This window comes from Babylonia areolata, chromosome 19 (genome assembly GCF_041734735.1).
Source record: "Babylonia areolata isolate BAREFJ2019XMU chromosome 19, ASM4173473v1, whole genome shotgun sequence".
NCBI lineage: Eukaryota > Metazoa > Mollusca > Gastropoda > Neogastropoda > Buccinidae > Babylonia > Babylonia areolata.
This window is the reverse complement of record NC_134894.1, coordinates 25,368,715-25,431,214: the sequence shown is the minus strand read 5'-3', so window position 1 is coordinate 25,431,214 and position 62,500 is coordinate 25,368,715. Positions and strand designations below refer to the sequence as shown.

General features: G+C 39.5%; 1 protein-coding gene across 1 annotated transcript; it reads right to left on the bottom strand.

The window, feature by feature from the left end:
* Window positions 1–7,210: 7,210 nt before the first annotated feature.
* LOC143294250 (transient receptor potential cation channel subfamily M member 8-like) lies at window positions 7,211–50,965 on the bottom strand. Its single transcript, XM_076605684.1, has 25 exons — window positions 50,625–50,965; window positions 49,340–49,446; window positions 46,690–46,769; window positions 45,108–45,262; window positions 43,415–43,588; window positions 39,251–39,448; window positions 38,020–38,194; window positions 36,717–36,888; window positions 33,284–33,431; window positions 32,205–32,271; window positions 30,928–31,044; window positions 29,284–29,414; window positions 28,002–28,285; window positions 26,863–27,006; window positions 25,278–25,419; window positions 24,945–25,022; window positions 23,271–23,408; window positions 19,389–19,517; window positions 17,811–18,056; window positions 15,962–16,136; window positions 14,830–14,986; window positions 12,073–12,251; window positions 11,381–11,513; window positions 8,944–9,292; window positions 7,211–8,189 (listed from the first exon to the last, which is right to left on the bottom strand). The coding sequence occupies exons 1-25, from the start codon at window positions 50,856–50,858 to the stop codon at window positions 7,614–7,616; spliced, it is 4,488 nt and encodes a 1,495-aa protein (XP_076461799.1). The 5' UTR covers window positions 50,859–50,965; the 3' UTR covers window positions 7,211–7,613.
* Between the last annotated feature and the right edge of the window lie 11,535 nt (window positions 50,966–62,500).

The window sequence follows — 62,500 nt, the reverse complement described above, 5'->3', positions numbered from 1 at the left end:
TGTGCTTTTTGTCCTGTTAAAAAAAAAGTTGTATTTATTTGTATTTATATGTATATTCGATTATGTTCTATCATTTTCATTATGAGCGAAGAATGAAAAATAACCAAACGCATGGTTAAACTGCATGTGGTTCCAGATCAGTACACCCATCAACAAATAATTGATGTACACACAAAAGTCTGTCAATCCAGCTATCGTTCAAGGTTTTCTACAATCACAAGGATGTAATATATACAGCATTATTGTCACAGACGTCATCCCAGAAAAAACAATAAACAAAAAACAAAACAAAAAAAAACTAGCACACAAACACCAATAACAATTGTTATGGAAGCAAATTGTCAATGACAAATCAGCAAACGACATTCACAAAGAGAACACAAAAACAGTTGACCACACAAAGAGTTTTGATATGTTAACAGTTCTGATATGTAAGTACATATATGCACAGCAGATTCAGTAAAAAAAACAAACAAAAAACAACAACAAACAACACACACCAGAATAAACAGTATTACCACACTGGCAGACATGATTTCTATTCAAGCAGAAAAGACCAATGAACCATCATACTGAAGTAATATCAGATCTGACACATACCAATTCCAATACTTAATCTTCAGCTCATCCATTTCATCTGCAGTCTCCTGTGATCACACACACACACACACACACACACACACACACACACACACAATAACAAACACAAACAGAAGTATACATACACACACACATACACTCACACACACACACACACACACACACACACATACACTCACACACACCATGCCCAGATGGTAATAAGCAACACATTCACTCCATGTACTTTTGACAGCATTCAGCAGACAAGTTACAGTCAATTACGTAGATAAATTTGGGTTTACCATCAACACCCTCCTCCTCAGGGGATATGGCTGATGGGGGAAACAATGCCAGGAAAGTGGGGCAGGGGGACTATCTAACACTGCACTAACACCACCAGAACAACACCTTAACCCACTGAGCCCTGAGGGACTATCTAACACTACACTAACACCACCAGAACAACACCTTAACTCACTGAAACCTGAGGGACTATCTAACACTGCACTAACACCACCAGAACAACACCTTAACTCACTGAGACCTGAGGGACTATCTTATACTGCACTGACACCACCAGAACAACACCTTAACTCACTGAGCCCTGAGGGACTGTCTAACACTGCACTAACACCACGAGAACAACACCTTAACTCACTGAGCCCTGGGGGACTGTCTAACACTGCACTAACACCACGAGAACAACACCTTAACTCACTGAGCCCTGGGGGACTGTCTAACACTGCACTGACACCACCAGAACAACACCTTAACTCACTGAGCCCTGAGGGACTATCTAACACTACACTAACACCACCAGAACAACACCTTAACTCACTGAGCCCTGAGGGACTATCTAACACTACACTAACACCACCAGAACAACACCTTAACTCACTGAGCCCTGAGGGACTATCTAACACTACACTGACACCACCAGAACAACACCTTAACTCACTGAGCCCTGAGGGACTATCTAACACTACACTAACACCACCAGAACAACACCTTAACTCACTGAGCCCTGAGGGATTATCTAACACTGCACTAACACCACCAGAACAACACCTTAACTCACTGAGCCCTGAGGGACTAACACTGCACTAACACCACCAGAACAACATCTTAACTCACTGAGCCCTGAGGGACTATCTAACACTACACTAACACCACCACCAGAACAACCCTAAGCTGAGCCAACCAGGCAACTGTAGACAAGCTATGATGTAATCAGCTGCAGATAAACTGGGTACCTTATTTTTCTAGTCTACCCTTCTGACAAATCATCAATGCACAATGATACCAACTATAATCACTACAGTGCACTTACAATAATGTCATGGTAAGATTATCGCAAAAACAAAACCAACAAAAAGAACGTTTCTCTAGTCAACCCCTCTTACAAATCATTGCTGTACACCAATATCAACAATAATCACTACAATGCACTTTCAATAATGCCATGGTAAGATTATTGCAAAGTAACATTGTGACCAACTTTTGAAAACACAAGATAGCACACTAACAATGATGTCATGTGAAGGTAAGATTATTGTGAAATAACCTTTGTGACCGATTCTTTAAATATATACATAAACAATGCACTTACAACAATGTCCAAGTAAGATTATTGTGAAATTATGTTTGTGGCAGATTCTTTAAAAAATACACATAAACCATGCACTTACAATGATGTCATGGTACAACTTGTGACCGGTGCCTTAAACAATAGACATAAATAATGCACTTATCTTGATGTCATGGAAAGATCATTCTGAAATTACATTTGAGATTCATTCTGAAAAAAATATATACATAAACAACACACTAACAACAATGTCATGGTAAAATCATTCTGATATAATGTTTGCTACCAATCAATTAGAAATGGACATAAACAAAAACAAAAACACAACATTAACAATTTCAGAACAGACATGATATGAAGTAAGATTTTTAGTTTTTGTACTGAATTTCAGCATGCCTTTTCCATAACTAATATATCATTTCAAGAATTAGTATCAACCCCATGTCTTTCATACATGATTTTAACCGCAGAAGGATATCAAATTTGACATTTATACTCTGGACGGTTTAATATGTTCTGAATGACAGAACTGAATTCAATTACAGTTTATCCTATAAAAAAAAAAGACTGACAAACAATTTGATATTAACCAGCAGCAGTTGTTAATAAGATTATATCACATCACAATAAAACAATTATAATCAATGATATCACATATTAGTAAAATCCTGTACATAAATTTGGCCTCAACAACAATCTATCTGGAAATCCATGCACTTTAATATCAATAACTATGAGTCTGACAAAGAATGTCTCGTCAAAAGCTGAAGGAAGCAAAAGATTGCCAATAAAATGTAAGACCAACACAGGAGAAAAAAGAAAAAAGAAAAAAAACACACCCCAACACAAGAAGCAAAATATAACCCCTTGACCACTGAAGCTTAGAAAAATATCAGTGTGGTATAAGTTGTAACTACACTTCCTACTTTTTGTATACTTGTATTTATGCGACCAATGTTGATGATCAGAGGTAATATAATCCCAGAAGGAAGACATCCAAATCAGGATTGGCGACTGACATCCTAACCAATAATCTCAAAGTTACACCCATAAGGTGACAGGCCTTCATTGTTGAGCATACTCATCAGCAGCAATCCAGGGGTTAAACTCATCATTTTCACAATAACCTTTAAAAATACATTGAAAAAAAAACAAAAAAAACCGGTACTGGTGTGGAGTGGTAATTTTTTTTTTGTTTTTTTAAAGGTACATGTATAATCATGATCATATATTTCATGACAGAGATTGTAGAGAAGAATATGAAAAAAAACCAGCCACTTGTCCTGTGAAGAGCATAGTTTTATATAAAAGGCACACACACACACACACACACACACACACACACACACACACACAATCATGTACACATGTGTGCACATAAGCACACAACAGTTAATAAAAAAAAAAGGAATACAGTATTACTTATTTAACTTAACAACAACTGGGTTATAATAATACAGTATTACTTATTTAACTTAACAACAACTGGGTTATAATAATGATTAAAAACAACAACAATAAAACCAACAACAACAAAAAACCCAAAACAATTACAGATCTCCACTCTACAACCATGAGCGAAAAAAAGAAGAAAGTAAGATTTTCTTTTCAAAAGGTCAAATATACTAACATGGACAACAGATATCATGGAAATGGAAACAACGAGATTCATTTAATTTCCTTTATCATGAGATCATATAAAAAGAGAGACAGACATACAGATGGAGAGAAACATCACGGGGAAAATACATCTAGAGTTAACATTCAAATTGGTATATATATATATATATATAAAAGAGAAACAACAAATAAATCTTTCAAACAGATAGCACCTAAGTAAAGCTGCAAAACAAAACATGTCTTCTCTTCCTTTTAAGGAAAAATAGAACACAAGAGGAAAAAAAAAAGAAAAAAAAAAGAGATGCCAACAATCAACATGAGCAACAGAAAAACAACAAAAACAAAGAAAACCAAACAAATTCAAACAAACAAACCAAAACACCACAAACAAGCAGTGCCAATAATCACTATTTTCAGTAATAAAAAGAAAGAAACAAGCCATAACAATTCCCTTTCCAGACTATGTTGTGCAAATATGCTCAGAATTTTTATACATTAGTGGCCTTGACCTTTATGTATAAAATCACTGACAAAGACATATTTGACCGATTTCCATATTACTCATGACTGTGTGTGTGTGTGTGTGTGTGTGTGTGTGTGTGTGTGTATTGATAAATGTATAACACTGCTCACCCCATACAATATCAAAGGATGAAAAACAAATGAAATATAATGTGTTGTAATTCTTAAAAAAAAAAAAAAAAGGAATGTCAAAGAACATTTTTTTTTTTACAACATCACAACAGATTTTCTCAGAGATGTACATAAAGGAGTGTTTTGAAGAAAAAAAAAGTGTGTTTGTGTGTGTGTGTGTGTGTGTGTGTGTGTGTGTGTGTGTTGAACTGCTCAACACCCAAGCAGAAATGTTATCATACAAAGACATGTAAAACGAACAAAACAATCACAGGCATTTTGTGCCATCAAAATATTACCTGAGCCAGAGCAAAAGCTTCTTCAAAAAACTCCAATCTCATTTTGATTTATCAACAATCTGCAATTGCTGCATTCGGTAACAATGTTCGGAGCATGCAATTCAATTTACCCAGTACCACCAAGAAACTAGCATTACAGAAGTGAAACGACCACTTTTTTTTTTTTTTGAATATCTCACCAGTTTCTTAAATACAACCAATTTATCTCTTCAATGATCTACTTTGTTTCCCTTTTGTCATGCATTCAAAGATTTGTGAATTTTCAAACAGTTCTTATGAGTCCACTGAGTCATTCAGAGATCATTTGCTGAATGTCTTTGTGGATACTTGCTAAACAGTTTACCGGGTGCGCAAAGCAGCATTCAGCAGCTTATATTCATGAATATGGAATGTAAATCTCATATTTAAACACTGATCTTTAGATATGGACACACACACACACACACACACACATACACACACACATACATGCAAACACACATACACACACACATGCACATGCACATGCACACACACACACACACACACACACACACACACACACACATATATATATATATATATATATATATATATATATATATATATATACACATATCTTTTTTTTTGTTTTTGGATGATACAACTTATCACAGTGTGCAATATTATGCAATATCTTCATAGATTCATGAGTAAAAATCAAATCATGTGTGGAAAAAGAGTATTACCCCAAATAATAAACAAACCAAAACACTTGCCTCTTCATGGACAAACTATTTTCACAACACCTCTATCACTCCATTACACAGTATTCCCAGGATACAGGGGACATGGGACTGTATGATAAGAGAACCCAAAATGACTCCAGTAGAGATAAAGAGTTCAGCTCACTTCAATTACTCACAGAGGCATCAAAGCGTTCGGACAAATCCATTTGTGCTACACCACATCTGCAAAGCAGATGCTTGACCAGCAGCACAACGCAACGCACTTAGTCAGGCCTTGAGGGGAAAATATATTGAAATAAAGTAATTTTAACAAAAATAAACATTTTTTTATATAAAAAAAGATACATAGCAAATAAATGGAGGGTATGAAATTAATGAATAAATAAATAAATATACAGAGAGAGATAAACACTATTTGGGAAATTAGTGCTTCTTGTTAACTTTGGTTTTAAATGGTGAGAAAAATGAACAACTTGCAACACAAAACGTTACCAACATAAAAAAAAACACACACAACAACTTAGGTTTTAATTGATGAGAAAACTGTACAACCTGCATCACCAACCAAATGAGTACACACTCACAGCACTAACTTTGCTTAGCGTTTTGGATTGTCCAAAGTCTTCTCTTATTCCATGGACTTAGGGACATTCACGACGCTGAGCAAACTTAATGACAATAACATGATCTTGTGTATTAAATCATAAAGGTTTCGTTGCACTGACCACGTTTCGGTTGATGCATTTGCTCAGAAACATTTTAACCTGAACAATTCCAAACATATTCATGATAACGTTTACATCTGTATGTAAGTCAACTGCGATATCAACAAGGCTACAATGGAAACATTTATGTATGAGATCACTGGCTGTTTGCAGGTTGCAATTTCTGTACAACAATGACAATACAAAATATCACATTCGTTATTTTCCAATAAATTGATGTCATGAGCTTGTTAGGCAAAAAAAAACAAACCCCAAAAAACAAAAAGAATCTGCATCTGATGCATCAGTTTTCACAGGTCACAATCATGGCAGTACATCAATTTACATAAACCTTCTTTTTGAATCCACATGTTTAAAGTATCACAAGAAGTAAGACACTGCATTCAGAAAAAACCCAAAACAACAAAATAATCCCAACAGCAAATCCGCATTATGGTGTCACAACAGTTGATCCGTTTGTTAAAAATCAACAAAAAGTAGTGAAGTCATCAATTAACTGCCGCCATATTATTTGCCAAAATCAGTGAAGGTCTTTTCCCCCCCAACTGTCAGCAGAAACTGAATTTTACATGTCCTCAATGCAAGTCAAGTAAATCCTGTAAGGCTTCTTTCACACAAAGGGGCAATACAAGTTGTTGTTTCTTCACACATCTTGCTACTACTGTCAAAACATCATGGAGATCTCTTCCATGAGCAAGCAGCCAAGTGATTTTTACTTGCTCTCACTGTCAAGTCATCAAAGACCATCTCCACAACTGAACAACCAAAACTGGTTCTTACTTTTCTTCAAAATCAAAGCATGTAAAATCTTTTTCCAACAGGGGCATTCGAAACTGATTTTAAAACATCCCCAATGTCAAGTCATATATATTTTCTTCTAAAGTAGACACCAAATTTTAGTCTATTTTCTTCAACATTTTCTTCTATAGGGGAAGCGAAAACTGAGTCTATTTTCTTCTATAGGGGAAGCGAAAACTGAGTCTATTTTCTTCTATAGGGGAAGCTGAAACTAGTCTGTTTTCTTCCACAACGGAAGCCAAAACTGTGTCAATTTTCTCCTATAGGGAAAGGTGAAACTGAGTCTGTTTTCTTCTACAGAGGAAACTGAAACTAAGTTCTTTTTCTTCTATAGAGGAAGCAGTAAATGAGTTTTACATGTTCTCTATCTCATGTAAAACTGTTTCCCTAATACAGAACCCAGTACTAAGTTTAAATATCCTCATGCAAAAGTTTTTTTTTCAAAGAGGAAGCCAAAATATCTGTTTTTAAATGTTCACGATGTCAGTTCATGTGGGGGCTTTTTTCTCAAAACGGGCAGCTTAAACTGCTTTTCACATGTCGTCAGTGTCAAGCCATGTAAAAATCTTTTCCTGAAAAATGTAGCCGAAAGCAGTCTCCATAATATGTATCCACTGTCACACCATAAAAAAGATTTTTCCCCGAAAAGAAATAAATCTCCTCACATGTCCTCACTGTCACTCGCCTTCCGCCTTGGAGACTTGCGTCGGTTGGCTTTGCGCGGTCTGTGGTGAGGTGGGGGGTGGTGGACGACGAAGGAGTTGTCTGAGGAGCTGTCGGACTCTGCATCGTTGAGCGCCGTGTCCGTGTGCGACAGCTTGTTCAGCTGGGCGCGGCTCTTGGGCCGTTTGGGAGAATGCCGGTCCACGGGGCTCCCTGCACCCTCAGATTCCAAGTCCGACACGTCAGCGTAATCCATCTGCATGCCCTCTGTCGAAGACTGGGCTTGTGGAGGCGTTCTCAGAAAGGTGGGTGGCGGTACCCGGAACAGCTGGTTGGAGTTTGTGGGCGACCTGGAGCGTAGTGCACGGACAAACCTGGCGCCGTCCGAGATGTCGTTGTTCTCATCTGATATGAACTTATCAAGCGTCGGCTTGGTGTCTGCTTCTGGCAGGTTGATGTTCAATTCCTTCCTCTCCTGACTGGGATCCCTTTCCTTGCTCTTCTCACGTTTCTCCTTCTTCTTCTTGTTCTTCTTCTTGTTCTTCTTTTTCTCTTCCTCTCCAGGTGGCAGGTCCTGCACACAGTTAGTCACTCTGGTAAATGACTGAATGGAACAAGTAATAAACATGACTGCAAACATTTTTTTAGTCACATTAGAAATTCCAGAACTGAATCTGAATCTCTGAATCATAACTTAACCTGGAACCTGAATCCAATACATTGAAAAAAGAGACCTCTGACTTGTTTATGAGATGTGCTAAAAAAAAAAAAGAATAAAAAAAGAATATAAATACACACACACATATATATATATATATATATGTATCTCTATATATGTGTGTGTGTGTGTGTCTGTGTGTGTGTGTGTCTGTGAGTGTGTGTGCATTTTAATCCCTTATTGAACTTATTCAACCATTTTCAAAACCTGCCACCAACTTTAAATGATAATAACTTTTAGGTTTATGTGGAAAATATGAGTTCAACTGCACCCTTGGCAATCAGGTAATGAGTACATTAGTTTTTGGGGGAGTATACCTTTGTCTACTTGTTTATTTGTACACATAAAACAATTACTGTAATGTGAACACATAACTTTGATTTCGTTCAAATTGATCAAAACTTCCCCAGCTGCATCCCATCAGAGAAAGAGAGAGAGAGAGAGTGAAGAAGAGATGCATAGACAGAGAGAGAAAGAAAGACCAAGACAAGGAGAGACAGAAACAGACGGAAAGTGAGACAGAGAGACCAAGAGACAGAAAAAGAAACAGACAGAGAGGCAAAGACTGCCAGGAGAGAGAGAGAGAGAGAAAAAAAAAAACACGTCCTACCAGAGCAAAAGCCACTTTAGTTTCTTTCGTCGCTTTCCGGGATTTCTTCTCCACCTCCGGCTCCTCAGACATCCCCTCCTTTCCTCCTTCCTTCTTCTCGTCCTTCTCCTTCTGCTCCCCTCCTCCTCCTCCTCCTCCACCATCCACCTTGTCATTGCCAGGGGGCAGCAGCTGGGAAACGGTCCCCAAGACGGATGAAGTCAAGGTAGGATCTGAGGAGGATAGCATGGAAGCGCCGCGGTCGACGGCTCTGATCACCCGCAGACCGTCGCTGAGGCGAAGGGAGGCCTGCAAGGCCAGCTCGTCCTCCACGTGCTTGTCCTCGATGATCTTGCTCAGCATGTCCACCCTGCAAGACCACAGGTAAGATGTAAGGTAACCCAGTCACTCACTCATGCTTTTTTTTTTTTTTTTTGTGATGCCGGTTCTTTTTGTTCTTTCAATTACTACTGTGCTGTGTTGTGTTGTGCTGTGTTGGGTTGTGCATGTGCTGTGTTGTGCTGTGTTGTGTTGTGCATGTGCTGTGTTGTGTTGTGTTGTGCTGTGCATGTGCTGTGTTGTGCTGTGTTGGGTTGTGCTGTGTTGGGTTGTGCATGTGCTGTGTTGTGTTGTGTTGTGTTGTGCTGTGTTGGGTTGTGTTGTGTTGTCCTGTGTTGGGTTGTGCATGTGCTGTGTTGTGTTGTGTTGTGCTGTGTTGGGTTGTGCATGTGCTGTGTTGTGCTGTGTTGGGTTGGGTTGTGCATGTGCTGTGTTGTGTTGTGTTGTGCTGTGTTGGGTTGTGCATGTGCTGTGTTGTGCTGTGTTGTGTTGGGTTGGGTTGTGCATGTGCTGTGTTGTGCTGTGTTGTGTTGGGTTGGGTTGTGCATGTGCTGTGTTGTGTTGTGTTGGGTTGTGCATGTGCTGTGTTGTGCTGTGCTGTGCTGTGCTGTGTTGTGTTGGGTTGTGCATGTGCTGTGTTGTGCTGTGCTGTGTTGGGTTGTGCATGTGCTGTGTTGTGTTGGGTTGTGCATGTGCTGTGTTGTGCTGTGCTGTGTTGGGTTGTGCATGTGCTGTGTTGTGCTGTCTTGGGTTGTGCATGTGCTGTGTTGTGCTGTGTTGGGTTGTGCATGTGCTGTGTTGTGCTGTGCTGTGCTGTGTTGGGTTGTGCATGTGCTGTGCATGTGTTGTGTTGTTGTGTTGTGTTGCATTGTATTGTGCTGTGTTGTGAATGTGTTGTGTTGCCTTGTGTTGTGTTGTGTTGTGTTGTGTTGTGCATGTGTTGACGTGTTGTGTTCTCTCTTCGTACTGTATTGTGTATTGTGTTATACTCTTTGTCACAACAGATTTCTCAGCGTTACTGTGTTGTGTTGCCTTGTGTTGTGTTGCGCTGCATTGTGTTGCCTAACATGAGTTCTGTTGTGTTTATTGTATGGTATTACGTTACTCTTTGACACAACAAATTTCTCTGTGTTACTGTGTAGTGTTGTGCTGCATTGTGTTGTGTTGTCTTCATTGCACTGTGCTGTACTGCACTCTTTTGTCACAACAAATTTCTCTGTGTTACTGTGTTACATCGTGTTGTGCAACGTTGCATTGCTTTGTGTTACACTGCCTTGTGCTGCAATGCGTTGAGTTGTGCTGTGTTTATTATATTGTATTATTGCATTATGTTACTCTTTAACACAACAAATTTCTCTGTGTGAAATTTGGGCTGCTCTCCCCTGGGGACAGTGTGTCCCCACGGTGTAGTGGCGTACTCTTTATTTTTATTTTTCCTGCCTGCATGTGGACATTTTTTCTACAGAATTTTGCCAAGGGCAACCCTTCTGCTGCTGTGGATTCTTTTGTGAGCACTGAATGCACACTGCACACGGGATCTCTGTTTATCGACTCACCCAGAAGACTAGCACCCAGACCACCACTCAAGGTCTAGTGGAGGGGGTTTGGGGGTGGAGTAAAAACTCTGGTCTGCGTAAATGGAATCTGAACCCACGGACACTTGCTACCACTCCTAATACTGGTAGCAAGTATTAAATTTTGTAGCAAACATTTTCTGCATTGGAAGCTTTTGGCTTTTTTTAAATTTTTTAGATGATGTAAAAACTAAACAAAATGAGTTTGTGGCAGATCACATGCATACTGCTATGGCTTTTGGTGTTTGCAACAATCTGTCTAAATACCACTGTCAGGATTAGCAGCACTGGATACATCTTGGAACAATTTGTTGAATATTTGATGAGAAGTGAAAAATCCCACAAATATTGAATCTGCAGGGCCTTGATAAATATACATGAATACTACTAGCTTTGTTACTAACACTAGAAGCCATTATCAGTAACAGTAGCAGAAGTAACGGTGGTAGAGTAGCAATATAAAAAGCAAGAGACAGCAGCTCTGAATGTAGCAGCAGCAGCAATGTAATAAAGTGACAATGAGATCCAAACCCGTTTCAACCTACCGCTTTTGCAGCTTGCTGAATTTCCTCTGCATGGAGTCCATGGACTCGAACTTGAGCCTTCGGAGGTAATTGGCCATCATCTCCTTCTCAAACAGAGCCAGGTAGGCCAACTGGTGTTGCCCAAACTGTTCAGCTGGTGAACAGAAAATAATCAAAATGAGGTGGGGGTGGGGGGTGGGAGTGGGGGCTGTTGTTGTTTTTTAAACACAGACACACACACACAAACACACATATGTACACACACTTCGATTCTCTCTCTCGGTCTCTGTCTCTGACTCTCGTTATCTTTCAGTCATCCTGAATATGCTATTGATGAAAGGATGTTGCTTTTGCGTATCATAACTGTTTCAGAATCACGTATGCTTATTTGATAGTTGTGTGCACACTTTATTTTCTTTGAAGAATGTCTTATACATTGCTTACAATGAGTGGTTCCTATTATGCCTTTCTCCATAACCGAAAATTTCCAGAAGATGGAGATACTGTGAATATCACTCAAAAGAGTTCCAGGCATTCCCACAGGTGTACCACACAGCTCTGTCTAAAGTTAGGGGGGGAAAAAAGCAATGTAAAAAGCAGAAATTGGTTTAGAATCTTGAATAAAATCCCAGCATGCCCACAATCCAACCAAAAACGCAAAAGACAAACAAAACAACAACCATAAAAAGAAATAAAAAAAAGTTTGGACTCACAGCGTTTCTTTTTCTTGCAGCAAGTCTTCTTGAAGATGAAGCGAAAGAGGAAGTAGACGTGCTGGAAGACGGAGAGCGGGGGAGGCAGGTGCGCCTTGCACTGGAACTCCATCACCAGAAAGTACATCTGGTACTTCCAAATCTCTATGGAGTTCTCCTCCACCATGTTGAACACGTTGCTGCAACCACACACACACACACACACACGCGCGCGCGCGCGCGCACACACGCACATACACAACACATATATACAAGCACATACATGCACACACATACACACAACACACACACACACACAGATACACGAACATACACATACAAGCACACACATACACACAACACACACACACACACACACAGATACACGAACATACACATACATGCGCACACACACACACAAAAGAGGATCAGTAAGTTTTCAAGAAACTGATATGGAAATGGTTTAAATAGTACTCTTGCTGCAAACAAGTCACAATACACCTGGTATAAGTACACAGTGAATCAATGCAGGGCTTAGAAGCAGGTATACATCTCTCTCTCTCTCTCTCTCTCTCTCTCTCTCTCTCTCTCTCTCTATATATATATATATATATATATATGCATGCACTGAAGGCCTCAGTACATTGGGTTATGCTGTAGATGTGGTGCAGCATATAAGGATTTGTCCAAACACAGTTACACGGCACTGAGAAACTGAAACATCTGTTTCCTGTGTCATTCTGTCAGGCTTCAGTCACACACACACGTACACACATGTATATTCCAGTGAATTTTTCTTGAAAGTTATGGGTGTGCTATTGCATGTTGCACATGGGAACTCCATCTATTTTCTAATATGGGAAGCAAAATAGAGCAGTTCAGTCACCCAGTGATGTACAGAGAGGCAAAAAACCACCACCCACAGCCACTACCGAGGGAAGAGGAGGCCGAACGCTGACAAAGGGACAGACGCGATCCACCAACTCCAGCGACACCAGCAAAAAATCCTCTTCAGACTTCGAACTGGCCACTGCAGGCTTTTGAGTCATCTGAGCCGAATGAAAATATCTCACACCGATGAATGTGCCTGTGGCACAGGTACACAAACCTCAGAACATATTTTCCAACACTGCCCCACTTATGAGGATCTACGATGCCAGTTCTGGCCCGAGGGAGTAGAGCTACGGGCACAGCTTTGGGGTGACCGATGAAGCTTCAAATCTGACGCATCCCAACAATATTGACCGCTGAAGAAGAAGAAGAAGTCTAACATGAATGACTAGCATCCACACCAACACGCACAGTCTGGTGAAGAGGAGTGAATTCTGGCAAGCGCGGTGGGATTCAGTCCCACCACCCTCAGATTCTCTCCCTTCCTAGGTGGATGTGTTACCAGTATGAAATAAAAGATACAAGAATTCTTTCTCATCTCTGAAAGAGAAACTGTTGACATCATCGCTGATTTAAAAAAAAAAAAAAAAAAAAAAAAGTTTCAGTTTCAGTTTCAGTAGCTCAAGGAGGCGTCACTGCGTTCGGACAAATCCATATACGCTACACCACATCTGCCAAGCAGATGCCTGACCAGCAGCGTAACCCAACGCGCTTTGTCAGGCCTTGAGGAAAAAAAAAAAGAGCTAATACTTTATTATCTCCAAGAGAAATTGTTGACGTGTTTGTTGACAAAAAAGAGCAACATGTCCAATATCTCCACAGGTACAAAACCCAACCATAATATTTTATAATAACAATAACATTTTATTTTTATATAGCGCTATAATACAAGCATGAGCAAGCTCCAAGCGCTTTACAATCCAGTACCTAAAGTGAAACAAGAAAGCATATAAAAAGTAGTAGAAACACAGAACAGAATCATTAACATTATAAGAACACAATGCATAAAACTCACAAAGTGACATACTCTCAATACTGCAACTGTTACACTCCAACACTCACACAAACACACACACACATGATTAAATGGCTGAGATAACAGCAATTTTCACTTAAAATACATACATGTAAAAAGGAGCACAATTGTAATTTGCATGCCATGTTCCCACATTCCAAAAAGAACTCCCATTCCTCGAAAACATAATGCCCAACACAGCTCAGATTGTGTAACCCATGTCACGCTATGCCCAGTGACAGACTGCATAAAACGGGAAACAAAGGGAGATTAACAAATGATGATAAAGTGCAAAACACAATGCAAGCATAACAAATAAAATGTTCAGTTTAATAATTTGTATTGTATTGTATTGCAATGTAGTGTTGTGTAGTGTAGTGTAGTGTAGTGTACTGTATTGTTCTGTAGTATTAAACTTTTGTCACAACAGATTCATCTGTGTGAAATTGGGGCTGACTTCTCCAGGGAGAGTACTTCACTACACTGAGAGTGCCAAATTTTTTTCATCTTTTCTTTCGCCTGCAATTTCTTATTATTTGGTTTCCTATAGGAATGAATTTTTCTACAGAATTTTCCCCCAGGAACAAACCTTTTGTTGCTAAGCGTTCTTTCTCGTTCGCTAAGTGCATGCTAGGCACAGGACCTCAATGTATCGTCTCATCCGAACAACCAGCATCCAGACCATCACTCAAGGTCTAGCGAAATGGGTTGGAGGGAAGAAAATACTGGCGACCATGGAGATTTAAACCAGCGCGCTCAGATTCCCTCCCATCCATCAAGGATACTTTACCACTAGGCCAATAAGGATGACATCCCCCCTCCACTACGACACCACTCTGACACAAGGATGACCCCCTTCCCATGATCAGCACCTGAAGATGGCGATGAGGAGGTTGAGGAGCAGCACGTTGCCAACCAGCAGGTACAGCCCCAGCATAATGTACACCAGCCAGTACGACTCGCGACACGTGTTCTCGTAGGGCGGCACCATCGTCCCGTTGCTCAGCCGGGCCAGGCATTCCTCGTCCGCTGAAAAATTGACACACACACACACACCAGAACAGTATAGTGTTGTGTCAGGATCTGTAAGTTACATTGGCAAATCAATGAGCAGAGATAAGAATTAATATATAAATAAACAGATAAATATCTGGATAAATAAATAGACTGACTGATAATAGATAAACAAAAAACCAAAAAAAAACCCAAACAAATAAATACACAAACAGATGAAAATTAAAAAAACACATAAAGATATCAGGCATACAGAGAGGTACAAAGAAAGAATGACAGATAGATAGAAATAGATCAAACATAGATTTTTTTTTTTAAAAAGATATCACTGCAGTATCAGTATTTTGTGAGTGGGTGTTATTCAATAACGACTTAGAAACTGAAGGAAAATGGGCTACACCTGGAGGCAGGCAGCTAACTTATATAAAAACATCACGCAACAAGATCTGCAGCAGTTGCGGTATTAGATCTCTGGCAGAGGGACATGCTGCCTTGCATGCCACAAAGCACAAAGAAGAAGATTAATTAAGCTAAAGCCAAGCAAGGCTGAGGAGGCACTGTGGGCAGAATCGGTTATTTGTATTTGTATTTCTTTTTATCACAACAAACTTCTCTGTGTGAAATTCGGGCTGCCTCTCTCTCTCTATATATATATATACATATCTCTCTTTTTCTTATTGCAGTGGATTTTTCTACAGAATTTTGCCAGGAACAACCCTTTTGTTGCCGTGGGTTCTTTTACATGTGCTAAGTGCATGCTGCACACAGGACCTCAGTTTATCGTTTCATCCGAATGACTAGCGTCCAGACCACCACTCAAGGTCTAGTGGAGGGGGAGAAAATATCGATGGCTGAGCCGTGATTTGAACCAGTGCGCTCAGATTCTCTTGCTTCCTAGGCAGACGCGTTACCTCTAGGCCATCACTCCACTGGACTTCCTCTGACCCAGTGCGAACCAGAGACCAGGGGTTCGAGGATCCCACGACTCACTCTGTATCTCCTCCAGGAAGATCTCGCCATACAGCTGCCAGTAGGGGAACTGGATGATGTCCTTGAAGACCTGGAAGGAGGGGTCGCGCTTCTTGTAGAGCAGGCCCTGGCTGCACACCCCGTAGGCCAGCAGGAAGACCGCCAGGACCACAATGAACATCAGCAGCTCCTCCACCTGTAACCACAGTTTTGTCAGTTTAAAGTTTCAACGTGTCAGAGTGTGGTTGTTCTTCAGTTTAACGTCTGTCCATATAATGTGATGGAGGTTATCGGCCATAGCTACTTTCGTTTTCTCCACACAGGCGGATAGTAGTTTGCACAGGACAGGAATGTCAGACCCCTGCCGGACTCTGCAGTTTCAGTTTCAGTTTCAGTAGCTCAGGGAGGCGTCACTGCGTTCGGACAAATCCATATACGCTACACCACATCTGCCAAGAAGATGCCTGACCAGCAGCATAACCCAACGCGCTTAGTCAGGCCCTGAGAAAAAATAAAAATAAAAATAAAATAAAATAAAATAAAATAAAGGTGAATAAATAAAAGATAAGCTTACATAAATAAATAAATAATAATTATAATATAAAATGGTAGTAGTAGTAATAATAATAATAATAATAATAATAATAATAAAATAATAATAATAATAATGGGTAATGGTTAAGTATGTGTAATTAAATGTGATTTTAGTCAGAGTGTGTAGACTGATCCAAATAAACTGCATCGTATCTGCTGTAAAAAAATAATGAATAAAACAGCAACTGACAAAAAAATAGATAGATAAATGAATAAACAAATGAACGAACGAACAGATAAACAAATGAATAAATAAATAAATAAATAAATAAATAATCTGTTTTAATGGGGCAGATGCCTGACTTTGCATAAACACAATGCATTTCTCCAGCCTTAATGCCTGCCCTAGGTTTACATATAACATTAACACATAAAAAGAAACAAAATATTTAAACAAAAACACACACACACACACACAAACGTAAATATACCAAAATATCATAAAGTGAAAGATATATACAAGGCAAATACAACTACTACTACTACTAATGATGATGATGATGATGATGCTAAACAAAGACAAATGAAAGTACTATAACACCAGTCATTCACACATATGTATAACTCTTAATATTTATAGAGATGGAAAGGCAAAACTCATAAATGCATGTAAATGGGAAAACAAATACAACCGTAGACCAGAAGAAAAAAGAGAAACGCCAAAGAGAAATTTGTGCCATCCTATTTCTTTCAAGCTTAGCCTCTGTACAACACAGAGGACAACCATATGAGGTGCATCATACCAATATATATATTGACAATACTAACAATAACAAAAATGAATTAAAAACTTTTTTTTTTCATCTGAAGTTGTAACCCACAACTGATCATATATTGCAGCTGCTAGTGAAGTCGTGATGTGTCTGTAAAAGGGAGACAATCTTCTACTACAAGGTTGTCTATACACAAGAGTTTGTCTCATCAGCAGTTAACAAAGTTGCAGTTACACACACACACACATATGCATATGACACACAAACATAGATAAATACATGTTACAACACACACACACACACACACACACACATGCACACACACATATTTACCCACTCACATTAAGCGAACAGTGACTTTTTCCCCCTCCCCTGCAGTGTTTTTTTTCCCCCCTTATCCTCTTGAATGTCACTTACAGTAAAAATAGCTTAAACTAAAGAACGAACATATTACCAATCTCAAACATCCAGTCATGCACACACATGCAGATACTACACACTCACACACACAACACAACACAACACACAAACACACACACACACACACACACACAAAACTTTACCATTCTCAGGATCATGTACAGCTTCGGTCCAAGGTGGATGTTGGAGATGTAGACCTTCATGATGCGGATGAAGAAGATGACGGCGTTGACGCAGTAGATGGTCTTGGCCTGCATGTAGAACTCGGCGTTGTAGCGCAGCAGGAAGCCAGCAAAGGCCAACACCAGGTTGGCCATGTCCAGACGGTTCAGGAACGTGAACCAGTCCCGCACTTTGCCCCACAGGGTGGCCGATGGAAAGGTTATGAACTGTAAAATTAAAAAAAATTTTTTTTTAATCATTGCAGAGTAAAATAAAAATAAAATAAAATAAAATAAAAATCAGATAGAAGAGCGCAAAATGTTTGTATTACCAATTGCACCAGTGTCACAAGGAATATTGGTGGAGAGATAGTATGTTTTTAATGCAGAGTAAAACAGACAAACAAACAAACAAAAAAAAGAACAAAATATGTCTTTATTACCAGTTGTACCAAGCTTGTACCAAGTTTACAAGGAATGTTGGTGGTGGGATAGTATGTTTTTATTGCAGAGTAAAAAAAAGAAAAAGAAAAAGAAAACAAAAGACCCACTCAGATATAAGAGAACAAAACGTCTTTATTACCAACTGTACCAGTGTAACAGGGTTACAAGTAATATTTATGGAGGAATAGTACGTATTTATTGCAGAGTAAAAACAAAACAAAAAAAAAAGGAAAAAAGAAGAAGAAGAAAAAACAACAAAAACAACTGAGATAGAAGAGAACAGAACATGTCTTTATTATTACCAATTGTACCGCCAGGGTCACAAGGAATATTGGTGGAGAGGTAGTACATTTTTAGTGCAGAGTAAAAACAAACAACAACAAAAAAAAAGAGAAAAAAACTGTGACAGAAGAGAGCAGAGCCTGTCTTTTTCATTACCAACTGGTCTACAGAGGTACAGGGAATTCTGGTGGAGGGATAGTACATAAAATGTACAGAGATGAATCCTGTACAAACATAGAATAGAACAGACTATATCAATCTGAGATAGAATAGAACAAAATAAGTCTTTTGGACCAGTTGTACTAGGGTTACAAGGAATATGGTACAGAAATGAATCCTGTACAAGCATAGAATAGAACAGAATATATCAATCTGAGATAGAATAGAACAAAATATTTCTTTATTACCAGGGTTCCCAGGAATATTGGTGGATGGACAGTACAAAAATTGTATAAGAGATGAATTAATAATCATGTACAAACATACAACAGAACAGAATATATCCTTATTATCAAATGTACCATTGTCACAAGGATATATTAGGAATGCGGGGAGAGGGTGTACATTAATAGTACAAACATAAATTGTAAAAAAAAAAAACATCTGGCAGCTGCATTTGTTTTGGGTTTTTTTTTCAGCTTTGGAACAGTAACAGTGTGGGTGGGTGGGTAGGGGTGGGGTGAAATCTGAATCTTTTGGCTCATTGTCAGTCACTGTTCATGAAACCTTCTTGAAGGACTTCCTCAGTCATACATCTTATAAATCTCCAAACTGTCAAACATTAAAATTGTGTAGGCGTTGTTGTTGCTGCTGTTGTTGCTGTTGTCTACTAACCGTGTACACTTCTCCCAGGAAGATGGTCAGGATCCAGATCATGAGGACGAATTCCAGATGCGAGGGGTACTTCTGGAAGTCCACCAGGACCATGTAGGAGTACAACCCCAGGAAGATCAGGTATGACAGCTGTCCGACACCAATGTTATACAGTGAGAACACGAAGAAGAAGAAGAGGTGGAAGAAGAAAAAGATGATGTAGAAGAAGAAGAGATGGAAGAAGAGGTGGAAGAAGAAGAAGAAGAAGTGGCAGAAGAAGAAGAAGAGGTGGCAGAAGAAGAAGAAGAAGAAGAAGTGGCAGAAGAAGAAGAAGAAGAAGAAGAAGAAGAAGAAGAAGAAGAAGAAGAAGAAGACGAAGAAGAAGAAGAAGAAGAAGAAGAAGAAGAAGAGGTGGAAGAAGAAGAAGAAGAAGTGGCAGAAGAAGAAGAAGAGGTGGAAGAAGAAGAAGAAGAAGAGGTGGAAGAAGAAGAAGAAGAAGAGGTGGAAGAAGAAGTGGCAGAAGAAGAAGAAGAAGAGGTGGAAGAAGAAGAAGAAGAAGAGGTGGAAGAAGAAGAAGAAGAAGAAGAAGAGGTGAAAGAAGAAGAAGAAGTGGCAGAAGAAGAAGAAGAAGAAGAGGTGGAAGAAGAAGAAGAAGAAGAGGTGGAAGAAGAAGAAGAAGAAGAGGTGGAAGAAGAAGTGGCAGAAGAAGAAGAAGAAGAGGTGGAAGAAGAAGAAGAAGAAGAAGAGGTGGAAGAAGAAGAAGAAGAAGTGGCAGAAGAAGAAGAAGAAGAAGAAGAAGAAGAAGAAGAAGAGGTGGAAGAAGAAGAAGAAGAAGAAGAGGTGGAAGAAGAAGTGGCAGAAGAAGAAGAAGAAGAAGAAGAAGAAGAAGAAGAAGAAGAAGAAGAAGAAGAAGAAGAAGAAGAAGAGGTGGAAGAAGAAGTGGCAGAAGAAGAAGAAGAAGAAGAGGTGGAAGAAGAAGTGGCAGAAGAAGAAGATTGATTGATTGATTGAATCTTTAATGGGTAAAGAATTAGGCACAGTAAAGGCCTTTTTACAATTCTGCCCATTTAACGACATAAAAAATAAAGAACGAACGACACAAAACATAAAAATAAAGAAATAAACTGAAATAAAATAAAATAATAAGAACGACGAATAAGAATAGGAACTTGAATAGTCTATTAAAGGTAACAAAGCGATGAAAAACTGGAACAATTGGTACATTACATGTACATAGGTACTTACACACACACACACACACACACACACACACACACACACACACACACAAAATTATAAAACAAGCAACAAAGACATACGTACACATTCACGCCCACACACTCAAACACACACAAACACACACACGCACTTACTGTTCACACATACACATACATTCAATTTTTCATTCCTCATGGCATGGCAGCTAGTGGACTGAGTACAAGCAAGCATTTGCAAAAGACCGCGAGTAGGTTAATCAAATGTATCGAATAGAAATATTCTTATCTTAGTTTTAAAGAGAGATATGGCTGGAATTTGACGACATGTCTTTGGAAGCATGTTCCATTCGATGCTTCCATTAAATGAGAGACTCATCTTAAATAAATCAATTTTAGGCTTTGGGACAATAGCTCTATCTGAATTACGTTGGAATTGGAAACAAAATAACGATTTTAAATATTGTGGGCATGCGTTATGAACAATTTTATGCATAAGAATCAATGTGTTATATCTAATAAGTATATGAACAGGTAATATTTGAAGTTCTTTGTACATATTGTGCACAGATCCACCTGTGGTATTTACATGGTTAATCATCTTAATGGCACGTTTTTGTAAAGAGCAAAGTGGCTTTAATGTAGAAGGAGGACATTTACCCCAAATAATCGAGCAATAGCTGAGGCGAGACTGGATATAGGCAAAGTAAAACACACGTCTAGAATGATTATCAAGAAAGTGTTTGATCTGTGATAATTGGAATACACTAGATGATACTTGTTTTATGAGGCAATGAATATGTTCCTGCCACGAAAGATTTTGATCAATAGTAATGCCTAATAGTATATGCTTAGTAACTTGTTTGATAGTATTGTCTTTATATTTTATGTTAAGTTGTGCGTCTTTTATGTTCTGTCTTTTCTGACGAGGACAAATTAACATGCATTCTGTCTTATCAGGGTGCACGACCATATCATTAGCATCACACCAGTTTTCGACAGATTTCATGTTGGCATTCAGGTGATAACTAATTTCGTCAACATTGTGACTAGCATATTGTATTGATGTATCATCAGCAAATAAATCACAGATTGCATGTTGAATTGATAAAGGTAGATCGTTGATATACAAGGAAAATAAGAGAGGGCCTAGAATTGACCCCTGCGGTACTCCTCTTGGAACATGCCTTTTGGAAGAAATAAAGCCACGTGAATAGACAGCCTGAATACGGTTTTCTAGGTAAGATCTGAGAAACAATAAGCAGTTATCGGCAATACCATAACATTTCAATTTGTGAAGCAATATTTCGTGATTGATTAAGTCAAACGCTTTTGTAAAATCAAGGAATATCACTCCAACCACCTTGCTTTTATTAATATCACGCAGCCATGCATCAGTTATTCTACATAAAGCGGTTTCACAAGAATGGTGCTGTCTAAATCCTGATTGATTGGTATGTAGAAGCTGATATTTTTCAATAAAGAATGTAAGACAAAGGTGTACATGACGTTCTAGAACTTTTGAGAGAAGAAGAAGAAGAAGAGGTGGAAGAAGAAGAAGAAGAAGAAGAGGTGGAAGAAGAAGTGGCAGAAGAAGAAGAAGAAGAGGTGGAAGAAGAAGAAGAAGAAGAGGTGGAAGAAGAAGAAGTAGAAGAGGTGGAAGAAGAGGTGAAAGAAGAAGAAGAAGAAGAAGTGGCAGAAGAAGAAGAAGTAGAAGAGGTGGAAGAAGAAGAAGAAGTAGAAGAGGTGGAAGAAGAAGAAGAAGACGACATAGAAGAAGAAGAGGTGGAAGAAGAAGAAGAAGCAGAGATGGAAGAAGATGTGAAAGAAGAAGAAGAAGAAGTGGCAGAAGAAGAAGAAGAAGAAGAAGAAGAGGTGGAAGAAGAAGAACAAGATGTAGCAGAAGAAGAGGTGGAAGAAGAAGAAGAAGATGTAACAGAAGAAGAGGTGGAAGAAGAAGAAGAAGAAGAAGAAGCAGCAGCTGAAGATGGTGATGATGATGAAGGAGAAGAAAAATAAATATGAATCATGAATAAAACAGACTGCTCCTCTTGCTGTTGCTAATTCAACTGATCTTCTTCTTCTTCTTCTGCGTTCGTGGGCTGCAACTCCCACGTTCACTCGTATGCACACGAGTGGGCTTTTACGTGTATGACCGTTTTTACCCCGCCATGTAGGCAGCCATACTCCGCTTTCTGGGGTGTGCATGCTGGGTATGTTCTTGTTTCCATAACCCACCGAACGCTGACATGGATTACAGGATCTTTAACGTGCGTATTTGATCTTCTGCTTGCATAAACACACGAAGGGGGTTCAGGCACTAGCAGGTCTGCACATGTGTTGACCTCGGAGATCGGAAAAATCTCCACCCTTTACCCACCAGGCGCCGTCACCGTGATTCGAACCCGGGACCCTCAGATTGAAAGTCCAACGCTTTAACCACTCGGCTATTGCGCCCGTCAACTGATCTTCTCATTCTTGTTACTGTTGCTGCTGAGCAGCTATGAATTGCTACTATGACTTATTCTGTCACTTCTTATACCACTGCCAAATTTATTGTAATGATATAAAATAAATAAACAAAATAAACGAATAAATAACTACCTATCCTAGAAAATGAAAGAGACACAGAAGGCAAATGACTGAGATCAAATAACACAAATGGCATGCAAAGACATACGGGACCCACCATGTGATAGAAGAACTTTGTGATGGGGGCAGTGAGGAAGATTTGAACCTTCTGCCAACGGGACACCGCCTTGTCCCCCATGTGGACCACGTGAATCAGAGGGAGAATCAGGAATGGAAACAAACCACATATAGCCACCTGCAAGACACAACAGCACAAAATTATTCATACATAAAAAGCACTGGGTTTTTTTTTAACCATGAAAAAAACTAAAATATCATCATCTTCCACCCACAAAATGTCAGTCTATGTCACCGCTTGATCATTTTTTTTTTCCTTAAATAAGTGCTTTTAATGCTCTTTCTAACGGTGAAAACTACCAGGTTCAAATCTGTCCAATTGTGGGCTGGGTGTATACAAAAGCAGTTGTGCTTACTCCACTATCCTCAATTAATTAATACTAATTACTCTGATCTGGAAAGTTTCAATGCCTTGAAACTGTGATCAAGACATAGCTCGGTTATTGAAGAGCACTTCAGCTATCTTGGAGGCCAATCTATGTGGCATTTTTGATGGAGTGGGTAAACAAAACTTGCCTTATGTGGATTTCACATGGCCACTTAGTGCTTAAATATACTAACACTAATAAGAATAGAAATAGCAATAATCACAATCATGATAATAATCAAACAATACTATTTATAATAATAATGTGAAACTGTAATCTAGCACCTCATCTTGAAACAGGGCTCTATAGGCATCTATAGTTACTGAGGTAATAATGTGAAACTGTAATCTAGCACCTAATCTTGAAACAGGGCTCTATAGGTGTTTATAGTTACTGTGAAACTGTAATCTAGCACCTAATCTTAAAACAGGGCTCTAAAGTTTCAGTTTCAAGGTGTCTCAGTTTCAGTTTCAAGGTGTAAAAGCGCGCAGACTGATCTTATATGCTAAACCACATCTGGTGTTTAAAAGATTTTCTAAAAAGAAAAGATGCGTGACCTTCGCATTAATCCAGTGTGTTGATCAGGCCTTGAGAGCCTATCCCAAGTCTGTGTAAATACCCTATGAATGAATACCCCAGGACAAAAATTCCAGTGTACAAAAAAGTGCCCCAGGACGGAAATTTCTGTCCATGTCATAGTTGCGATTTTCCAATCACAAAACCATTGAACTGATTGAATTGTCATAGTTAGATTGTGTGTCCATTTTCCTTTCAGGAAAGCATTCATTATATATATTTTCTTTTAGTAGTTTGTATGCCATATATTTAAAAAAAAATAATACCCTCCATAACAAAAACTACCCTTGGCGTTGCACAGAATGGGTCAACGTAGAATGAAATAAAATAGACAAAACAAACACATAACTAAATATATTGAAATATAATAAAGTTAAAGACAACATGAAAAAGATGATAATAATAATAATAGCTACTTAGAAAGCACACTATCTAATAATAATAATAGCTACTTAGAAAGCACACTATCTAGAAATCAGCTGTAGGTGCTTTACATACCACATGTTTTTTTTGTTTTTTTTACAATAACACAATCCTTGCATCAACGTTACAGATACACACTAAAATGTGACTAGCACACACACACAGATAAAGAAATAACTAAGTATACTGAAATACCATAAAGTGAAAGACACAAAGAAGGCAAATGACTGCAATAAACGACACAAGGACAAGTTACTGAGGAGGCAGAATAAAAATGCTGACTTTACCCTTCTCCAGTCAGACAGGATGGCGCTCTTCCACACATTGTTGACCGAGTTCTGACAGGCCACAGAGGACACAAAGTGCTGAAATAAAACAGGGAAAAAGACTGTGATGTTAGATTCTCGAAGCATGTGTGTGTGTGTGTGTGTGTGTGTGTGTGTGTGTCCTGTGTCTATGCGTGCCTCTGTGTGTGTGTGTGTGTGTGTGTGCATGTGTGTGTGTGTCTGTGTGTGTATGTGTCTGTCTGTCCATCTGTCTTTGTCTGTATGATTGTGTGTCTGATACAAGCAGAGGCTGCATTCCAAAAAAAATGTACACGGCACACGACGACAAGTCACCTGGTCGACAGAGGAGGCAGCGATCTGCATGCAGGTCATGCGGCTCCAGGCAGGGGACTTGCGCTCCACCAGCATGATGGCCTTCTCCGGGTCCTGGGCGTGGCACTCGTCCAGCACCTTGGTGGCCAGCTCCTCAAACGTTCTGCACACACCGTTCTTCTTCTGCTTCTGTCTCTTCTTCTTCTGGTTCTGTCTCTTCTTCTTCAACTTCTTCTTCGTGTAATTCTTCTTATCATTATCATTATCACTATGATGATCATTAGCATCGTTATCATTATCTTCATTCTTCTTCTGATCACTATTATTGTTGTTGTTGTTATATCATTATTATTATTATTATTATTATTATTATTATTATTATTATTATTATTATCATTATTATTATTATTATTATTATTACTATTGTTGTTATCATTATAATTACGAATTATTATTACTATTATTATTATTACTATTGTTGTTGTTGTTATCATTATCATTACGATTATCATCATTATTATCATTGCTATAATCAATATTATTCTTATTCTTATCATTATAGTATATCAATAATATCATCATGGTCATGATGATGATGATCATCATCAGTAGTAGAAGTAGTAATTATCAATTTCATCCTCATGTAGTAGTAGTAGTACTAGTAGCAACGGTCTTCTTTTTGTTACCACCATCATCATCATTATCATTATCATCATTAGAGCCCAGCCGATAATATTGTGCCATATCAGGGAAAAAAAAGAAGAAAAAAAAAGTCAATATCATCCCTGTAGAACAAGAAAAAGTTAAAAAGAAAACAAGTACCACCCCTTTTTCTTGGGCTGTAAAGGTATTCATTCTTGTTGGATGTTTCTACAGATTTTTGCCAGGGACATCTTTTTCTTGCCAAAGTTCTTTTATGTGCACTAAGTGCATGCTACACACTGGACCATGGTATATCATCTCGTCCATCCAGACCACCACTCATGGTCTAGTGGAGGGGAAGAGAAAATAGCAGTGAGTGTGGAGTTCCAAACCTGTGTGCTCAGATTCTCTTGCTTCCTAGGTGATGGAGTCTCCCGTCAGACCGACGGATGAGTAGGCAGGCAGGCTTATCTGTTGGTGTGTGTCCTCATATGGGAGAAGAGGCTGATTCTGGATGTGCAGCACTTCCCACAGGTGTTGCAAAGGAAAACGTCTCCAGAAGTTGAGCCCTGCTTCCTTCACTCACGCTTCACCTAATGGCCAGCATTCTCTTGTTTTCAAACGTGTTACCTCTAGGCTATCTCCACACAAGGCCTGCAGACTCACTTTCTAGGTGGACATGTTACCTCTAGGCTATCTCCACACAGATGTATTGTATTGTATTGTATTGTACTTATACCTGTCTTTGTCTGCCCCAACTGTCAGCGAACATTTCGTGTGCAGATTGGACTATTCAGCCATCTGCGCATTCACAGATAGATTCATGAGCATCCTCCCCCCCCACCCCACCACCACCCTCCCCCCATCCCCCGGCTGGATGACAATGATGGTCATCATCGATCTCGATGGATACACCACCACCATTGTACTAGACTACAGTTCCACACAAGGCTTATAGACTCACTTTCTCATCTGCAGGAAGTCCTGGCGGACGGAGTGCAGGTACTTGGGGACATGGCGGTGCATCTTGACACACAGCAGGGAGGCTGACAGGGCGCTGGTGATGGGCTCGTCCCCCATCTCCCAGAAGAACTTGGCCAGCTCCTGCCTGCATCATCAAGAATGGCCATCGTCATGGTCATGACAGTTATCATCAGTCTCGTCACCATTACTAGAACTACCATCACTGTCATCATTATCACCGTTAATATCACCACCATCGTCTTTGTTGCTGTCATCACTACCATCAACTCCACCACCACCACCATGCCAATATTACCATCGTTATCACCACCATCATCATTATCACTGTTAATACTACCACCAACACCATCATTATCGCTGTCATCACTATCATCATGTCCACCACTACCACCACACCTTTATCACCATTATCCCCACTGTTATCACCACCATCATCATTAATACCATCACTAATACTATCATCCATGTCACTGTCATATCTTAACATCATTATCATCATCATCATAAACAAAATTCTTGTCACCTGTCACGCTGCCTCACCCACTGAATTCAAGCTCACAAGACACATAGACACACACACAGTGCTCGCAATCTGACTTCGTTCCAACCCAATGATAAACAACAAGACAAATTAAAAACACTCATTTCTTATTATTACAAAATTCTAAGAAAATTTAACAAATATGTTGTTGGTTTTTTTTTTTGGTTTGGGGGTTTTTTGTTGTTGTTGTTTTTTGTTTGTTTTTTGTTGTTGGTTTTTTTTAAGGTAAACACATTGCAGATGCTGAATTTATTAAGTTTTTTGTTTTTGTTTTTTTTTAACAAATATGTTCACATTTTCCTTCCTTGTATAAATTACAATAGTTCACTCCAGGGAGACACAATCAAAAATGTTCCATTCTCCCTAACACTTTCTGGTTAGGCTTTAACAATATTCACAGATCTTCACATATAAAATCCTAACTGTTTCCTTGCATTGTCTTTTTGGAACATTCAAGAATAGGTCTTAAAATCATTTTAGGCATGATTATATCACACACACACACACAAACACACAAATACACAGGTACAGATACACACTCACACACACACACATGTGCGCACATGCACAACACACACCTGTTGAGTAAGACAGCCCAGATCATCAGCTGCTTGTAAGGTCTTTTAAACTGGTTTGGTTCCTCCTCTGCCTCCGTGTCTGTCGTATCCATTGCTCGACCCCTTCGACTTGACCCAGGCCTGAATCTTCCCAGAGATCCAAGCTTCGATGCTGGGGGCACGAACTTGTCATCATCGAAACGATCCAACATCTTCTCCAAGAACTTGCCAATATCCTGAATGGAAAACTCTTCTTTCCCCAGGTTCCGCTTCAGGATCAAGTGCAGGAAGCTGTGTTTTGGGACCTGCACAAAGGAATGGCATGGTTTTACTTTATAATGCAAATGATGTTTTGATGGATCGCTTCCTATTTACCCATCTAAAACGCTCCTCACATACAAGCCATCACATTCCCTCCAGCACTCATGGGAACAAAGCTTAAAAGTATCCAAAATGAACCAAAAAGTCTTTTGGCTGCCAGTTTTATTTTTTGTGTTCCCACTGTCTGTGATTCACTGCCTATCAGTCATCGGCACCAACCAACACTTCCTCTGTTCAAATTCCAGCTAATAAGTCATCTGTTTTGTGAGGCATGTTTGTGAATTTGTTTTTCCCACATTTAATCTTAGTTGAGTTTTATTTGTGTTTTTTTACTCATAGGTGCGTGTGTGTATGATTGAGTATGGTTAGTCATTTTAGGAAATGGCTGTGTGTGAGTGGGTCATTGCCAGTGCACTGAGTCTGAATCAACTCAGAGAAATGCACTCTGCAAATGCCATTCATTATTCCTTATCATTATTATATTCAGACTTTTCTATTACCCTCTTTGTTTTTCCCAACTGAAATCAAAGTAATCTTAAGTTGTAATGAACACAAGTGCTAATCAAAACTGCATTTTGGCTAGGGGACGTAACCTACTTTGGGAGGATATCGGCCGTAGCTACTTTCGTTTTCTCCGCATAGGCGGGTAGTAGTTTGCACAGGACAGGAATCAGACCCCTGCCGGAGTCTGCACTAGTGGGTCACGGTTAAGTATGTGTAATTAAACTGCATTTTGGCTCTGTAACTGCTCGATGAACAGCTGTGCGTTACTTTACAGGGGATCGTTGCAATGTAAAGCAATGTTGTGTCATGTCACTAAGTGTGTGTGTGTGTGTGTGTGTGTGTGTGTGTGTGTGTGTGTGTGTGTGTGTGTGTGAGTGTGTGTGTGTGTGTGTGTGTGCAGTGCATGTGTAGTGTGCTGCTGAGTGGATATGCATGTATTCATATGTATATTTAGGTATGTGCAGAGGTTTTGACATACAGAGTTGTAGAGGTCTTCCAGTCGGGGCACGGTCAGGTACTCCTTCATGGACACCCCCTGGTTCAGCAGCAGTCGCACGAAGGACATCTTGTCCTCCTTCAGGGCTTTGGTCATGATCTGGTACAGCTCACCTGCAACACACCGCAGGTGCAAATTTGGTATGTATTGTTATGATGAGGTCAGAATAATAATAATGATAATAATAATAATAATAATAATCATAATAATAACAGTAATAGTAATAATAGTAATAATAATATTAATAATAATGGATTGATAGACAGTTAGTACTTGTATGGCACAAACGCCCCATATAATGGGCTCTATATGCATCACAGGAAACAATACATACACAATAGTGTATAATAACATACCTCTACACATGAAAAAACAACACATGTATGTGCATCTATATACTAAGACAATACTACAAATTGCAGATATAAACAATCACACACACACACACACACACACACACACACACACACACACACACACACACACACAAGACACAAAAAAATGTACACGTAGAGAACAAAGTGGGGTGGGTTGGAGGAAGAATGCAGACAATTAGCTGTGCTTCATCACACTCAAAGGCCTGTTTAAACAGGTGGGTTTTCAGGTTTGTTTTAAAAAAAAAGGACAACATACTAATGTATCGATAATGCAGTATAAAAGTGTAATCTTTTCATGTGCCTATGTAGTTCCAGAACAAAGTCTATCAGATGCATTCTGGCCATTTTGGGATAAAACCTTTATTTATAACCCACTGTCTTCCCGCCATTAGGCAATCTGGACATCCCCTTCATGCTAGCAACACCTCTCCCAGATTCTGTGATAAATAGCTTCCACCCTCCTGGAATCTTTACATCACAAATGGGATAATATAGCTAAAAGAAACAGAACTGTGTCTGCATGTGCCTGTGTATGTATTGTGCGAACGACAGCACAAAACCAAGTATCATCGTAATACTGATGCAGTGTGTGATTTAGACAAATGCAGCCAGTCTGTTGGTGTCACCCATCATTTGAGAAGCTAAAACTGAAGTGTGTGCATGTGTGTGTGTGTGTGTGTGTGTGTGTGTGTCTGTGTTTGTGTGTCTGTGTATGTCTATGTGTGTGTGTGTGTGTGTCTGTGTGTCTGTGTGTGTGTCTCTGTGCGTGTCTGTGTGTGTGTGTGTGTGTGTGTGTGTGTGTGCGCGAGTGCGTGCGTGTGTGTGCGTAGTTAGTGAGTTGGCTTTTGTTTTGGTTTGTTTTATTGTTGTTTCTTTTAATCTTTTTTTCTTTTTTTTTTTTTTAGTGGTATTTGTCTGTTTACCTTATTCTTTCTTTCTTTTTTTTCTGTTTTTTTTACCCTTTAGGGCTGACCTCAAGGGCTGGATTAAAAAAAAAAAAAAAAAAAAAAACCCAACAACAACAAACACTAACAGCTGTGCTAATTCCACTTCTATCGTGGAAAAAAGCCTGTTTTGTTTCATTCTGAAGACTGTTTAAAAAATAACATAAATAAATAAATAAGTAAATAACAAATAAATAAACAAACAAACAAACAAATAAATAAATAGTAAACAAGTAGCCATGATTGCTTCACAACTCTGATGAAATCAACAACATGTTTTGTTCCTTTGCGATAGCAAAACTTACTGGAGTCCCAGTTGACATCCTCACGGAAGATTTCAGACTGGGCAATGTCGGCACGGTTCCATGTGAGAGCCAGTTCCAACTGGTTCAGCCGGTGCTTGGCCCCCGCAGTTGTCTCAGCTGAAGACAGGATTGAGACAGACCTGATATATACTTCTCTCATGTCATGCAATCAATGTGGTTTTGTTGATCAAGAGCTCTGTTTAAGGGTCAGATGCTACATTACTTCACATTATTGCTGTGGTTGTCATTATTATCATGAATCTTATGATCACTGTTGTTGTATTTGTCATCACCATCATTATCATCATCATCATAGACACCATCATCATTATTAGTATAAGTAGCAGTAGCAGTAGTAGTAGTAGTAGTAGTAGTAGCAGCAGCAGCAGTAGTAGCAGCAGTAGTAATAGTAGTAGCAGCAGCAGTAGTAGTAGTAGCAGCAGTAGCACAGCGATAGTAGTAGTAGTAATATCATTATCATTATTTGTGTGTACTGTTGTAAGAGACTTTATACTGTATCATACACCAGGTATCCCATGAAGAGGTTTAAATGGAAATAAGTTTCGCAAACAATAACTCACGTCAACCAAGTTCAGCGAGCTGTGATGTAAGCGACTGACGCCCAGACCAGCTGGACATGAACTGATGCCCTGGTAGCCAGTACACACACTGAAACCTTGATTCTGAGATGGCGCCTTCTCACTGGGTAGTACTGGCTACTCTGTTACACAGTGGTGTCACACTGTGTCCTGTAGTAACTGTTACTGTGTAACATGTGCTGTTGTATCAGATCAGTATCAGTAGCTCTAGGAGGCGCCACTGCGTTCGGTCAAATCCATATACGCTACTCCACATCTGCCAAGCAGATGCCTGACCAGCAGCATAACCCAACGCGCTTAGTCAGGCCTTGAGAAAAAAAAAAAAAGTTAAAAAAAAAAAAAAAAAATACGGAATGAATGTCATGTATCAGAATGTCATGTTGCATCATGATGCATGTTTTGCATTGTTCCATACTGTGCTTAACACTGGGATGATGCATGCTGCTATCAGGTCCAATTTTAATGCATTATGGTGAATCTCTGATGAATTCTGTATCACAGTGTTTTGGGGTTGGGTTTTGTTTTTGTTTTGTTTTGTTTTGTTTTGTTTTATTTTGTTTTTGTTTGTCTTTGCAATGAAGATTCTGTTCTTTGAAACAGGAAAAATATTGAAAAGCTGAGACAAAACACACACACACACACACACACAATAACAACAGTTCCAACAACAAAACCTACCTTTGGTGAGCACGGACAGAATGGCAACATCCAGATCCTCCTCCCTCCTCAGATCAAAGAAAATCATCTGCAGAACACAAAACCCACAGACTCACAGACATATCACAGATCAGCACGCGCACATTTATCAGCTGTGTACTAACATTGTACTGGCATATGAAGTGGAGACGCCCCACTCATCTTGCGTATGGAATTATATGGAAGAGATCTGAAACATATTATTTTCTAACTACATCAGATTCCACCCCTACCTATCCCGAAGAAAAGAGGTGTGTGGGCAGAGCATGACCCCCCCCCCTCTCAAACCCTCCCCCACCCCCCAGACAAACCAAACAATCTTCCAACACTAAAGTTTTGCAACATGATTGTCCATATATGAAGAAACAGACAGACATAGAATTGTGTATGAATGAAGGTAAAAAAAACACCAAAAACAAAGAAAAACATTGATTCCGAGTTTTGTACGCTTAATTGTATGACTTGTACATTTTCCTTCCATATTACTGTAACAAGCCCAAAATCAGTGAATGAAAAGTCATATTTATTCCATAAACGCTATTGATTACTTTGGCATTGTGTGATTTATATACAAAATAAAACGGCGGTCGACCCAATAAAGTCCGGGAAAAAAAAAAAAAAAAAAAAAAAGCTGTGTGGGGGGCAGGGGGTGAGGGTTTATGGGAGGGAAGGGAACTGAACAACAGACAAGTTAACTGGACTGAGATAAAAATTACTCGCACAAAAGGAAGAATTTAGTCTGTCCTACCACTTATCACTAGACAAGCGAATGTCCATGTCCATCACACAACACTTGATCCAAGATTAGATGTTGTGAAGTAAAAGGGGGGGAAAAAAAGGAAAGAAAAACAACAACAACAACAACAATGCACACATAAAAAAACAACAACAACAAATAAATGAATAAATGAGTAAACAAACAGATAAATAAATAAGAAATAGATAAATAAATAAATAGATAAACAAATAAATAAATAAATGAATAAATAGAGAAATCAATCAATCAATCAATCAAATCAATATATAAAGAAAGAAAGAAAAACAAAAATACCAGCACCCACCAGGTCGTCTCTCTTCATGCACTCGTCAATCTTGTTCATCACCACCTGCAGCTCGGACTCTGCCTTGTCCCCCCAGTTCTTGCTGTAGGCCCGTGCCACTCGGTCCTCCAGGGTCTTCCTCTGGCGCTCGTTCATCGTGATCTCCCCACTGCAAAGCGGCAGGTCTCTTCAGTACACAATCACAGTGAAATAGTTCTCCATAGTGCACCCTTCTAGGCAGGTATCATCAGTAATGATTAACAGTGAAATAGTTCTCTACAGTGCACCATTCTAGGCAGGTATCATCAGTACACAATTACAGCAAAATAGTTCTCTACATTGCACCCTTCTAGGCAGGTATCATCAGTAATGATTAACAGTGAAATAGTTATCTACAGTGCACCCTTCTAGGCAGGTATCATCAGTAATGATTAACAGTGAAATAGTTCTCTACAGTGGATCCTTCTAGGCAGGTATCATCAGTACACAATTACAGCAAAATAGTTCTCTACATTGCACCCTTCTAGGCAGGTATCATCAGTAATGATTAACAGTGAAATAGTTCTCTACAGTGGATCCTTCTAGGCAGGTATCATCAGTAATGATTAACAGTGAAATAGTTCTCTACATTGCACCCTTCTAGGCAGGTATCATCAGTAATGATTAACAGTGAAATAGTTCTCTACATTGCACCCTTCTAGGCAGGTATCATCAGTAATGATTAACAGTGAAATAGTTCTCTACAGTGCACCTTTCTAGGCAGGTATCATCAGTAATGATTAACAGTGAAATAGTTCTCTACAGTGCACCCTTCTAGGCAGGTATCATCAGTAATGATTAACAGTGAAATAGTTCTCTACAGTGCACCCTTCTAGGCAGGTATCATCAGTAATGATTAACAGTGAAATAGTTCTCTACAGTGCACCCTTCTAGGCAGGTATCATCAGTAATGATTAACAGTGAAATAGTTCTCTACAGTGCACCCTTCTAGGCAGGTATCATCAGTAATGATTAACAGTGAAATAGTTCTCTACAGTGCATCCTTCTAGGCAGGTATCATCAGTAATGATTAACAGTGAAATAGTTCTCTACAGTGCACCCTTCTAGGCAGGTATCATCAGTAATGATTAACAGTGAAATAGGTCTTTGTAGTGCACCCTTCTAGGCAGGTCTCATCAGAACACAATTACAGTGAAATAGTTCTCTACATTGCAACCTTCTAGGCAGGTATCATCAGTAATAATTAACAGTGAAATAGTTCTCTACAGTGCACCCTTCTAGGCAGGTATCATCAGTAATGATTAACAGTGAAATAGTTCTCTACAGTGCACCTTTCTAGGCAGGTATCATCAGTAATGATTAACAGTGAAATAGTTCTCTATAGTAATAATTAACAGTGAAATAGTTCTCTACAGTGCACCCTTCTAGGCAGGTATCATCAGTAATGATTAACAGTGAAATAGTTCTCTACATTGCAACCTTCTAGGCAGGTATCATCAGTAATAATTAACAGTGAAATAGTTCTCTACATTGCAACCTTCTAGGCAGGTATCATCAGTAATGATTAACAGTGAAATAGTTCTCTACAGTGCACCTTTCTAGGCAGGTATCATCAGTAATGATTAACAGTGAAATAGTTCTCTACAGTGCACCCTTCTAGGCAGGTATCATCAGTAATGATTAACAGTGAAATAGTTCTCTACAGTGGATCCTTATAGGCAGGTATCATCAGTACACAATTACAGCAGAAATAGTTCTCTACATTGCAACCTTCTAGGCAGGTATCATCAGTACACAATTACAGCAAAATAGTTCTCTACAGTGCACCCTTCTAGGCAGGTATCATCAGTAATGATTAACAGTGAAATAGTTCTCTACATTGCAACCTTCTAGGCAGGTATCATCAGTAATGACTGACAGTGAAACAGTTCTCTACAGGTGCACCCTTCTAGGCAGGTATCATCAGTAATGATTAACAGTGAAATACTTCTCTACAGTGCACCTTTCTAGGCAGGTATCATCAGTAATGATTAACAGTGAAATAGTTCTCTACAGTGCACCTTTCTAGGCAGGTATCATCAGTAATGATTAACAGTGAAATAGTTCTCTACAGTGCACCCTTTCTAGGCAGGTATCATCAGTAATGATTAACAGTGAAATAGTTCTCTACAGTGCACCCTTCTAGGCAGGTATCATCAGTAATGATTAACAGTGAAATAGTTCTCTACAGTGCATCCTTCTAGGCAGGTATCATCAGTAACGATTAACAGTGAAATAGTTCTCTACAGTGCACCCTTCTAGGCAGGTCTCATCAGTAATGATTAACAGTGAAATAGTTCTCTACAGTGGATCATTCTAGGCAGGTATCATCAGTAATGATTAACAGTGAAATAGTTCTCTACAGTGCACCTTTCTAGGCAGGTATCATCAGTAATGATTAACAGTGAAATAGTTCTCTACAGTGCACCTTTCTAGGCAGGTATCATCAGTAATGATTAACAGTGAAATAGTTCTCTACAGTGCATCCTTCTAGGCAGGTATCATCAGTAACGATTAACAGTGAAATAGTTCTCTACAGTGCACCCTTCTAGGCAGGTCTCATCAGAACACAACTACAGTGAAATAGTTCTCTATATTGCACCCTTCTAGGCAGGTATCATCAGTAATGATTAACAGTGAAATAGTTCTCTATAGTAATGATTAACAGTGAAATAGTTCTCTACAGTGCACCCTTCTAGGCAGGTATCATCAGTAATAATTAACAGTGAAATAGCTCTTTGTAGTGCACCTTTCTAGGCAGGTATCATCAGTAATGATTAACAGTGAAATAGTTCTCTACAGTGCACCCTTCTAGGCAGGAATAATCAGTAATGATTAACAGTGAAACAGTTCTTTATGGCGCACTCTTCTAGAATTGCTCAGAGCTGTATGCACTTTCACAAAAAGAGATTATAAGTATATAAAGGAACATAACAGAATACAATCTCACACACACGCACAGAAAAACACACATGCGCACAGGGACACACATATGCATGCACACACACACACACACACACACACACACACACACACACACATACCCAGAATGATTTTGTTATCAGATTTTGGATGAGGTTTTTCTTCTCGGAAATCAGGAAAACACACACACACACACACGCACACACACACAAACAAAAAAACATTAACACAAACACACGCACATCAAATCAAATCAAATTACCGTGCTAAGAGCCTTGCCGACCACAAAGGCCATCTCAAAACTATCATCATGAAACATGCACACACACACACACACACACACACACACACACACACACACTACACACACACACACACTACAAACACACACACACACACTACACACACACACACACACACAAACACACACACACACACACAAACACGCACATAAACACAAATACACATAAAAAATAAAGCAACAATCACATACTTTCTGTCTTTGAAGGTGAACTTGTGAGCGTATGTGAGGAAGTCAGCAGCCCGCCCAGTGCCGGTGCACACCACCACAGGTACGCCCTTCATCAGAGACTGGCACACGTCGTGGATGGCATCCGGACCCCCCTCCACCACTATCATCACCACTGGGATTCCGTATCCATTTTCTGCACAGAGACCGATGCCCCCCAAAAGAATTTATCACTGTCGAAACAATACTTCGTAGATTTCTTTGGAATTCTGAGAGTCAACTAGTTTCAGCTTCAAGGAGGCGTCAAATCATGTAGACAGGTCTATTTAAGTTACACCATATTTGCTGTATTCAGAAAAATAAAATACAATAAACAAAGAAAAAAGCTATTTATCCAAACCAATCATCCAATTATAATTCTGTTTTTAAATGACATAAATAAAAATGTGAAATTAAACTATAAATGAATAGACAGATAAATAAATAAACAAACTAAGTAATGAAGACACTATGTAACTAACTAATAAACAAATTAATTAATTAAAGGACAAAATATCAAAGAGCAAAGATAAATTATACACACAGAAACAGATACAAACCATGTAAAAGATCATTGAAATTTAGAAAATGGAAAAAAAATGCAGAGAAATTCTGTTTAGGTTCATGTGCTGCAAAGTCTTGAGGGCAAAATGTACAGATTGCATTGCATGGAATGATCATAGAGAAATCAGCAAGGAAGATATCTGTATAGGAAAGACCTGGTCTGTCAAGTAAATACACAAATGAATGCTAAAGCACCCATGTTTTTCTTTTGCAAGTCATCTGATATGGATCAACTGGTGGACTTATGAACCCACCCTTTGAACCGACCCTGAAAGAGCACAAAATAATGAGCACTTCAATAAAATGAGATCAACGTGTCATGAGTTTGAAGTGCATGTTCTACTTTCTGTGTCCTTACCAATAATGTCACTGATTTAGCTGGACCAGAGTAATGCGATCCTAAGAGGAAGAAACCCAGATAAACTCCACATAAAAAAACTGGTGGCTGACATGTGACATGAAAACTGTCTTATCTCAATGGAATGACAGCCCTTCACTGATGAGCATACATTTCAGCAGCAGTAAAAGCGTAAATATGACTATTTTTACAATCACTGCCATGAGTCATTTACTGTGATTAAAGCTACAGATTCATGCATACCGTGGACATCCACTTGTCAAAACTGATTTCTCATCATTCTTATCCAATCACCATGAACACTGCCACAGTTTAACACTGGTGCTAGAACTGCTAGTGAAAGCTAATGTAAGACCAATCACCGACCTGATTTGGGTGTGCACAGCTTTCTCTCAAAATGTGCTCGAAAGTCAGCAACGCCACCGTAGCGATTGCGCATGCCGTCATCAACAAAGATGAAGTGTGTGTGGTCTGGATTCAGCGACACTGGCTGACCATGCAGAATCATGTTTGACGCCCGGTAATAGGCGTTGAATTTTCCCTGAAGCAATGCAGCAGCACGAATCAGAATCAGAATAACTTTTGAATCTAAGAAAGAGAAACTGTGTGTGGTGAAGTCTGTGGTACATTAAGATTACGAGAAGAACAGTAAATTTTTGCACACAACCTAACAAAATCACAAATCTGTGGTTAGAGAAGAACAGTAATTTTTTGCACACAATGTAACAAAATCACAAATCTGTGGTTACAGTCTTCCCCACTCTCACATACATTCACTGCATGAAATGCATATTCATCTTCTGACATGCTTGCACACATGCTAACCTTTCGAAAAAAAAAAAAAAAGTCTGTGTATCCAAAGGCACAAGTATAATGCGATGAATGCAGGAAATAAAAAAAGAAAAGAAAAGTAAACAGGTATTTTTGCTGTGCCCTAATGATCAAATCAATCAATGGAGAGCTCACATGGAAACAGCTGCTTCAAATACATTCATGCTTCTGCACATATACATAGAACATTGTTCTATTTCTGCTTGTACATTTCCTATAGCAACCTCTTGACAAAAAACAAACCAAAAAAATCCATAAAACTGAAATTCAGGGACTTCTGACAAAAAAAAGGTGAATATTCTGGGAACAAATTTTCCACAATTACTATCAGGAAATTCCCACAAAAATGTAAAAATGTGACATGAGTCCCTGGGCATACTGAAGCTTGTGATAAACCAGGGCAGCTGCTACATGCATTGTAGTTTGACAAATTTGGTATATAAAAAATAACTTGTATTTTCATAATTAAAACTATATGATCATTACTTGTCATTGCAGCTGTCATGATGCAATAATGAATTTTGTTTTAAAATATGAGAGCAACCCATCTTTCTTTCTGTCTCTCTCTTATATGCACAAAACCACACGCATGCATGCGTCCCCCCAAACCCCCTCTCCCCCCCAAAACACAATCATGTACACATGTGCGCGCGCACACACACACACACACACACAAACGTATGCACACACACGCACACCCCCCACCCCCCACACACAACTCCACCACCCTCCACTCCACCCCCACACCCACCCCCCCAACACACACCATCCTGTTCCTCCCTTCCAAGAAGCGCCTGTTGTAGACGTATCCCCAGGGGGCGATGGCGATGCAGCGCAGGAGATGCGTCATTCGGTCCTTGTCCCACAGAAAGGCCTGACCCTCGTGGACGGCCTGCCCCACACTCTTCATCACCCCCATGTTGAACCCAGAGGTGATCAGCCATGCGTTGGTCGTTTTGGCAGCCTGGGGACACGCAGTGCATCAGTTTCAGTTTCAATTTCTCAAGGAGGCATCACTGTGTTCGGATAAATCCATATATATATATATGCTACACCACATCTGCAAGGCACATGCCTGACCAGCAGCATAAACCAATGCCCTTTGTCAGGCCTTGAGTGCATGCATATATATATTTGTACTTATCAGAGCCAACTTCTTCTACAGAATTTTGCCAGAGGACAACACTCTCATTGCCATGGGTTCATTTTAATGCGCCAAGTGTGTGCTGCATATAGGACCTCAGTTTATCATTTCCTCCGAACAACTAGATGCTCAGTTCGATTTTCCAGTCAAACTTGGGAGAAAGGGAGAGAGTGGGATTCAAACCCAGACCCTCAAGGACTCTGTACTGGCAGATGAGCGTCCTAACCATTCTGCCGCCTTCCTCCTTAAACTAACTCCTTCCTCCACAATGAATCATTACTGAAGATGTATATCAAAAATTGCAACAGGATTTAATTTACAACTGAGTCTTTTGTGAAGGACTATGACTCTCAAACCAGTAAGCGAAACTGCATTGGCTCTCATAAAGCTGCAGCCTTGGAGGTTAGTTGGTCTTTTGGCACCATCCCATCACCGACTGTTGTAAAGCCCTCTTGACCTGACCAAGAGAGTGGGGAATGAATGAATGAATGAATGAATGAATGAATGGATCTTTATTTTCCAACAGTGAAGACATTAGCACTTTGGCCGACTTGCACATCTGCCGTTGTTCTAAGAGACACACAAATATGTACGTTTGGGATGTAACTTGATCAAGATGCTCTCCACACATTTTGCCGCATCTGATGCAATTTCTCTTTATGAAATAATACGGTCTACAATTGTCTTATCTCTAATCTATAATCAAATTTAAGCCCAGATAGTCAGGACAGCAGTTGCCTCCTCTGCTGCTCTGATGGTCATAGTCTGACACGACTATTCATACATGTAACATTAAATATCAAAAAGTAAAAGGCCCTACAGCCTTCTGAAGCCACTGGAGCAGAGCATTTATATCCACTATATACAGGGCTCAGCACAGGAAAGCAGGGCCCCATCCTCTCCTTCAGCCATTTTATCCTTCCTCCACCAAATCAGGTACCCATTCACACCTGGGTACTGTGAGGAAAGTTGGAGTTTTTGTGTAAGGTGGGAGAGGCACATATGTTTTTGGTAATGTTACACTGTTGCTGGTTTTTCAAAAGCTTCTTTTTAGCAAGTTCTTATCCTTTTTTTTTCTTTTTTCTTTTTTCTTCCTTTGCCTTATCCATGCCACAAGCTTTGATAATCATGATCATCATTATCATTATCCTCCTCCTCCTTCTCATCCTCCCCCTCATCATGATCATTATATTCTCCTTCCTCTTCTTCTTCTTCTCGTCACTATCATCATCATCATCATTAGTAGTATCATAATCATTATCAAGATCATGACTATTATCATCATTATCAGTATCATTACTATTATCATTTTGTTATCATCAGTCATACCCCCACATCCACCCTGTCATCAGTTTCCAAAGCTAACCACTTGGCCACAATGGCTGGCTACACTACACCCACAATGGCTGGCTACACTACACCCACAATGGGTACTGACAATGGCTGGCAACACTACACCCACAATGGCTGGCTACACTACACCCACAATGGGTACTGACAATGGCTGGCTACACTACACCCACAATGGCTGGCTACACTACACCCACAATGGGTACTGACAATGGCTGGCTACACTACACCCACAATGGTGGCTACACTATACCCACAATGGCTGGCTACACTACACCCACAATGGCTGGCTACACTACACCCACAATGGGTACCAACAATGGCTGACTACACTACACCCACAATGGTGGCTACACTATACCCACAATGGCTGGCTATGCTACACCCACAATGGGTACTGACAATGGCTGGCTACACTACACCCACAATGGGTACCAACAATGGCTGACTACACTACACCCACAATGGTGGCTACACTATACCCACAATGGCTGGCTATGCTACACCCACAATGGGTACTGACAATGGCTGACTACACTACACCCACAATGGCTGGCAACACTACACCCACAATAGCTGGTTACACTACACCCACAATAGCTGGTTACACTACACCCACAATGGCTGTCTACACTACACCCACAATGGGTACTGACAATGGCTGGCTACACTACATCCACAATGGGTGGCAACACTACACCCACAATAGCTGGCTACACTACACCCACAATGGCTGGCTACACTACACCCACAATGGGTACTGACAATGGCTGGCTACACTACACCCACAATGGGTACTGACAATGGCTGGCTACACTACACCCACAATGGGTACTGACAATGGCTGGCTACACTACACCCACAATGGCTGGCTACACTACACCCACAATGGCTGGCTACACTACACCCACAATGGCTGGCTACACTACACCCACAATGGGTACTGACAATGGCTGGCTACACTACACCCACAATGGGTACTGACAATGGCTGGCTACACTACACCCACAATGGCTGGCTACACTACGCCCACAATGGGTACTGACAATGGCTGGCTACACTACACCCACAATGGGTACTGACAATGGCTGGCTACACTACGCCCACAATAGCTGGCTACACTACACCCACAATAGCTGGCTACACTACACCCACAATGGTTGGCTACACTACACCCACAATAGCTGGCTACACTACACCCACAATGGCTGGCTACACTACACCCACAATGGCTGGCTACACTACACCCACAATAGCTGGCTACACTACACCCACAATAGCTGGCTACACTACACCCACAATGGCTGGCTACACTACACCCACAATGGCTGGCTACACTACACCCACTACACCCACAATGGTTGGCTACACTACACCGACAACGACTGGCTACACTACACCCACAATGGCTGGCTACACTACACCCACTACACCCATAATGGTTGGCTACACTACACCGACAATGGCTGGCACCCACGATGGCTGGCTACACTACACCCACGATGGCTGGCTACACTACACCCTCAATGGTTGGCTACACTACACCCACAATAGCTGGCAACACTACACCCACAATGGCACTACACCCACAATGGTTGGCTACACTACACCCACAATGGCTGGCAACACTACACCCACAATGGCACTACACCCACAATGGTTGGCTACACTACATCCACAATGGCTGGCAACACTACACCCACAATGGCACTACACCCATAATGGTTGGCTACACTACATCCACAATGGCTGGCAACACTACACCCACAATGGCACTACACCCACAATGGTTGGCTACACTACATCCACAATGGCTGGCAACACTACACCCACAATGGCACTACACCCATAATGGTTGGCTACACTACACTGACAATGGCTAGTACCCACAATGGCTGGCTACACTACACACAACCACAATGGCTGGCTACACTACACCCACAATGGTTGCCTACACTACATCCACAATGGCTGGCAACACTACACCCACAATGGCTGGCAACACTACATCCACAATGGTTGCCTACACTACACCCACAATGGCTGGCAACACTACACCCACAATGGCTGGCAACACTGGCAACACTACACCCACAATGGCTGGCAACACTACACCCACAATGGTTGCCTACACTACACCCACAATGGCTGGCAACACTACACCCACAATGGTTGCCTACACTACACTACACCCACAATGGCTGGCAACACTACACCCACAATGGCTGGCAACACTACACCCACAATGGCTGGCTACACTACACCCACAATGGCTGGCTACACTACACCCACAATAGCTGGCTACACTACACCCACAATAGCTGGCTACACTACACCCACAATAGCTGGCTACACTACACCCACAATAGCTGGCTACACTACACCCACAATGGCTGGCTACACTACACCCAGAATGGCTGGCTACACCACACCCACCTTGATGATCCCATTGGCGAAGGTGTCCCTCATCTCGCCATCCAGGCGGAAGTTCTTTGCCCCACCCACCACCGAGATGACCAGGTTGGGGGGGCTGGGCTCCATGATGTGCCAGAACACCTCCATGTACTCCAGGCAGGCGTCGACACTGTCCTCATTGCTCAGGCGCAGGTACTGCCGACACAGCGAGTGTGTACTAGTTAGGTGTTCAGCGCAAAGCATTTCAAGGTGTTGGACTTTTTGTTGTTGTTTTGTTGTTGTTGTTTTTGCTTCTTCTTTTTATTATTATATTACGATCATTGTTATCATTATCATTTTTGTTCCTGTTATTATCATTATCATTATTTTCATCATTATCATTTTTATTTATCATTGCTGTTATTATTGTCATTATTACTATCATTATTATTATTATCATCATTATTATCAATATATTGATAAGAAAAGCAAATAAAACTGCACGCAGGAAAAAATACTAAAAAATGGGTGGCGCTGTAGTGTAGCGACGTGCTCTCCCTGGGGAGAGCAGCCCGAATTTCACACTGAGAAATCGGTTGTGATAAAAAGAGAAATACAAATACAAATATCATCATCATCATTTTTAGTGATTGTAGTAGTAGTTGTCGTCGGCGTCATAGTAGTAGTAGAGTAGCATTGTAGTATCATCATCAGTATCAATGATCATTATTTTTATTATCATCATTATCAGTAATATAGTAGCAGCAGTAGTAGTAGTAGTAGTAGCTGTATCACTATCACTGTTATCATCATTGTTGCTCATAGCCCAGTCAACTACAAAGGGCCATAAAAGGCTTAAAACATTGTCCTGTAGAACCTGAAAAAAAAGCACATAAAAAAAACAGCCACCGGAAAAGAAAATCTGGTACAAAGTTCATGCAGACAAACCCTTGGAACCTCTCAAACTTTTTTTTTCTTTTTTCCTTTTCACCAAATATCTATCAATAATCAAAAAGAATATCTTTTTTTTCGTGCTGTTTTTTGGTTTTGTTTTTGTTTGCTGCCCGATCCCATCATCTGCACTGTTTCACTGGCATTAATCCAGAGCTGTTCATTCCTGGTCCTCCATACATACAGCCACACCTGGGATCGTCTGCCACTGTCTCAGAACTGGCAGTCCCCAGGAAACTAGCAATGGTTTCCAGGAGAAAAGGAAATCTAACCCAGGCATGCCTACCCCCAAATTTGCTTTCAGGAACAACACACATTAGAATCAGGGACAGGGAATTATTTTCAGGAACATCTCAGCAAACATACAACAGTCCTTTGACAACCAGAAACAATGGTTGGTTTTGCCGAAGTTACTTCGCCAGTGACGGAAATCGAGCAGACTGTCACAAAAGGGCTTCGGTACTGTTCGAACAGTTCTGGCTTTTCACAAAGTGGCTTTGGTGATATTCGGCAGCATTTCTGTAAGTCTTAATGAAGTGTCTTTGTCAATGGCTGGAAAGCCATCTAAGGGTATATCTGTACCCAACAGATACCTCGGAAAAAAAAAATGTTATGGTCTGAATTTTTTCTATTTTCCGGGGCATGAAGCAAATATCTGTATTTCAGGGACACCCTGTCCATTTTTTCAATTTTCTGGGACAAATATGGGCCATCAGTAACAGTAGGCATGTCTGCTACACAACAAAGTTATGGTTTTAAAGAAAACAAAACAAAAAAACTTTACCTTAGCTGGTTTTCTGCCACTAGATGATTCCACATTGAAGCTCATTTTCCCGTAAGTGAAGGAACGTTTGGTGCTGAGGTTTCTGGCAGGATCCCATGGCACCTTGCGTATCTCGGGCGGCCTGCCTGTAGGGTTTCTGGCCAGCTCAATGAAATCTGTGGCACAAACGTTGCACGTGGATGGGGCTGAACATGCAAAACAGTGGCCGGTCAACTTGTGTCCCAGTGATTCCTACCATGAACTGACGACAGGAATTTCCAAATGGATGAAGAAAGATTGTATTGTATTGTATTGTATTGTATTGTACTGTACTGCATTGCATTGTACTGTATTGTATTGTATTGTACTGTATTGTATTGTAATGTACTGTATTGTATGCATTGCATTACACTGTACTGTATTGAATTGCCTTGTATTGTATTCTATTGTATTGTATTGCATGTGTTGTATATTGCGTACAGTCACCATCAATGGCTTGAACTCATGGCAATGAGTGAAAATGTCAGTTGTAGCCCACAAATAAGGGGGAAAAAAAGATGTACATTTCTCAATGACAGGAGTCTTTTAACTCATTTAGTACTGCCAGTTTGCTCCCCAAACATTTCCCACAGATGGCGTGTTTGTATGGGTAAGGAGTAAACTTGCCAAAAAACCCAGAAGATATGAACCAAGATTTTCCAAACTGATCAAAAACATAACAAATTAGTTGGGGACAAAAGAGAAAATGTCCTCCCTTGTTATGCTTAAATCCAGTGAGATGATGAAAGTATCCATAATTTTTGTTCAAAATATGCAGTGACTGATGACTTGAAAATCAATCCAGGAAAGCATAAAGAGTGTGAAACAGATTGAATTCAGAATGCTATACAGCCCTGATAGGGCCCCTTTGTCTGATTTTGTTGTCTGCTTTGTGACTGAGAAGAAAGTGGGTGAGACCCATTGCTGACATGCACTGTTTACAGGACACCATCTGCTAAGTCCCTAAATGATAACAATAATTGTTTTGTCATGGAGCCAAGACAAGACAAGATAAATTCTTTATTATCGAGGATAATAGATAAGCACTGGCATGCTTTTTTTCATCCAGTCCCCGCCCTGAAACAGGGTCTACGCGACACGATCCTACATTATATATATCATTGCAAGCACTACAAAATGCCACTTAAAGTCATAGAATGTGAATACTATACTATATAAAGGCATAAGCATGGTAAAAATCACACACACACACACACACACACACACACACACACACACAGAGGCACAAGCATGGTATTAATAATCGGCATATAAAAAACAACAACAAACAAACAAAAAAAAAAACAAAAAAAAAACCAAAAAAAAAAAAAAACAGAACACACACATACACACACTCTCTCTGAGCCACGCTGAGTGAGCATCCCTGATGACTCTACAGTTTTATTACTATTTTTTTAAAAATTAAAGGAGAAAGAGAGAGAGATACACAAACACTAGCTTTACTATAGAGACAGACGACAGATAGACAGACAGACAGAGACAGAGGGACAGACAGAGAGAGAGAGAGAGATACACAAACACTAGGTTTACTATCTTGACCTACCTTCATGCACATATCTGTCGATGGGTTCCTTCACTGAACGTCCCCACACATGATTTGACAGAATCTCCCCACAATGACATCTGCAAAAAACAAAAGCAGACAGAAAAATACAGTACAGTAGGAGAAGTTTTTCAAGGCCAAGGATATGATGAAACAAACAGTAACTGTGACAGAAAGTGAATACAATTAAATGATTCCAGGGTATGTTTGGTGAGAGTGACATAAGCGTTTGATACATTGGTATTTCTTACTACAAAGTGACATGTATCTCTCTCTCTCTCTCTCTCTCTCTCTCTCTCTCTATATATATATATATATATGTGTGTGTGTGTGAAAATTTGTTCAGTATAGTGCTTCAACAACAAACTAAGTAAAATACACACACACACACACACACACACACACACAAACTCATTCAGTTTCTGGTAAGATAATAAAGTTGTTATACAAAAGTCATTATTTTGTTCAGAAGTTTGTGACTGCACAGGATATGACTATGAGTGTTTGTACAAAATAATAAATATGGTACTCTTGAGTTCCCAGTTGCTGACAATAATTGCTTATTTGCAAAGCTAGATCTTAAGTGACACCCCACCCATTCACAACCCTCACCCCACATGCTCTTCTGAATGCAGACTGCTACCCCATTCCTCCAACACACACACACACACACACACACACACACATATATATATATATATATATATATATATATATATACAGAGAAAGAGAGAGAGAGAGAAATTCTTTATTTTCGAGGATAATAGATAAGCACTGGTACGCTTTTTTTCATCCAGTCCCCACCCTGAAACAGAGTCTGAACTACACAATACTACATTATATATGTCACTGACATGCAATACATAATGCTACTTAAAGTTATAGAATGTGAATACTATACTACATAAAGGCATAATCATGGTAAAAATATCAAACACACACACACACACACAGAGGCACAAGCATTGTATTGATTAAACTAATCAACATAGGAGAAAAAAACACCTGAACACACACATACACACTCTCTCTCTCTCTCTCTCTCTCTCTCTCTCTCTCTCTCTCATGCACACACACACACTTACACACACATAAGCATACTCTGTGTATGTTAAAAAATACTATACTAATGTGAATATAAAACAGTAAGTCTAACAAAAATACACATAGCAATAACAGGTGGGGGAGGAGTGAGGAGGATTTGGGGGGGATGTAGGAGGGGGATGCTCATTGCCAAAGAAGCATAATTCAACATATAAAATAGTATGAGAATAAAAATGTCACAAGTGAACGAGAAAGAGAGAAAGAGAAAGAGACAGACAGACAGACTGACAGACAGGCAGACAGAGGGCGAGAGAGACGCTTTGACGCTTTGACATTTTTATTGTCATTACCTTTAAGGGTCTATTGACAAGGGGGTGGCGGGGATTAATTCTTAAATCCCCTTAAATGCAAAGCAACATTCTGCTTAACAGCTTTTCATCAACAAACAAACAAACAAACAAAAAATCTCTAAATATAACTCTCTCACGATACATTAAGCAAGCAGAACACACACACACACACACACACACACACACACACAAAGAAACTAATCATACAAACTCGACCACCCATTCTAGGAGTGATATAGTTCAATATATCAATTATCTACCTTACCAAATTAACATAAGAAAATAAAATTTACATATGGATATCCTCCTCATTTACTCTGGTGTGTTCTGATCATTGTGATTATGCTTTATTTTTTGTGCTTCTGAGATAAATTTAGCTACTGACTGTATGATATGTTCATCATCAGACGATAAAACAGAAAAAACATCATGTCTTTTAGCTAGATGAGATTAAAAAAATGTACATTTTTCTCTTACTTTATCGTATAATTTACAATGAAACAAAAAATGTTTTTCATCATCTACACTAGATGCACTCAAAGGACATGGCGATTCTGTGGATGCTGCAGGTTGAAACCACAATTTATTTGCATTGAAACCAAATGTCCGTGCATAATTTAACCTGTGCCACTTATCGGTGATGACTGCTAGATATTTTTCAGTATGAAATATACTTCTGAATGAGAAAAACCAACTATATTTTTCTTTGTTTTCCATATCTGAGAGAGAGAGAGAGAGAGAGAGAGAGAGACAGAGACAGAGAGACAGAGAGAGACAGATAGACACACAGAAAGAGAATAAAACAAAATCAACTAATGACTAGATAACTTCATATTACATGGAACATGTGATAGAGAACAGCAGGTCAGTAAGGAAGACAAAATAACATGCACTGTATCATCTATCATCTAATCAACACACACACGCACACAAGCAAACACACACAGAGATATATATATGTATACATACAGAGAGAGAGAGAGAGAGAGAGAGAGAGAGAGAGAATTACATGAAAAAAAAAGTAACAGTCTACTCGTAAATGGCTTCGCACACATCTTATTTCTCGCACAATTCAGTCTCGTGATCTCTGTGTTTTTGTCCTTTTCCTGTGATGCCTTTTTAAGGGACTGTTATCTTTACAGATGAAAAAAGAAAAAAAAAGTGTTTGTGTTTATGCTTATTTCTTTCTTTCTTTTTCCTTTTTTAAAATTTTTATTTTATTTTAAGAACTGATCCAGTATAACATTCCAACTTACTTCAATTGCTTGTTCATAGCCACAGTCTGGTTTGGCTTGGGGACAAAGAAGATGCACTCCTTTTGGTGGAAACTGTTTTCCACATACCGCGCCATGTCTTTGCGGAGCTGTAACAGTCGCACACACACACATACATACGCACACACACACACACAAAAACAACACACCCCCCCCCACCCCCCGACATGCACACACATATGCACATACGCATGTGCACACACACACACACACAAACAGTATCAGTATCAGTAGCTCAAGGAGGTGTCACTGCGTTCAGTCAAGTTCATATACATTACACCACATCTGCCAAGCAGATGCCTGACCAGCAGCATAACCCAACGTGCTTAGTCAGGCCTCAAGAAAAAAAAAAGTAAAGAAAAAAAAAGGAATTAAAAAAAAAAAATCAATTAATAAAAAAATAAAAAATAAAATTAAATTAAATTTTAAAAAAATTAAAATGAATTTTTTTTTTTTAATTGATAAATAGATGACACACAAACAACTGCATTGTAACTTAAGCTAAAGGTATTATTGCTGTCTTTTTCTTTTTGTTGTTGTTAATTGATGTTATACTTTGATGTCACTTTCCAATAGTCATGGGGTGTTGACTGAATTGTTCGAATTAATCTATTTTTATATATTCTCCTTTCACTAATACATGTGTGTACACATATGCACACATACATGTTCTCTCTCTCTCTCTCTCTCCCTATATATATATATATATATATATATATGTGTGTGTGTGTGTGTGTGTGTGTGTGTGTGTGTGTAGGTACAGATATACAGACATACACACACATAACGATTAATAAAGACAACCCTGCAATGACATCTCTCCGTTCCATTCTTATGTCATGCATTCACTGCTTCAGTGCAAAACAGATGCTCATAACAACAAATCCACAAGAATATATGATTCTTTGTCTGTCCATCTGTGAGTTTGTACAGGTTTTAAAAAAACAACAACTCAAGAACACACAGGTGATCAATCTCTCTCTCTCTCTCTCTCTCCCCCTCTTCCCTATTTTTCTGCATACACATACACTCACATGTACACACACATGTTTATAAACTCAAGAATACACTGGCAATCCCTCCCTGTCTCTCTCTCCCCTTTCTCTCTTCACACACACACACAAACACACACACACGCATACACACACTTGCACATACACACTCAGTTATACACTCAACTCGAACACACACACACACACACACAGGTAACACCAAAATATTGGTGGCTGCCCTTCATTTCATCTAATGCCACACACAAATCACCCACCATCTCATATTTCCTCTCCTCCGACTCTGCTGACTCCTCCTTGTCCAGCCCTGACAGACCCATCCTCTTCCGCATCCCCGACCAGTATGCTTGCTCTAGGGAGCTTTCATTGCGGGGGGCCTTGTTCTTCAAATGTGGCATGCTGATTCCGCCATGGCTGATGGCGCTGACGGCCGAAGAGCGAGCCATGCTCATCTCTTCAGTTGGGTGAACTCGCCAACCTCCCGTTGCCATCTGGGTCAGACTACGGCAACGTCAGCTACGCACTTGTCTGCTTCATCACCGCATCCACCACCGCCGTCACTGCTGCTTCCAAGATGAGGGGTGCAATGATTATGGGGTCTAACTCTTGAGGCACCAGTGATGTGAGGATCGGTTCATAGTGTTGAACCTATCAGCCGTGGAAGAAAAAGATGAAACCATTGTACTCCATTGACTGGGTAACTTCCATAGTTATTATTAACAATCCAAAGACCAAAATCTTGATCTATATTTTCTTTTATGCAACAGATGTTGTGTCCTCCTGGAAACTGGAACTGAAACTAACACTATAACATGGTTATGAGACACCAGTTCATAAAAAAGCAACATTTCAAATATATCTAGAGTACTTATATTGTTACAAGCAATCAATGTTTTTCAATGACTGATGGCAGAATCCAATCTATTCATAACAATTAGAAATAATGTCCTTTCTATTCATGAAAAGAAGGAATTTCTGGTTCCTACCCATCTGGCTAAAAAATAAAAATTACAACGAAAAAAGGATTACATTGACTCAGTTTGTTTATATGTTACACATGGGCCATTAACCAGCTTAAAACCTGATGAGAATAATGCACTGACAGTGCTAAATCACCCATCAACATGAAAAGCTTACTAAACTGTAGCATGGTGAGGTGGTAATTAGACTAGAATACACACACACACACACACACACACAGTTCTGAAGTGATTTGCTGCCTGAGCTTTGTCACCTGTTGGTTTAAACAGTATTTTACTTGGAACATGTCACAATACAACACAGATATAGATGAACAGGACAATAAAAAAATGTCATCTGTTGAATATATACACACATTATGTATGTGATGTGTTCACCCATTGCATTAGTTTTGAGTCTTACTGCTGTTTTTCAATAATCTCATCAGCAAAAAATCACTTCTTTCTTTCTTTTTATCCATCTCACAAACTGGACACTTTAAAGCTTGTTGCTGTTTGCTGGTTTTTCTTATTTTTCCTTTTTGAGACAGCCACAATTGTAACTTTTCTTTCCAGTCAGGCAGCCTAGATGGGATAGGAAGAAGGAGCTGATTTTATTTTATATATATATATATATATATATATATATATATGTGTGTGTGTGTGTGTGTGTGTGTGTCAATAAATTAATGACAGGTGTTACAATTTTCTAGGATTATTGCCTCAACTGGCTAAAGTGGTTTTTCCCATAAAAATGACTGCCATAACTGCTTCGATCTGGATTGCAAAATTTGAAATCAAATACATTTCAGTTTTCATTGTTAAGCTTTGAGAGCTTGCGCATATCTAAGGCCAAATGCCAACTAATCAAGTCTGGGTAATATGCTTACACAACAATTTTACCATTCAAAACGTGGCCAGCACTGCACCATGCAGCGGCAGGTGCTCGTTACAGAGGGTTTCGAGAATGCACGAGTCTTCTGGTGTAGGTGTCAAAGAAATGCGTGCAAATACAAGGAATTATCTATATGAGCAATTAAGACAAACTGAAAGTGGATGATGTTGTGTTTCATCATCTGTGCTCACACTGTCTAACACATTTACAACGATACTTACTCGTCATGGGCTCAGAAGAATCGGGCCGGAGCAATGTTAGGCCAGCGGAAGTTTATGTTGCTACCATGGCCGTCTGATACACTTCCGGTGGAGGGAAAGTGACGAGGGGGTAGAGGACTTCGAAGCACGGCGTGTACTTTCTTTTTGTGTTCATGTTGCTTCATTATGCAAGAACCATTATTGTATTAATATTTCATTTTAGTACTAGTATTTATCAGCAGACTCTGACAGTGACAGGTGCACGGAAAGACCAATCTGAAGAAACTCACGTGGGGTGAACATTAGGATCGGTGGAAATATCAAGACCTTTTTACAACCGAATTATTTTCACAACTGTAACAGAAGAAAAATGTTCTTTTAGGTCTGACGTTCTTACCTTTAACGAAGATGCTTTTATTAACAACAAAGTTATACCTCCAATACTAGCCTACCGTCCGGCAGTGCAATCAGCCAATGGTACTTTTTTTTTTTTTTCGCACACAGTGAATTTATTATACCCATTTACTGACATTGATTTAAAGATGCTCTGGGGTGAAGCACTCTCCAGAGAGTAAAAATTAGTGTATACGCATGAATTTTTTCAAATTCGCAACGAGTAAAAGGACAAAAATTTATTTAATATATAGTCCAACTACATATAAATACTTTTTGAAATATATTGATAGAGTTATTGCTTTTTTCTTTTTAATTTGAAATGAATGTTACATATTGGACCTTAAAATACTAGTAAAATAATAGGCTTAATATATTTTCAAAATAACTTTGACTATTTAATATTGCAGTTTGTACAAGTAGTCCAATTTTAATTTCTTAAAATATGTTATCAAGGGAAATTACTCATACGAAATGCCAACTGAAACAGCTCTTCTTTCGTATTGAAATTTGTCTCCACACAAACGTTGATTTTCATGTAAATTGTTATTATTGTTCTGTTTCAACCACACATACTTAATATGTGCATTAATATATATATATATATATATATATATATATATCTATCTATCTATCTATCTATCTATCTATCTATCTATATATATATATATATATATATATATATATATTATCTCTCTCTCTCTCTCTCTCTCTCTCTCTCTCTCTCTCTCTATATATATATATATATATAATATATATATATATATAATTGTGTGTGTGTGTGTGTGTGTGTGGGGGGGTGTGTTGATTAAAATTGTTTAAGTAATATTATTAACAGACTGCCCATCATGTTTATCTGACTCTTCACAACTAAATAACATTATACTGTATAAGCAGACGCACAGTACAACTCGTCTGTTTAGCCTCATTCAACTCCTCCCTGAAATCCATCCATTTTATCTTTGTGACACCGCCGGACAAGCGCATCTTCCGTTCTGTATCCGAACAGCGAATGCCAATTAACACAGCGCGCAACAATAGTATTGGACGTGTGCATGGTGTCGTGACGCAGGGATTGATGTTACATTATAGCTGATAATAATGATATAGTTCTTGCTCTTGTTGCCGCTTATAGTCCAGCTGACCGCACAGGGCCATAATTATCAGGACTCTCAAACCATACAAATGCTCAACCGCGTCCGAGTCAACACAAAATTCAGTGCAACTGACTTGAAAACAACAACAACAAAAACAAACAAAAAACAAAAAAAAAAACAACACCAAGACAAACCCCGCACAGAACATGCACAGCTCAAGACACGCCAGCCCTTCCGCTTCACTTGATTTATCATCACCAAATTACAAAAACAAAAAAAATGCAAAAAAGAAAAAAACCAACAAAAAAAAAACAGTACTTCAAAGCCAAACAAAAAAATACCTTAAAAAGCCATAATATAGGCAAATAACAATTTAATGTAGAATGGACAGCTATAGTACCCATCCCAGTTACATCTCACTACTGACCTAATCGCCCGGCAGAGCAAAACAGCACAAACAGTGCATCATGGACTGCGGAAAAGAGAAAAAAAAAAGTGTCAAGGCTTGCTTGATAAAAAGAAAAGGTAATATAGGAACTGGGAAGGCAGAAAAAAAACACAACTTCAATGAAGAAAGAAAAAAGACAGAAACAGAGAGAGTGATACTGATGGAAAAGAGGAAAATTAATTTCTAGCACAAAATCAGTTCCCGGGCAGAAGGCTGGGATGCTATTCAGTACAACAACAACACTGAACAACAACAACAACAACAACAACAATAATAATAATAATAATCAGAAGAAGAAGAAGGTAGATAGACAGATATGTAGATATACAGATATGCAGATCGATTGATTGATATAGGTTGTTTTTTTGTGTTGTTTTTTTTTGTTTGTTTTTTTGTTTTGTTTTGTTTTGTTTTGCTTTGATAGAGATTAGCACTTCGAGGGAAATCATTTGAGGGGGATATATTCATAGCATGTGGGGAGTGGGCACTGAACTTTTATCACATCATCATCATCATCAGTCATCATCATCATCAGTCATCATCATCATCATCATCGTTGATGACCGACTGTTATTATTGTTATTGTTATTACTGATCATAGTTTAGTTTTAGTTAGCTAGTTAGGTAAGTAGATAGGTAGGCCGTAGGTATACGTAGGTACGTATGTAGGTAGGTAGTTGTTTTCAGATGTAATTATTCGTTCATTTATTTATCTATTCATTTGTTTATTTATTCATTTACCTTAAAAGTTATAATTAAATTCTACTAATAGTATAGTAGTAGAGAGCTACCGGCATGTATATAGTGGTGGTGGTGGTGTGGTCATTTATACTGTTTGTAAAACAAAATCTCCCATATGGGTACAGTTATAATTATTATACCAGAATCTCAGTCGATCTTGAAGAGCCGCTCAGCTTGCGATATTTCGAACAGACAGTTGTTCGACTGAGGAGGATCAAGGGAGAGAGAGCGGTGCATGGGAATTTGTTAGGGGCGTGGCAGTGTGCCGTCAGTCGTGGATGAGGTGATCTGAGAGAGATCGGGGCCCCGGCCCCCGGCCGGCGCCGGACTGAGGGAAGGGGCTCACAGAGAGAGAGGGGGGGGTGGAAGAGGGGCGTGTGGGGGGTCGAGAAAGGGGGGGGGGGGGGGGGGGAGGTGAAGAGCAGATCGACAGACAGACAGAAGCTGCGGCCTACACAAATTCGATGTTTCCGCACATGGCTGGTTCTGTCTGAGCGACAGAAGGAAGTATAATGTGTAAGGTACCAGACCCACGTACTCGCAGTGTTTTTCAGTGCCAGTGTGTGCCGCCATTCCGTCATCAACCCACCACCTCACCTCCCTCCCTCCACGCATGCAGTCGCCCCACAGTGTGCATGGCTGCCGTAGGTCATTTGTTTGAGTGAATGCAACTGGACTCAGACGGTGGCTTGCTGTTGTCGTTATTTTCACTTTTTTTTTTCCCGGGCTGGCCTCCCTGCCTCATGTGCATGCGAGCATCTCTCTCTCTCCCCGACTGTGTGTGTGTGTGTGTGTGTGTGTGTGTGTGTGAGAGAGAGAGAGAGAGAGAGAGAGACAGACAGACAGACAGAGACAGAGAGAGAGACAGAGAGAGATGTAGATGCCTCTCTTATAGTTATTATACAACCGGATCTTTATTTTCTACATTGTTTGTTGTTTTGCCATGTGCATATTTCAGTATGAAAAACTGTATATTATATGTTTTATATTATTATTATATATATATTATAACTGTATTATTATATCTTCCTCTCTGTCTGTCTGGCAATCACTACCACCTACAGTAATATTGTTTTTTGTTGTTGGTGGTGTTGTTGGGGGGGTTTGTGTGTTGTTGGTTTTTTTGTGTGTGTTATATCAGGTTGTTTTTTGTTGTTTTTTCAGTTTCAGATGTCAGTTTCATTTTCTGATATAAATGATTTACCCTGTTGATGCTGTTTTTTTCGAGTTGGTTTTTTTATTATTTTTTTTTAATTTTTTATTTTTTTACTTTAAGTTCTTGTTGTTGTTTTTTCCTTTTCTTTTCTTTTTCGAGGGACGAATGAAAAATAACAACCAATGCTTGCACTGTTATCGTCAGAAAATAAACTTCATTCATTCATTCATTCATTCATTCTCTCTCTCTCTCTCTCTCTCTCTCTCTCTCCAATCTGGCTCTTTCCTTCTTTATTTATTCCCTTCTTTCTTTCTTTTCCTATCTGCCTGTCTGCCCTTTCTCTCTCTCTCTCTCTCTCTCTCTCTCTCTCTCTCTCTCTCTCTCTCTCTCTCAATCTTAGCGTGTGGCTAAAAAGAAATATTTTCAAGAACTAGTTTCTTCAAAAGCTGATAGTAAACCATTCTGGAAAGCGATAAACCAGATCACTAATTTTGAAACTCTCTGCACCAGTTATTTCTGAAACCCTTACTTACATTTACAATTTATGTATAACGAAAAATCATTTTCCCAAGGCATTTAAACTGGCAAACGTCATCCCGCTGTTCAAGTCAGGAGATCAAACACAGCCTTCAAATTATAGACCAATTTCAATCTTGTCTACTTTGTCAAAACCCCTAGAAACCCACATTAAAAAACACATTTTTAGTCATTTTAATCTCTTTAATCTGTTTCATTCAAGTCAGTCTGGTTTCAGACCTAATCATTCATGCCACACTGCACTAACATCCTTAGCTGACAAATGGCTGAGTTCTATTTGTAGACTTCGCAAAAAAACGTTTGATGTGATTGATCATGCACTTCTTCTTAAAAAAAACTTAGAATTTATGGCTTATCAAACAATACTTTAGATCTCTTGCACTCATTTTTATTTGATAGGAAACAACTGGTGATAATTAATGGAAAAGAATCTTCTCTATTACCTATTGAATATGGCGTTCCTCAGGGTTCTGTGTTGGGACCGATATTGTTTTCCATTTATATAAATGATTTACCTTTATTCATCACTGCGTTTTGTGAACTGCTTGCTAACAATACGACTTTACACGTTGACAATTCTAAACTCTCTGAAGTTTCCAGAACATTGCAGGTAAGTATTAATCAGTTAACTGATTGGTCTGAACAAAACCACATGAGTTTGCATCCACAGAAAACCAAACACATTATGATTACAACCAGACAGAAGCGTCAAACTCTTGCATCTAATTCCTCCTCCCTTTTTATAAATGGCAAAATCATCGAAGAAGTCGACAGTCACAAGGTTCTTGGGGTAATTATTGATAACAGCTTGACCACATATCAATGTTATGTAAAACTATTTCCAAAAAGGTATATCAACTTTCTAAAATAAAACATTTTATTTTAAATTTACATAGTCGAAAAATATTTTTTTCACGCCTTTATTGAATCTTTTATTAACTATGCCTCAACTGTCTGGGATTCAGCGAGTGATAACATCCTAAAACCACTCTTAAGTCTTCATAGGCGTGCTCTTAAATTAGTTATTTTAAAATCGTCCTCTTTATATTTTCTGATTACATAGAACTTGGTATATTGCCATTGAAAATTAAGCTTAAATATAATAAAGCCATATTTATGTTCAAAATAGTATCAGGTTATGCCCCACCCTCTCTCATAAGTAATTCTCCAGTAAATAGTCACCGTCACACACATAAAATAACCTTGCCTCGGCCAAGAATTGATCTTTATAAAACAAGTCTCACATACTCTGGTGGATATTTATGGAATTTTATTTCATCTACACTTAATATAAACTCCAGTCTCAGTGTCTTCAAAAGACTATATCATAAACATCTAATGTCAGAGCTAAGTTCTATGAATCCTTGAAATTACTGAGACTGATAAACAAATGATGTATTCTCAATATCCTTGTCTATGTGTCTATCTCCTTTCCTTCCTTCCTCCTTCCTTCCCTCCTCCCTCCTCTCTCTCTCTCTCTCTCTCTCTCGCTCTCTCTCTCTCTCTCTCTCTCTCTCTCTCTCTCTCTCTCTCTCTCTCTCTCTCCACAGTTTTCCTCTCTCTCCTTCGTATCTCTTCCTCCCTTACCTTCTTCCTTCCCTCTCTCCTTCACGCATAAACATACTATGTTATTTTGTGGGGAATTGTGTATTTTCTATGCCATTTATTTGTTCTTGTTGTTGCCATTCAATGTGTTGTTTTTTTTCCCTCCCTTTTTCAGTCTTCTTGTATTTCCTAGATTAGTTTATACGTTTTCTTTACGAGGGTAGGATGAAAACAGGCCGATGTGCCTATTCCTTTTCCCTAAATAAAAAAGTTTCGATTTCGATTTCGATTTTTCTCTCTGTGTGTGTGTGTGTGTGTGTGTGTGTGTGTGTGTGTGTGTGTGTGTTTGTGCGCGCGCGCGCGTGTGGAGAGATACAGACAGACAGACAGACAGACAGGCAAAACAGAGAATGAAGGAGCCTGTCTGTCATGTTTCCTGTCTTCGAACATGGCCAGTTCTCTCTTGGTGACGAAAATGACTGAAGAGCCAGAACCCTTGACACCGGTGCCAATATTATCTTTTGTTCTGCATCCTCCACGCAAAGGACGGACGCGAAGCGTTGTTGCCGTGGACGTGGTTGGCTGAAACACACAGTCGAAACTGTGTGGTTCGTCCGTCGGGATCGACGAGGACCATCTAGTCATCCTGGGTGTGGGTGGGTTGGGCTCTGTGGGTGCGCAGATGACTGGTCAGGCCAAATCGCGCCCGGAAGGTTCTGACGCAGTGTGGACAGGGGATGGTGGCGGCTGTCGGGGACTTGCTGGTCCTGCTTTTCCTGGCCTGTCTGCGTTGCTCTGCTGCAGCGATTCTGTTGGCCTCGGAGGATTTGGCGCCTTTGTGAACAGCTGAACGCCACTTTGGTCTGTCCATTGCATTCAGCTCCCATGTATCGTGGCTGATGTTGAAGGCCTTCAGAGAAGCTTTCAGAGTGTCTTTGAAGCGCTTCTTTTGGCCTCCATGGGAGCGCTTGCCATGTTGGAGTTCGCCGTACAGCAATTTCTTGGGGAGCCGGTGGTCTGGCATGCGAACTACATGGCCGAAACTAGACTCCTAGTAATAACAATGGCTGTTGTTGATGATGAAGATAATGATATTCATGTTTATTTTGATGTTTTTGCTGTGTTTGTTACAGCAGTTGGCACAGTTTTTATTGTCACCAGTGATGATGATGCTGTTGCTCAGTTTTGATGTTCTCACTGTTGATATTACTGTAGTGGTTGCTGTTGGATTTATGATTCATCTTTTGTAGCGCCTGCTTTTCCACAACATCGTTTCGTCCCGCCGTTATGTCACACAAATCATCGAACCATGTCCTGGAGCTGGATTACTGAGCCAACGAAGAATTGAAAAAACGTAGAACCGGCCATACTAAGGTATCAGTTGAATTGACTCACTGTGACAGACCCCCGTCATCTGGCGAACACATGGCAGTTTACAGGGGGTATCAAAACAAAACATTACAGCTGAATGATTTTTCACAAGTCTCAGAGATTCGTTCAGAGCATAAGCTCAGTATCAGTATCAGTATCACTGTACCTCAAGGAGGCGTCACTGCGTTCGGTCAAATCCATACACGCTACACATCTGCCAAGCAGATGCCTGACCAGCACCGTAACCCAACGCGCTTAGTCAGGCCTTGAGAAAAAAATAAAAATAAATAAAATAAAATAAAATAAAATAACAAAAATTAAAAAGAGCATAAGTTTTCTTGAAACCCATTTAAACTGATAAAAAGACTACATTTCCTTTTGGAAAATTTGCAGTACAAACTTTGTTATCACTGTTCCAAGTGACTTGCCCCTGGGGTTTACTTCCGCAACTACCAGACACTCAAATTAAACAATCCAAAAAGTGCTGAGTGTGAGGGACTTTTTAAAAAAAAGGAGATAAAATTATAATATCATTTCTTAATCACCGAGAAAGGAGTCATCGGTATTTCAAACGTCGTAGTATGAAAAGATGCAACTGAAGGTGAGATTGTATAGTTGTAGCTTTGATATTGTAATCATCGTTAAGACATTACCATCAACTGCTTTTCCGTAGATGCCGGTGATGTATGTATATTTAGTACTAGTATTTACTTCCGTTCTGTAATAATTATTATGTTTTTTGCAACCAAATTCATGTCCTGAATTGAAAGAAGAGAATCTTCAAGGCAATGGATTTTGGGGAAGAAAAAGATTTATGTACCATGGTATCTGGACGTGCAGAGTGTGGGAAAGACCTTGCAATCGATGGTCACGAGATATATGCGAAATTACCTCTCTTTGCCATTTCCGAATACTGTAATCATCACCATCATCATCATCACCACCACCGTCTAGTTTTTATAGCGCCTTTCCAGTAAAACATACCCAATTGTACTGTGCAAATGGGAAAACCGACAAGTAAAAAAAATCTATTTAGACACTAAAATGAAAAAACAACAACCAACATTCATAACCCTGCATAAACAAACACACAAGCACTAAAGTACGTGCAAACAGAAAAAACAAACAAAAAAAAACGTACAAAATATCACGCTCATCATGCATGTCATGCATCACAAAGCCTAAATAACACACATTTCATGTATATCACAATACTGAAAACTAACATTACAAAACGATATCACAATACTTAAAGAACTTTTCCAATACTTGAAACTGGTCACACATCACAATGCCGGATCAACAGACATATAACATAAAATAACTACACATAAAATAAATTTCACCCCTTAACAGCATACACAAAATACGGTGTTTCTACGGAACTTTAAAACCTGTTAAATACATCAAAATGCCCGAACAGTGTACGACATCCCAAATCAAAATACTAAAAAAACAACAACCCAAAAACAAAAAAAACACAACAACAACCAAACCAAACAAACACACAAACCAACAATCACACACAACAGTGCTACACCATACCCAGAAAAAAGAAACCACACACACACATCAGGAGATGTAAAGTTTTAAAAGGTGCGTCTTCTGGTTCTTTTTGAAAGATAAAAACTGCAACTGTCATCAGAGAGGAATCAAAAAAGCGCAGTGTCCTTGGAGGATGGTTAAAGATGGAACTGGAAGCTGAGACAAGCAATTTTGTATCTAATTCTACAGCCTTCACAGGAAGCCAATGAAGTGTTTTGTGCAGTAAAGTTGCACTCTCAATCATGGGCTTTCGGAGCACGAGTCGCACTGCATAATTCTGACTGCGTCAAAGGTTGAATATAGGGAGAGCAGCCACAAAGAGTTGAAAGAAAGAAACAGCAAGTTCGTTGGCAGCAGCAATGGAGAGGAAGTTGTCATTTTTATAGTTATAAGTTAGTTAAAGACGTGTGTGTGTGTGTGTGTGTGTGTGTGTGTTGTGCCGTGACTAGTTGATGTGGTGCGCGGAAAAAAAACTTCACGCTTCACTGACTCTTCGTTATGTATGCAACGGAGTTTTTCTAGCTCCGATCAGGTCCGCTCCAAGACCCTTCTTATACTAACAATTGATTGTCTTTTTATGCAACGGAATTTTCTATCTCCCTACCACTCCTTTTCAATAACTCTTCTTGCACTATATCGACTACAATTGCCTTTTTATGTTCACCTGTCTATTTGTCTTTTTTATGCATACTTACATGGATGTATGTACGAATGTTTGCAGGCATGCATAAACGTTTGCTGACATGTATAATTTATAATGCAGATATGTAACATGTATGTACTCTTCGAACAACAGCATGTACTTGTGTTATCGTTATAATCAGACAAATATGCCGTTCGTCTTCTTCTTCATCATCATCATCTTCTTCTTCTTCTAACAAAAGCAGTGATGCGCAGATTAGTTGAATGAGATGAAGTCGGTCAGATGGGACATGGATCAAGGTGACGAGGATGGCCCAGAGTAATTACTGAGGCCGCTGAGGGTGTGCTTTTGAGGCCCTGAGGTCATCGAGAAGTCTCCTGAGATAGAACTACGCGGTGAAACACCAGACTTTTTCTCATCCACCACAAGAAGTTTTATTGTCGTTGTTGTTATTGCAGCTGTTGTTGTTGTTTGTAAGATTTGTTTTTGCTTTGGTTGTTTTTTTCGTCCACCTAATTTTCCGTGCCTTTGTCCATCTGGAGTTTCCCATGTATATACGCGGCACCCAGGATTGTTTGCCTCAGTCTTTTTTTTTCTCTTTTT

Bases quoted from the DNA above. Each gene is read 5' to 3' on its own strand.
- LOC143294250 (XM_076605684.1), bottom strand. From the start codon at position 50,858: ATGGCAACGGGAGGTTGGCGAGTTCACCCAACTGAAGAGATGAGCATG. The intron at 32,272-33,283 runs GTGGGTGCTGGT...TGTGTTCTGCAG, and splicing joins GCATGAAGAGAGACGACCTG to ATGATTTTCTTTGATCTGAG. The intron at 8,190-8,943 runs GTAGGACGTGTT...AACTGTGTGCAG, and splicing joins CTAAAGTGGCTTTTGCTCTG to GACCTGCCACCTGGAGAGGA.